The sequence below is a fragment of the Panulirus ornatus genome, chromosome 7 (assembly GCF_036320965.1).
Source record: "Panulirus ornatus isolate Po-2019 chromosome 7, ASM3632096v1, whole genome shotgun sequence".
Lineage (NCBI taxonomy): Eukaryota > Metazoa > Arthropoda > Malacostraca > Decapoda > Palinuridae > Panulirus > Panulirus ornatus.
Genome location: NC_092230.1, coordinates 27,972,807 through 28,042,148, shown reverse-complemented (window position 1 = coordinate 28,042,148; position 69,342 = coordinate 27,972,807). Strand labels below are relative to the sequence as shown.

At 42.2% G+C, this 69,342-nt stretch overlaps 1 protein-coding gene and 1 pseudogene across 1 annotated transcript in view; both read left to right on the top strand.

The window, feature by feature from the left end:
• Positions 1-15,838: 15,838 nt before the first annotated feature.
• Positions 15,839-46,040, top strand: LOC139749468 (sodium/glucose cotransporter 4-like; annotated as a pseudogene).
• An 18,847-nt stretch (positions 46,041-64,887) lies between these two features.
• Positions 64,888-69,342, top strand: part of LOC139749314 (sodium/glucose cotransporter 4-like) — a 71,424-nt gene continuing 66,969 nt past the window's right edge. Inside the window, exons 1-2 of the mRNA XM_071663040.1 lie at positions 64,888-64,900; positions 65,206-65,280. Of these exons, the coding sequence (XP_071519141.1) occupies positions 64,888-64,900; positions 65,206-65,280 (88 nt within the window). The remainder of the gene's footprint in view (positions 64,901-65,205; positions 65,281-69,342) is intronic.

The following is a 69,342-nucleotide window of genomic DNA, read 5'->3' as shown; positions in this document are numbered from 1 at the left end:
GGATCTGGCAGCGGATGGAACCATGGAAGCGGAAGTGGATCATAGGGTGGGGGAGGGGGCGAAAATTCTGGGGGCCTTGAAGAATGTGTGGAAGTCGAGAACATTATCTCGGAAAGCAAAAATGGGTATGTTTGAAGGAATAGTGGTTCCAACAATGTTGTATGGTTGCGAGGCGTGGGCTATGGATAGAGTTGTGCGCAGGAGGATGGATGTGCTGGAAATGAGATGTTTGAGGACAATGTGTGGTGTGAGGTGGTTTGATCGAGTGAGTAACGTAAGGGTAAGAGAGATGTGTGGAAATAAAAAGAGCGTGGTTGAGAGAGCAGAAGAGGGTGTTTTGAAGTGGTTTGGGCACATGGAGAGGATGAGTGAGGAAAGATTGACCAAGAGGATATATGTGTCGGAGGTGGAGGCAACAAGGAGAAGAGGGAGACCAAATTGGAGGTGGAAAGATGGAGTGAAAAAGATTTTGTGTGATCGGGGCCTGAACATGCAGGAGGGTGAAAGGAGGGCAAGGAATAGAGACAGCGGGAGACAGCGACAAAAAAAAAAAAAAAAAAAAAAAAAAAAAAAAAATATATATATATATATATATATATATATATATATATATATATATATATATATATATATATATGTGTGTGTGTGTGTGTGTGTGTGTGTGTGTGTGTGTGTGGGTTGGGCCATTTCTCGTCTGTTTCCTTGCGCTATCTCGCTGACGCGAGAGACGGCGATTAAGTATGATAGAAAAATCTATCTATCTATCTATCTATATCTATCTATCTATCTATCTATCTATCTATCTATCTATCTATCTATATATATATATATATATATATATATATATATATATATATATATATATATATATATATATATATATATATATCATCACGAGCCTGTTGGATACATAGCAAGTTTTTGTGAAGCCGTAAGTAAGCTCTCACAACTTAATGGTCGTTTCCCATTCGTATACTGCAGCACATGACTGTTCAAACACGAGAGAAGCCTCATAAATGTTCGCAGACACAAGAACTTCGCCCAGAGGATTCATTTACTGAGTTTAGTGAAGTACATGAACACTTACACAGGAGAGAGAACACACGTATGTTCACATTGCCTTTCTCCTCACGGGGAGTCATTTGAGTATGGCACGTGGTTGTTCATAAGGGAGAGAGGCCAATTACATGCTAACATTTCTAAAAGTCTATCATCCTGAGGAATATTGCAATGCTGCATATGTCTGGTCATACAGGAAAGAAGCCCATTAGTATTTACAATGCCAAAAGACCTTCCCTCAGAAAATTGACTTAACGAAACGCTTTAAAAATCATTCACGAGAGAAGGCAGAGGAATGTCGACAGTGAGAAAGGACCTTTTTTCCTAAAGATTCAATAAATGCAGCATATGAAGGTTCACTTTGTCAGAGGCCTGTCTGACAGAGGAATATTTCAGTTAACGACATGACCATTTGTACAGGAGAGAAACCTTATGAATGTTTACAATTCCAGAAGGCCTTCTCCAAGAGGGGTCGTTTCGTGCAGCAAATAGCTTTTCACACAGGAAAGAAGCCATATTGCTAAGTTCACAGTACCAAAAGACCTTTTTTTTTTTCCAAATGAATACTGTCGTGAAACACAAGAATATTATTCAAGAGAGCAGATACATCATATCAAGCTTAAGCTGGTACTGAACGAGTGTTCATTTACATTTGCTCACAGTACCTCATTCTTATGAACGTGTGTAGGGTCACGTGATCTTTGTCTGATCAAAACTACGTAATAGAATAAGTGTCATGAGTGGGAGGGCAATCTTGGCCATAAAATATTGGGTACGACAACATGGAAAATTGCTCTCATTATTACGATTCCCTGTTAGTGTTGTCAGGAAAGAAATCTACACACAAGATGCAGATAAAGTCTTAGAACAAACAACATTACCGAAGGAGAATTAGCTAATCGGAGTTTGGCTGAATTGGAAAAGTCACTCACGGAAGCATTATATTATGATAAATATTCTCTCCTGTATTTGCGCGTCTTCTTTCAAATTTTATAATCATCAGCTGGGTTTAAGATATCCATATACTTTGACCATCAATGATTACAATTCATGCGCACAACAGGACCTATAATAACCAATGATTATAATTCATAATTTAGTTTGCAGCTAAGTACACCTTTCTGTTCTTGTTAACATTTTCAGCCTGTTTTTTAAGTGTTTGCAACATCTTTTTAGCTACTTTCGAGGCTGAATCTTGCGACATGTACAGATATGAGTTGGCAACTGTCAGTGAGGTGTGCAGCCCATCACAACTGCACCCTGACAGCCACCAATACCTCGTATTACTTACTGTTTGTTTCATTCTATTACCACAGGCATACACGGAGGGGGTGTTCCAATATCTCGCATAACGATTACAGTCATTTGCAATGATAAACTACTCGTGTGGTGGGATGGATTTCATTCCTGTTCAGATGTCGTTTATTCGAGCGTAATTTTGACTAAACGTATAGACGTGTGGGTTATCAGCCGGAGCGGGAACTAACGTTGGGCTCAGTGAAACAAAGTCTTTTGAGGAAATTTCAAAGCATCTTGCACTCCTTCCTTCCACTTCCTCCTTAGTTTCCCCCTTGTCTCCTCCACATCTAATGTGTATACCCTCCCTGTCATCCTCTCCTCACTCATCCTCTCCAAATGTCCAAACCATTTCATCACCATCTGCAGCTCTCTCGTACATACTTCTTACCATCACACTTCTCTCTCACCGTAACATTTCTTGTTCGATCAACCCACCTCACATCCCATATTGTCCTCAGACATTTCATTTCCAACACACCCACCCTCTTCTTTATATCTGTTCCTAAGGCTCTACACCTTGCTTCCATACAGGATTACGAGGATTTCTATATCATCAAATATGGCCGTCTTTGCTCGTACAGATAGTGAGCTCTCTTTCCACACATTTCTCAATGCGCCTAGGACCTTTGCCCCTCACCCACCCTATGGCTCAATCAGCTCCCATGGTTCCTTCCCCTGCCATATCCACCTCCACGTATGTAGGACGCTTCAGTCTCCAGGTTCTCTCCATTACAGACGGCTGAGGGTGAAAATGCGAAATGAAAACATTTCATACGCAAGGTAATTTCATCAGAAGAAGAAAATCCATCCTTTTCGTTCTTTGTTGACAATCTTTATTTGAAAAGATGATCAGTAGTAAAGTCCAGAACGAAAGCTCAAAAGAGTTTGAAATCCTTGCCGTACACTCTTGGGTCCTTCACTTTAATGGGATTCACAGGATCGGGATCATCAGAGTGGAACTCCGTCGTCTTCGCCACGTTGTAAGACAAGCGGGTCATCGCTGGCTTGGTCATATACAGGGTACAGCCTCCTACGGCACTACCGTGGGTGAGTTCGTTTACCTTATAAGGGTCAAAGGCCGCAAGAACTCTACATCCGCACCATGTTGAGTCCACGGGGTGAGCGTTGGAGGATCGGGTGTCATGCCAGGGTCGGCTGTCAGTCACTACCTCCCCTCTGCCTGGAGGGGTGGCAGGGAGACGACCTCGTACCCAGGGTTCATGACATCAGTCAGGGTTACGTAAATCTATATCGCAAAAAATATACAACGGGTCTTCAGACTTTTCCTTCAGATGGGCTGCTTGCTGAGTGGTAGGGCTCAGCGATGCTGCGTCAGTAGGCGCTAGGTCGAAGGGAGTCCCCGTGCTATATCCTCAAGAGAGAAACACTCCTCTTGCTCCTCGGCAAAAGCCATCAGAATTTCCTGCAAAGCACGTATGTTTGATGGGCATATACAGAGTATTTTGCAATGATCGATTAACAGTCAAGAGTTAATAAAGCCAACAGAATGCATAACTATCCTCAGCGGTTGCTTACACAGTCCACAGTCACGGGACGCACCGAGGTTCACGACCACCTACTACGATATTCATGTTCTTCTCGAAGCCTGGAAAAAGTGAGGAAAGAATACACTCTAGATGGAGGAGAGGCGTGATGTGAGGGAGGCGTGCCTCTGTCTACGGTGTGATTCCTGCCCGGGAGGAACGCTTCCCTTGCCTGTATGACATGTATTACTCGGTCGGGACGATGTTCAGTGCTTCACATGATGTTCTGTGCTTCAAATGAGGATGTTCTGTGCTTCAAATGAGGATCTTCTGTGCTTCACATGAGGATGTTCTGTGCTTCAAATGAGGATGTTCTGTGCTTCAAATGAGGATGTTCTGTGCTTCACATGAGGATGTTCTGTGCTTCAAATGAGGATCTTCTGTGCTTCACATGAGGATGTTCTGTGCTTCACATGAGGATGTTCTGTGCTTCAAATGAGGATCTTCTGTGCTTCACATGAGGATGTTCTGTGCTTCAAATGAGGATCTTCTGTGCTTCACATGAGGATGTTCTGTGCTTCACATGAGGATGTTCAATGCTTCACATGAGGATGTTCTGTGCTTCAAATGAGGATCTTCTGCTTCACTATGAGGAATGTTCCTGTGCTTCAAATGAGGATCTTCTGTGCTTCACATGAGGATGTTCAGTGCTTCACATGAGGATGTTCTTGTGCTTCCCATGAGGATGTTCTGTGCTTCAAATGAGGATGTTCTGTGCTTCCCATGAGGATGTTCTGTGCTTCAAATGAGGATCGTCTGTGCTTCACATGAGGATGTTCTGTGCTTCAAATGAGGATCTTCTGTGCTTCACATGAGGATGTTCTGTGCTTCACATGAGGATGTTCTGTGCTTCAAATGAGGATGTTCAGTGCTTCACATGAGGATGTTCTGTGCTTCAAATGAGGATCTTCTGTGCTTCACATGAGGATGTTCAGTGCTTCACATGAGGATGTTCTGTGCTTCAAATGAGGGTCTTCTGTGCTTCACATGAGGATGTTCTGTGCTTCACATGAGGATGTTCTGTGCTTCCCATGAGGATGTTCTGTGCTTCAAATGAGGATCTTCTGTGCTTCACATGAGGATGTTCTGTGCTTCACATGAGGATGTTCTGTGCTTCAAATGAGGATGTTCAGTGCTTCACATGAGGATGTTCTGTGCTTCCCATGAGGATGGTCAGTGCTTCACATGAGGATGTTCTGCGCTTCACATGAGGATGTTCTGTGCTTCAAATGAGGATGGTCAGTGCTTCACATGAGGATGTTCTGCGCTTCACATGAGGATGTTCTGTGCTTCAAATGAGGATCTTCTGTGCTTCACATGAAGATGTTCTGTGCTTCACATGAGGATGTTCTGTGCTTCCCATGAGGATGGTCAGTGCTTCACAGGAAGATGTTCAGTGCTTCACAGGAGGATGTTCGGTGCTTTACATGAAAATTTTCAGTGCTTCACAGGAGGATGCTCGGTGCTTTACATGAAAATTTTCAGTGCTTCACAGGAGGATGCTCGGTGCTTTACATGAAAATTTTCAGTGCTTCACAGGAGGATGCTCGGTGCTTCACAGGAAATAAGTGAACAGTCAGACAAATGCTGATGACGTGATGCTGATTGCTCCCCAGGCAGGTGCTCTCTAGCAGCCGGCGCACACATACAGCGAACATGAACTTTGGAACAGGGTATAGTATATGCTACACGGCAACAGTGGCCATGATAATGCTACCACAGAACCTCTACCGTGAAAGTATTATGTTGTTATACTTAACTAAGCCGGGTAATCTTCCTGGGTTAGCGTGATAAAAAAAAAAAGAAATTAAATAGTGATAAACGGCTCAGAAATCCTACCGCATTGGGCGATGGGTTCATTATGAATTATCTCACTGTTGGGTCGTCAAGGTAGTACTCCTGACATTCTGTAGTGTTTAAAGGTCTCTAGCGCATTAGTGAGTGTGCGCATCTGAGTATATATCATCCCTGGGGATAAGGGAGAAAGAATACTTCCCACGTATTCCCTGCCTGTCGTAGAAGGCGACTAAAAGGGGGGTGGGGTGGGGGCGGGAGGCTGGAAATCCTCCCCTCCTGTTTAACGTTTCTAAAAGAAGGAATAGAGACGCAGGCCAAGTGAGGATATATATATATATATATATATATATTATATATATATATATATATTCTTCTGTTTCCCATTTTAGAAAGTTAAAAAAATACAAGGAGGGGAGGATTTCTGGCCCCCCGCTCCCGTCCCCTCTAGTCGCTTTCTACGACAAGCGAGGAATGCGTGGGAAGTATTCTTTCACCCCTATCCCCAGGGATAATATACATATATATATATATATATACACACACACACACACACACACACACACATACACACGCACATATACACACACACACATACATATATATACATATGAAAAATGTAAGAAACAATTTAGAAAACTGAAACTTCTAGCTTGAAATGAAATGAAAAAATGGATGTCACATAATGGTTCAACCTCTGGCTATGGAAAAAGGAAATGTATAATTTATTTACACAAACGTCAATAGTAGTTCTCATCAATTTGACCACTGTATCAATAAGCTTCAATGTCTAAGCTACATTTTTTCCAATTTCACTATTTTCTTGTCAAAGCACCATGTATGAAAACTACCACTCCAGTAACACAACTATAAACATTTACTTCCCCTTTAAAAAGTTCTGGGGAAGTCTGTCTCGATACACTGCGGGACACTCTACCACCTGGCGAGGTTTGTGTTGCAATGGGTCTTGATTCACAAACGTAGTAGCATCACTGGTGGGCCAAGGTAGTTCCGTTGGCGAAGAGGAGCTCATGAAACATGTCGGAAAGCATGCTACTGCAGGCAGGAGTGAAGGCTGATGCAAACTGGTATCGCTAAGTGAAGGAGGTACAACCCTCCTTGAGGCAGGACTGGTGTATCTTAGCAGACCACATCTCATGCTGTGTCCTGAAGAGGCCATCTTGAAACGTCCAACTTCAAAAGTCGAATTTCGTCGTCGTCGTGAGTTGGAGCGATGTGGTGTGCCGGGGTTGACGTGCTGTCAGTGGATTGAATCAGGGCATGTGGGGCGTCTGGGGTAAACCATGGAAAGCTGTGTAGGTATGTATATTTGCGTGTGTGGACGTATGTATATGCATGTGTATGGGGGTGGGTTGGGCCATTTCTTTCGTCTGTTTCCTTGCGCTACCTCGCAAACGCGGGAGACAGCGACAAAGCAAAAAAAAAAAAAAAAAAAAAAAATACATATATATATATATATATATATATATATATATATATATATATATATATATATATATATATATATATATATATATATATATCCAAGTATGAAGTCTGTTGGGGATGGGAGAGCTTGGGAAGTGAGTCAGTTGTTGTTCGCTTATGATACAGCGCTGGTGGATGATTCATGTGAGAAACTGCAGAAGCTGGTGACTGAGTTTGGTAAAGTGTGTGGAAGAAGAAAGTTAAGAGTAAATGTGAATAAGAGCAAGGTTATTAGGTACAGTAGGGTTGAGGGTCAAGTCAATTGGGAGGTGAGTTTGAATGGAGAAAAACTGGAGGAAGTGAAGTGTTTTAGATATCTGGGAGTGGATCTGGCAGCGGATGGAACCATGGAAGCGGAAGTGGATCATAGGGTGGGGGAGGGGGCGAAAATTCTGGGGGCCTTGAAGAATGTGTGGAAGTCGAGAACATTATCTCGGAAAGCAAAAATGGGTATGTTTGAAGGAATAGTGGTTCCAACAATGTTGTATGGTTGCGAGGCGTGGGCTATGGATAGAGTTGTGCGCAGGAGGATGGATGTGCTGGAAATGAGATGTTTGAGGACAATGTGTGGTGTGAGGTGGTTTGATCGAGTGAGTAACGTAAGGGTAAGAGAGATGTGTGGAAATAAAAAGAGCGTGGTTGAGAGAGCAGAAGAGGGTGTTTTGAAGTGGTTTGGGCACATGGAGAGGATGAGTGAGGAAAGATTGACCAAGAGGATATATGTGTCGGAGGTGGAGGCAACAAGGAGAAGAGGGAGACCAAATTGGAGGTGGAAAGATGGAGTGAAAAAGATTTTGTGTGATCGGGGCCTGAACATGCAGGAGGGTGAAAGGAGGGCAAGGAATAGAGACAGCGGGAGACAGCGACAAAAAAAAAAAAAAAAAAAAAAAAAAAAAAAATATATATATATATATATATATATATATATATATATATATATATATATATATATATATATATATGTGTGTGTGTGTGTGTGTGTGTGTGTGTGTGTGTGTGTGGGTTGGGCCATTTCTCGTCTGTTTCCTTGCGCTATCTCGCTGACGCGAGAGACGGCGATTAAGTATGATAGAAAAATCTATCTATCTATCTATCTATATCTATCTATCTATCTATCTATCTATCTATCTATCTATCTATCTATATATATATATATATATATATATATATATATATATATATATATATATATATATATATATATATATATATCATCACGAGCCTGTTGGATACATAGCAAGTTTTGTGAAGCCGTAAGTAAGCTCTCACAACTTAATGGTCGTTTCCCATTCGTATACTGCAGCACATGACTGTTCAAACACGAGAGAAGCCTCATAAATGTTCGCAGACACAAGAACTTCGCCCAGAGGATTCATTTACTGAGTTTAGTGAAGTACATGAACACTTACACAGGAGAGAGAACACACGTATGTTCACATTGCCTTTCTCCTCACGGGGAGTCATTTGAGTATGGCACGTGGTTGTTCATAAGGGAGAGAGGCCAATTACATGCTAACATTTCTAAAAGTCTGTCATCCTGAGGAATATTGCAATGCTGCATATGTCTGGTCATACAGGAAAGAAGCCCATTAGTATTTACAATGCCAAAAGACCTTCCCTCAGAAGATTGACTTAACGAAACGCTTTAAAAATCATTCACGAGAGAAGGCAGAGGAATGTCGACAGTGAGAAAGGACCTTTTTTCCTAAAGATTCAATAAATGCAGCATATGAAGGTTCACTTTGTCAGAGGCCTGTCTGACAGAGGAATATTTCAGTTAACGACATGACCATTTGTACAGGAGAGAAACCTTATGAATGTTTACAATTCCAGAAGGCCTTCTCCAAGAGGGGTCGTTTCGTGCAGCAAATAGCTTTTCACACAGGAAAGAAGCCATATTGCTAAGTTCACAGTACCAAAAGACCTTTTTTTTTTTCCAAATGAATACTGTCGTGAAACACAAGAATATTATTCAAGAGAGCAGATACATCATATCAAGCTTAAGCTGGTACTGAACGAGTGTTCATTTACATTTGCTCACAGTACCTCATTCTTATGAACGTGTGTAGGGTCACGTGATCTTTGTCTGATCAAAACTACGTAATAGAATAAGTGTCATGAGTTGGAGGGCAATCTTGGCCATAAAACATTGGGTACGACAACATGGAAAATTGCTCTCATTATTACGATTCCCTGTTAGTGTTGTCAGGAAAGAAATCTACACACAAGATGCAGATAAAGTCTTAGAACAAACAACATTACCGAAGGAGAATTAGCTAATCGGAGTTTGGCTGAATTGGAAAAGTCACTCACGGAAGCATTATATTATGATAAATATTCTCTCCTGTATTTGCGCGTCTTCTTTCAAATTTTATAATTATCAGCTGGGTTTAAGATATCCATATACTTTGACCATCAATGATTACAATTCATGCGCACAACAGGACCTATAATAACCAATGATTATAATTCATAATTTAGTTTGCAGCTAAGTACACCTTTCTGTTCTTGTTAACATTTTCAGCCTGTTTTTTAAGTGTTTGCAACATCTTTTTAGCTACTTTCGAGGCTGAATCTTGCGACATGTACAGATATGAGTTGGCAACTGTCAGTGAGGTGTGCAGCCCATCACAACTGCACCCTGACAGCCACCAATACCTCGTATTACTTACTGTTTGTTTCATTCTATTACCACAGGCATACACGGAGGGGGTGTTCCAATATCTCGCATAACGATTACAGTCATTTGCAATGATAAACTACTCGTGTGGTGGGATGGATTTCATTCCTGTTCAGATGTCGTTTATTCGAGCGTAATTTTGACTAAACGTATAGACGTGTGGGTTATCAGCCGGAGCGGGAACTAACGTTGGGCTCAGTGAAACAAAGTCTTTTGAGGAAATTTCAAAGCATCTTGCACTCCTTCCTTCCACTTCCTCCTTAGTTTCCCCCTTGTCTCCTCCACATCTAATGTGTATACCCTCCCTGTCATCCTCTCCTCACTCATCCTCTCCAAATGTCCAAACCATTTCATCACCATCTGCAGCTCTCTCGTACATACTTCTTACCATCACACTTCTCTCTCACCGTAACATTTCTTGTTCGATCAACCCACCTCACATCCCATATTGTCCTCAGACATTTCATTTCCAACACACCCACCCTCTTCTTTATATCTGTTCCTAAGGCTCTACACCTTGCTTCCATACAGGATTACGAGGATTTCTATATCATCAAATATGGCCGTCTTTGCTCGTACAGATAGTGAGCTCTCTTTCCACACATTTCTCAATGCGCCTAGGACCTTTGCCCCTCACCCACCCTATGGCTCAATCAGCTCCCATGGTTCCTTCCGCTGCCATATCCACCTCCACGTATGTAGGACGCTTCAGTCTCCAGGTTCTCTCCATTACAGACGGCTGAGGGTGAAAATGCGAAATGAAAACATTTCATACGCAAGGTAATTTCATCATCAGAAGAAAATCCATCCTTTTCGTTCTTTGTTGACAATCTTTATTTGAAAAGATGATCAGTAGTAAAGTCCAGAACGAAAGCTCAAAAGAGTTTGAAATCCTTGCCGTACACTCTTGGGTCCTTCACTTTAATGGGATTCACAGGATCGGGATCATCAGAGTGGAACTCCGTCGTCTTCGCCACGTTGTAAGACAAGCGGGTCATCGCTGGCTAGGTCATATACAGGGTACAGCCTCCTACGGCACTACCGTGGGTGAGTTCGTTTACCTTATAAGGGTCAAAGGCCGCAAGAACTCTACATCCGCACCATGTTGAGTCCACGGGGTGAGCGTTGGAGGATCGGGTGTCATGCCAGGGTCGGCTGTCAGTCACTACCTCCCCTCTGCCTGGAGGGGTGGCAGGGAGACGACCTCGTACCCAGGGTTCATGACATCAGTCAGGGTTACGTAAATCTATATCGCAAAAAATATACAACGGGTCTTCAGACTTTTCCTTCAGATGGGCTGCTTGCTGAGTGGTAGGGCTCAGCGATGCTGCGTCAGTAGGCGCTAGGTCGAAGGGAGTCCCCGTGCTATATCCTCAAGAGAGAAACACTCCTCTTGCTCCTCGGCAAAAGCCATCAGAATTTCTTGCAAAGCACGTATGTTTGATGGGCATATACAGAGTATTTTGCAATGATCGATTAACAGAGTTAATAAAGCCAACAGAATGCATAACAATCCTCAGCGGTTGCTTACACAGTCCACCGTCACGGGATGCACCGAGGTTCACGACCACCTACTACGATATTCATGTTCTTCTCGAAGCCTGGAAAAAGTGAGGAAAGAATACAATCTAGATGGAGGAGAGGCGTGAAGTGAGGGAGGCGTGCCTCTGTCTGGGGTGTGATTCCTGCCCGGGAGGAACGCTCCCCGTGCCTGTATGACATGTATTACTCGGTCGGGACGATGTTCAGTGCTTCACATGATATTCTGTGCTTCAAATGAGGATGTTCTGTGCTTCACATGAGGATGTTCAGTGCTTCACATGAGGATGTTCTGTGCTTCACATGAGGATGTTCTGTGCTTCAAATGAGGATGTTCTGTGCTTCACATGAGGATGTTCTGTGCTTCAAATGAGGATCTTCTGTGCTTCACATGAGGATGTTCAGTGCTTCACATGAGGATGTTCTGTGCTTCAAATGAGGATCTTCTGTGCTTCACATGAGGATCTTCTGTGCTTCACATGAGGATCTTCTGTGCTTCACATGAGGATGTTCTGTGCTTCACATGAGGATGTTCAATGCTTCACATGAGGATGTTCTGTGCTTCAAATGAGGATCTTCTGTGCTTCACATGAGGATGTTCTGTGCTTCACATGAGGATGTTCTGTGCTTCCCATGAGGATGTTCTGTGCTTCAAATGAGGATGTTCTGTGCTTCACATGAGGATGTTCTGTGCTTCACATGAGGATGTTCTGTGCTTCAAATGAGGATGTTCAGTGCTTCACATGAGGATGTTCTGTGCTTCAAATGAGGATCTTCTGTGCTTCACATGAGGATGTTCAGTGCTTCACATGAGGATGTTCTGTGCTTCAAATGAGGATCTTCTGTGCTTCACATGAGGATGTTCTGTGCTTCACATGAGGATGTTCTGTGCTTCACATGAGGATGTTCTGTGCTTCACATGAGGATGTTCAATGCTTCACATGAGGATGTTCTGTGCTTCAAATGAGGATCTTCTGTGCTTCACATGAGGATGTTCTGTGCTTCACATGAGGATGTTCTGTGCTTCCCATGAGGATGTTCTGTGCTTCAAATGAGGATCTTCTGTGCTTCACATGAGGATGTTCTGTGCTTCACATGAGGATGTTCTGTGCTTCAAATGAGGATGTTCAGTGCTTCACATGAGGATGTTCTGTGCTTCAAATGAGGATCTTCTGTGCTTCACATGAGGATGTTCAGTGCTTCACATGAGGATGTTCTGTGCTTCAAATGAGGGTCTTCTGTGCTTCACATGAGGATGTTCTGTGCTTCACATGAGGATGTTCTGTGCTTCCCATGAGGATGTTCTGTGCTTCAAATGAGGATCTTCTGTGCTTCACATGAGGATGTTCTGTGCTTCCCATGAGGATGTTCTGTGCTTCCCATGAGGATGTTCTGTGCTTCACATGAGGATGTTCAGTGCTTCACATGAGGATGTTCTGTGCTTCACATGAGGATGTTCTGTGCTTCAAATGAGGATGTTCAGTGCTTCACATGAGGATGTTCTGTGCTTCACATGAGGATGTTCTGTGCTTCAAATGAAGATGTTCAGTGCTTCACATGAGGATGTTCTGTGCTTCCCATGAGGATGGTCAGTGCTTCACATGAGGATCTTCTGTGCTTCACATGAAGATGTTCTGTGCTTCACATGAGGATGTTCTGTGCTTCCCATGAGGATGGTCAGTGCTTCACATGAGGATGTTCTGTGCTTCACATGAGGATGTTCTGTGCTTCCCATGAGGATGGTCAGTGCTTCACAGGAAGATGTTCAGTGCTTCACAGGAGGATGTTCGGTGCTTTACATAAGAATGTTCAGTGCTTCACAGGAGGATGCTTGGTGACTTACATGAGGATTTTCAGTGCTTCACAGGAGGATGTTCGGTGCTTCACAGGAGGATGTTCGGTGCTTTACATGAAAATTTTCAGTGCTTCACATGAGGATGCTCGGTGCTTCACAGGAAATAAGTGAACAGTCAGACAAATGCTGATGACGTGATGCTGACTGCTCCCCAGGCAGGTGCTCTCTAGCAGCCGGCGCACACATACAGCGAACATGAACTTTGGAACAGGGTATAGTATATGCTACACGGCAACGGTGGCCGTGATAATGCTACCACAGAACCTCTACCGTGAAAGTATTATGTTGTTATACTTAACTAAGCCGGGTAATCTTCCTGGGTTAGCGTGATAAAAAAAAAAAAGAAATTAAATAGTGATAAACGGCTCAGAAATCCTACCGCATTGGGCGATGGGTTCATTATGAATTATCTCACTGTTGGGTCGTCAAGGTAGTACTCCTGACATTCTGTAGTGTTTAAAGGTCTCTAGCGCATTAGTGAGTGTGCGCATCTGAGTATATATCATCCCTGGGGATAAGGGAGAAAGAATACTTCCCACGTATTCCCTGCCTGTCGTAGAAGGCGACTAAAAGGGGGGTGGGGTGGGGGGGGGCTGGAAATCCTCCCCTCCTGTTTAACGTTTCTAAAAGAAGGAATAGAGACGCAGGCCAAGTGAGGATTTTTCCATAACCAGCCCCAGAGATCGTTTTATGGTACCCCCTGATTATGTCCTGTTGTTAGCCCTTATGTTCTAGTTCTAGAGGGAGCTCAATACACATTATATGGTAATGGATGGTAACAACTGCGATATATAATCATTTTGCAATACACTTTGCAATGCACCAATCTAACTTGGCTGGAGTGTTAAAGGGACTAACTCCTTTTCCATTTCACTATGAAAAGATAGATATTGGTACAGTATATACAATTACCTTTGAGATGGATGAATGCTACATAACACAACCACTCACGTGTACCCTGGCTGCAAGGTGTATAGGCCTGCCTCTCTGCCTAACTGCAGAGTCTGGCTTCCTAAGCTGCCATATCCAAGGCTGGCAGCCTAGGATAACCGTACAGTAATACACACTCACCGTACACGTCAATTGTCAGCATACTTGTTATCTTTACATATACAGTCTATAGTCAATAATATGTCCTAGTTCAGCCCACTGACAGCGCATCGCCCCCTGTATACCACGTTGTTCCAATTCGCTCTATCCCATGAACCTCTCTTACCCTTAAAAGTTCACGCCCCGACAATTCAGAGTATCTTTGACTCCATAATCTATATCCTTGCAATCTCCATCTCCCTCGCTTCCTCCACTTCTGTCATGTTTATCTTCTTAGTATGTCTCTCTTCTCTCATTCTCTACACACTTACTGTCACAAATCTCTCTCACCTGTCATTCCCTACTCACTCCACATAATGTCCTCAGACGTTTCATTCCAACACGTCCATCTTCCCTCACTCTTATACTCATGGCCTAAGATTCGCATCCGTGTATTTCCGTAGGGACCACTGTACCGTGAAATATACACCTCACAAAAAGAGAAATAAAGCTTATTTTCTTTCAAAAATTTCTTACATTCTTGCATACTTTGCATGCCCGTCATGTTCCTTAGCATATGATGAACAAGTATTCAATCATTTCTGACGACCCCCACACTTCCTAATATCTTTACTGCTAATTTTTCCCTTATATATCGGTATTCATATTGATAACTTTAAATCTGAAAACCTTAATGGATTTCTGAAGTATTTCCGACACTAAACGCCGCAAGGTCACCTTATGCCATTAGACGCGCCAAACTGAGGGTGGCCAAACTCCTTCGACTTTCCGACCACTAGTCTTTCATTATCCATCCAAGATGGCTCTGTAATGTTTACATCGAGCTACTCATAGCTCTTTATCTCTCATGAGAAAACGTAGACTTCCCTTACTAAAAAGGAAAAGGAAAGCCAATGACATGGCCCGAACGACTCAAGTTGCGTCTTAAGCGGGCGTTAAGAAGCCAAGGGGAATATTGTACACATGGTCCTCATCTTTACTCACATGTGTATAGACACACATACACTGAAGGAGTCTTGCTCCCGGGTTCTACGAGCGGCACTAGCAACCCGGGCGTAGGGGGAAGCACGACCCGACCCCTTCCTCTGTCCTCCGCTCCCGGGAACGACCCACCCTTCGCACCCTGGACGCTCGCCGTACGTCCTGGATGGACCACGCACTGAATAATCGACCTCATCGTGTGTGATCTTGTTACGTTAACTCTAGGGCACCTGCATGTTAACATCCAGTGATCATGTTAATGGCCTGTAACTTCATCTTCTTGGGATGATGAGGTACCAAATTTTAATTGTTAACGCCACAGCAGATAGATGTACCAAGCCTTTGGATCTACGTCAATTTCAATCTGGGGCAAACAATCATTTCTCTCAATAATGATTATAATTAAAGGATATAATAAGAATACATCCTTATTAGATATGTGTAATAAGAAATGCAAAGTAAATATCAAACGAAATGTATGCGAGGTATCAATGAAACTGAGGACGGGAGGGATCCTGGTGTGGAGCTGGGCGAGCCAGCCAGCAGGGAGCAAGCACACGGTGGCTGGCAGTGGTCGGTAAAGGATGTGTGAGTGAGGGTTGTCGAGCCTGGGTCAACATGACGGACGTCTACCTATTGCAGGGGTCACGCCTAGACTGGCCTGACCTCCTAGTCATCTCTGTCTATTTCCTAAGTGTGCTGGCCGTGGGCATCTGGGTAAGTCTTCACATATACCGCCAGCGAAAAGGCACTTCTGGTTGTGTGTGCCGTCAAGAAAATGTAGGTGTAGTTCATGTCCGCATTTGTTTTCTCAAGTCAGTGTCACATATTGCAAAAATCTCTCACGTCCTCGTGTGTGGGGCCACGTCTGTGAAAAGTAGTTAACGATATTACTACTAAATTGAGTAGATATGTAAATAGTTCAACTTGATATTATCAAGTAAAAACTATTCAATATCATTTGATAATAATGGAAATATCAAATGTTCATTAGAGATTTAGGCAATGTGAATCGAAGTTAAAAGTATCTTAGCAGCATTTGGTTGGTTAATATGAAACTTTTGACTGTCCTCGAGTTAAATTTACGAAAGCAAATAAAATCAGTTAAGTCTGTTGCAGGAACAAACTCGGAGACTCACAGAATTTGTTAGATACCGAATATAATACTAGCTCAATGGTGCAAATACTGATGCGACTCAGTTATATAGGAAAAAATAGAGCATTTACTTCTGTAGTCTCTGAAGTGATATATCTTACTTCTGACAAGTTGAGAGGGAACGACCAATTCTTAAAACAGATGTAAGGAATATAGTGTGAGGCTGAGCAATACACGTTTTCCCGCGTCTTTAACAACGTAGAGCGTCTTTTGAGTCAACACAGACACGTGTCACCTTTTGTGTTCAGCTGAAGCAATATCTTCTGTTGACTCGTTCGTCGTTTCGTGAGGCAGGTTTGCCTGTTGGTAGTAGGCGAGGGATGATTTTCTGATGCTAACAGCCCACCGTCACTCTGACTCCCAGATATATAGTCCAAGAGCTCGCCTTGATAAAGTATTAATCAAGGCGTCGTTACCTGGGAGCTTATTGTAGATGATATACTGAGATGTATGCCAGGACTAATCTCTGAGTTCTATTTCACTTGTTTTGCAGCCCACTTGCTTTGCCTTAGAAAACCTGCTGATCAGGTTATCGCGGCTAGGCGTGTAGATCCTACATACGGATCTCAGGAGAGAAATTTAAGGTCCTGGCTTCAAGTACACTGCCGTAGGTTTGGCTACACTTGCTTAAAGACTTCATCAACAGCCTCTCCATACACAAAAAACCTTGATTATAAGACCCCCTCCCTCATTCAGGGATAATGCTTGTGAGTTACACGTGTACATCCTATGTAAGTGTACAGAGGAAGGCTTGGTTTGTAGGCAGTGTGGCATTAATCTATATGTGAGGAAAAATCATATAGTGCAAAAAATAGTGTTTATATATAAGGGATCGACAAGGAAGCATGAGTGTCCAGTCAGGCGAGAGCTGAGCCAAACTTGTTTTTGGCGCCTCAGGGAACACTTGCACGGGTGTATCCATATTTAGAATCTTGCTCATGATTCCATCTTGTAGCGTTTTTGTCTGGGGGTGTGGAGAGAGGAGTTGTATGCATGGATATTTGGATGTGGATCCAGAAAATGCATTGTACTTGTGGCCAGGGTGTTGTAAGTGTCGAACGTTGGGGATGAAGGTGCTAAGCTCAAGTATTGATCCTGTGGCTTGTATTCTTTAGGTCTGCTGGGTCTGCTGTACTGTGTGTAGGTGTGTGGCCAGGCTGTTATTGTCGTAAAGTTTGTCTCGTCCGTATGTGGCCTTGGTTATGTAGGTGTAAGGCTTGTGCAGTGGTGTGCTCGTGTGGCCAGAGTTTTGCATTGTGTGTGTGTGTGCAGCCTGGATGTTGCATTCGTTCAGGTCTGTAGGTGTGTGGCCTTAGTGATGTTTCAGGGGTGAGGTTCACGCTGTAGCGCGACATCCCATTCTCAGCCGACGCACTATGTTAACGCCCACAGGTTGTAGTCTGGTCGTGTCACGAATAACGTTGTATAACAACGTTGTGAAAACGTAATCATGGAACGTTGTGTTTTACTAAAGGCTAATTCTGATTTTCGTCTTACACTCTCTTTGTAATCTCACCCATATTTCGTGATCCTATGTGTTGTCACCTGAGTTAGATACCTTGAAAGCCTTTCCTTTACGTTTCACTAAAACTACTTTCTTACAGTCATCTAACCTGGCTCTTCCCTTACGCAACCTTTGTTCACCTCTTTATGGACACTGGCCTCCTCAAGGGAAAGTACTGTATTCTGCATGTCTCTCTACATCTTTTTCACGTCTGAGAGTCTAATCCATTGTACATTTACCTAAGTCGTGGCACAATCAGTATAAGTCTACTAAAACTGTTGTTTTCGGTGATATCAAAACGGAAGTTTAGTGAACTGCGTAATATTTAATCGCTGTCTGCTAGCTTTTCACCGACCCTAAAGTTGTTAATTGGGCACTTGTTTGTGGACATCATTAAATCCAAAGTATTATCATCTCTCGTTAGATCTCGGGTCAACATGATCCTAAATAAACAGTCCTGGGTTATATCAGATTGTTTGTTTCCCTCGTGGTCAGCTGTCAAGAAGCAGGAGCGTCGAGGGCCAGTATGGTTCCAAGGGAAAATATTCTCGCCGGGTTCTCCCTTTAAAACGAGGTGATGGAGTGGAGATCGAGGATGTACTAAGGGGTCATTTCCCTTTACCAACACTCTAAAGTACTGACTAGGAAAGTTTAACCTAAATCAGGACAGCAGCGATATCGTAAACAAAGTAAGATGCTTGTGATGTATCATACAACAGATTGTGATGTGTCATACAACAGAGACGCAGTGATGATGAGGGTTTTCGTTTTGCACTTAAGTGAGATAAAAAAAAAATGGCACTCGGGCCCGGAGGACCCCTCGGGGGATTTTGGGGCAGTGCTCGCCCCTCCCTACTCACTGGACCTGTCAAGACGTCCCAGTTTATGTTAGGTTTGCTAAAATCTCCAACAATTATTGCTTCTCTGTCATTTACTCTGGAATTCATTTCACCGTACGATACTCTTCTATTTTCTTCATGTTGTCTGGAGGAATTCAATCTACCCCAAAGCAATGTTTGACGTCTTAGTTGTCAAATCATTGTACAATGATCGTACGAATCGACATGTATTTATTCTAACAGCTTTTGGCTGTATTCCGTGACGTACGCAAGACATTAAAGCCCCAACAGATTTGCTAAGTCTATCTTTGGTGAAAACATATTACCCTATGATCCCAAACTCTGTTGATCAATGCAAACAAGCTCCTATTTCTACTGAAACTACTCCACAATAACAAATACTGTACCTAGAGTTCCTACATCATAACTAGGAAGAAATTTCACTGAAACAATCTTCCACCGGCTTTCTCCAGACTTTCTAGTAAATTTCTTTTACATCCAAAGGATCTCTTCTGACCTTCCGAGCGCCACGATGTTGGCTGCACCCTGAGCAACTGCACTGGCTTCAGCAGCGTTGGGTGGGAAGTGAGGGAGGTATATGACATGGCGATTCTTGCTGGCATAGGTGAAGATCTGGTTATTGTTGAAGGCGTCAGATAGGAAGATGTGATCGCTGCTGTATTTCGTAAGCAGGCGGGGATGTGACTGTTGTTTTAGGAATTGTACTTGCCGATGCAGGTGCTATTGAAGAAGCTGTACTTATTGATGATGATACAGATGTGGTTGTTATAGGAGTTGTTGATGTGTAATCAGACACTAATACAGAAATGGATGTGGTTGATGAACTTGCAATTGCTATAGATAAAAGTCAGGGTCAGCTGAAGTTGTAGATATGGTGGTTTGTTAATGCACTTTATGAGGTATATAAATGCATATATGTAAGACATATACTTTGTTGCATCACACTGAATGTTCCCACAGGCTCACTGTTCTCACGGGCCACTGTTAATCACGGTGTTTGAACACGTAAGAGCTGATCTGTTGTTTGAACACGTTGTAGAGTGGGTGTTGAACTACAATATAACCCCTGCTAGTGTCACCTGAGGGGACACACTGGCCAGCCTCGTCACACCGTTCGCTAGTGTGTGCCGTAGTGTGTCACAGCACTACCGATGTACGTACATACTTTTTCTAATAAAACTGCAAGGGCCACCTGATCTCTTCACTGAGTACCACGAAACGAAGAAAGACCCGATCTTTTTACCAACTCAGCCTTACATATACATGTGTATATATAGATGTCCTTCTAGTGGTTGTGGTTGTTAATGCACATGTGACTGATGACATACATGAAGTTATAGATAAAGATTTGATTGCTGGCGTGGGAGGTTGATGCAAATGAGGTCATTATCAAAGTTATATACGATGTAGATGTGATTTTTGTTATAGGGTCGTACTTATAATTCTAGTTTGTAGATGGTGTGGCTGTTGCTAAAGCTGAACATGAGTATGTGAACGTGGTTATTCTAAGATCTATTTGTTAGAAGAAGTTTTGGTTGATGACGGTGTTGAATAGGTCGAAGTAGATAAAGATCTGGTTGCTGTTGTAGCTACAGAAGCTGTACTTGCAGGTGTAGATATGTATTTTTGTTTAAGGAGTTTACTTGTTGATCATATGTAGTTGTGGCTGATGTAAGAATTATGAATATTGATGTTGATGAAGATTTAGTTGTTACTGGAGATGTACTTATAAATGAAGCTATGGATGTTGTTCTTGATGCAGGATGTAGTTATTTTTGTAAGAATTCTACTTGTAGATGTGCATGGAGTTGCTGAAGTTGCACTTTGTGACTTAGATTTGTCTTAGCAGAACATGTACCTAAACTTGCACTTTTTCATGTAGATTTGTTTTTGTAGGATTTGTACCTGCTAACGAAGATGGTATCATGAACTTATACATGAGGGTAAAGATTCGAAATTATAGGTGTAGTTATAGATGTATATATAGTTGTGGATGAAGTTGTGGTTGTTGATGTAGATAGATCTACACCTGAGATGTATATTTCTTATACGAGAGGTTGACACTACCAATTACTCGTAATATATATATCTATATATCTATATATATATATATATATATATATATATATATATATATATATATATATATATATAGTTGAGATCACTGGGCCAGGAAGCTGAGTAAGGTGCGTGTCCCAGTGGACGGCTTCCCAGAAACAACAACGCCCACCTACCCTTCAGTCCCAGGGATACAAGTGATGCGGTTAAAGCCTTCAATAAGTCCCTTACAAAAGCCCCTTACAATATAATCTAACCTTCGCATAAAAGTGTCTAACTCAGTTCCGGTCCAATCACTGACAGTCATCTTTAACCACTTCTGGCTACACAATAAAATCCCTAACATCTGGAAACTTGTCAACACACTGCCAATCCTCAAACCCTCCAAAACCAACCAACTCCCCTGCCTCCTACTGCTCTAGAGCACCTCTATACTCAGTCTCCTAACTGTGAAAACTGTTCCACAACAGAATGAAGCAAATATATCCCACTCTCACCAATACACAATATAGCTTTAAACCCAGACCATCCACCACCACTCTGGACACTAACCTCACGCATCACATCCTAGATGCCTTCAACCAACCACAACCCCCGTCCCACACAGTACTAGAGGCAATAGACGTCAACAAAGCATTCAACACTGTTCCCCAACACATCCTCACACACACACACACACACACACACACACACAACACAAAGCTTGCTTGACACAAACCTCCACAACGATGACAAAAAGTGGTAGACCAGTTCCGTTGCCAGCTACTATCCAAGTCATTTGCAATGGCTTCACCTCTAAATTCCTTATAGTCTACAGTGGAGTCCCCAAGGAGCAATAAGACCTGTATAGTCTACAGTGGGGGTCCCCTTGGGAGCAATTCTTTATCACAATATCTTCCTACACGACCAACCATTACCCCCAGTAAACTAAAGTGTGAAGGTCTTCTTATTAGCAGACTACTTCACAATCACATCTCAACACCCTGGCACCTCAGTAGCAACTTCAAATATGCCGCACTTTAATGCACAACTGGAACAGTGGTTTACCGAGAACAGAATGCGTCTACACAGATGTCTCCTGTCACTCTTTTAACCCCAGACACACACGAATCCACCTCACACCCTCCAGTCACCTTAAATGAACAGTCTCTCCCAGTGAACTACACATCAACCATTCTAAGCATCACATGCGACATACACATGACATTCACTCCCAACATCAATATAATTAACATAAAAGAAGAACACAAACTTAATGCCCTTAGAATACCAACTGGCACCACCAGACCTGGACAAGGAAAAGAATCTCTCAACATGCTCTACAAACAGTTCATCCGCTCCCCTTTAACCTATGCCATACTCGCCTGGTCTTCCATCTTTTCAAAAGTAAGTATAACAAAGTTGCAAAGCTCACATAATAATGCACTCAGAACAATCACTGGCTGCCTAGCAACCGTAAACACTCAACATCTTCACAATGAAACAATTATCCTCCCACAATAATCCCACCTCAACATACTCGATACTCAATTCTATGCAACAGCACTGAACCCATCTCACCTAAACCACTCTATAACTGACCACCAAATATCAAGTAGAAATAAAAATCTATTCTATGCCTCACACTTCAGTAACCTCTCCTCACAGATCTGCCCATCACCCAACAAATACAACCCTGACAAAACACATACACACTATAATAACTAGACAAGACTAAACAACTGACCTCCCAACTCCGGCTTGAACTCCAATCCACCAGACAAACGCTCGACAGAATCCACATTCCGTATACAAACACGAGTTACCCTCACATGTCTACCCTCTAGACATCATTCATCACTTCTATACCGTTAACACTGTTTCATCATGCCCCAAGACCCTTGCATGCCCACGAGGCGACAGCATAAAGAAGACACGGAGACAGACTTATTGCTCAATTGCCCTGAACTCTGCACACAGACGCACACACACCACGATACTTTATGACCCACGGTCCCAACCCGTGGACGTAGCAAGCTCTCGAGTGCTGCAGGCGTCTCATGAAGATGGTGCAACTCCTAAGGTAGGGTCAGCAGGGAGTTACATATATATATATATATATATATATATATATATATATATATATATATATATACATCGGATCATAGGTACGCACACGGTGGTTGTGGTGCGGGTGTACAACTAGGGTGTGTCGTGGGTCTGCGGCCATGGGATCGAGAAATCATTTATGTTCCACATAAAACATGGATTTCAACCCGATGTTAAATGCAAAATGCAATCCTATTCTTCCAAGAGCTAGACGAGGCGGAGAGAATGTCAAGGTCATAAAAGTGCATTGCGTCCCGCCCCTGACCACGTACCAAGCACCACACGAACTCAAAGTCACTTCGGATCACTATCTAGCGTTGATATTCCTTACCCTTCTCGTAAACATTTGTTATACGTCATAATTTCTATAATCTATTCGGCCCGTGTGACATGATCAGGCTGTGGGTACTTTACGTGGCAGTACAGCGGCAGTACGGGGCTCCTGGTGGGAGTGGACAACATGTTTCACGTGTTGGTGGTGTGATACACAATGTTGCAAGGTTCTCCAACACGAGTGGCCTTGATCGAGGCGGTGCGAGCCTCGAGTACGGCGGGAGACCCTGTCAGCATCATGAGGGTGGGGCACACTGAGTACGACGGTGTGACAAGTTAGATTCGCTAGTGTCACCTTCAGTAGTCAGGTCAGCCATCCCATCATTACTTCTAGAGTCGTGCAGTCGTGCTTTAGAGGCAAGGTATCACGTACCTGTGCTAAGAATGCTCCCATTTCTTCCCAACACGTGCATAATTGTTGACAAAAAAGCAGCAATGTTTCATAATGTCGGCAGGATGGGAGTGCTGCATTGCCAATAATGTTCCATAAATACCTTTTAAAACACTATTGAGGCCATTAACATTATTTAACCGAACTACAGCGATGGGAACAGTAGCACCGATGGCCACATATTCATCATTTCGTGAAGGATGTGGCTGATCCAAAGAACGGGTCTGGAGTTACGTTTCTAGTGATGGTTAATTAACGATAACTGTACGTTAACCAGCTGGCAACAGTGTATCATTACTGCTCTACTAACAAAAAAACAGGGAAAGAGAAAACCTGTTCCCCCTGCAATAGCGTAGTGTAGGATGAGTTGGTGAGGGTCGAGCCATAACAAGTGAGTTAAACTGTACTGGTTGGACGCCTGCTGCCTTTTGGTCGTTACCCTTTCTGTGTTGGATGGTTTGTTCCAGTACCGCTCGCTCCACCACGTCCTAACATCTAACCTAGGATCTAGATGCTAACCTTCAGTAGCAAAGGTCAGATTGTAGGAAGGTTTTGTGGTCTTGTGAGGTAAGAAACCTCGTTATCCTAAACAGTGCACAGTCTCGTGGCCACGTGCGTAATTTCCTGTGCATCCCGCGTAACCAAATATGTACACAGGTACACGAGTGTCAGGGAGCTCCGAGTGCGTGATGTTCATTCTAAGTGAGATACTTTAAATTTGTAATTCTTTTTGCTCAAATTTGCCTTCATAACTGTTTTGTTTATATATATATATATATATATATATATATATATATATATATATATATATATATATATATATATATATATACATATATATACATTTTCCTATGAGTCCACGGGTAAAATGAAACACGATAAGTTCCCGAGCGCACTTTCGTGTAATAATCACATCATCAGGGGAGACACGAGAGAGAAATATAACAGTCTCTTCGATGTATATCAACTGATTGTTATATTTCCCTCTTGTGTCTCCCCTGATGATGTGATTATTACACGAAAGTGCACTAGGGAACTTACCATGTTTCATTTTCCCCGTGGACTCAGGAATATCTTGATCACGCTCAAAATTGTGATATTTTCCAATATATATATATATATATATATATATATATATATATATATATATATATATATATATATATATATATATATACATACACGTCCGCACACGCATATATACATACCTATACATTTCAACGTATACGTATATATACACACACAGACATATACATGTATACACATGTACATAATTCATACTTGCTGCCTTTATTCATTCCCGTCGCCATCCCGCCACACATAAAATGACAACCCCCTCCCCCCGCATGCGCGCGAGGTAGCGCTAGGAAAAGACAACAAAGGCTACATTCCTTCACACTCAGTCTCTAGCTGTCATGTATAATGCACCGAAACCAAAGCTCCTTTTCTACATCCAGGCCCAAAAAAACTTTCCATGGTTTACCCCAGACGCTTCACATGCCCTGGTTCAATCCATCGACAGCACGTCAACCCCGGTATACCACATCGTTCCAATTCACTCTATTCCTTGCACACCTTTCACCCCCTCTGCATGTTCAGGCCCCGATCGCTCAAAATCTTTTTCACTCCATCTCTCCACCTCCAATTTGGTCTGCAACTTCTCGTTCCCTCCACCTCTGACACATATATCCTATTTGTCAACCCTTTCCTCACTCATTCTCTCCATGTGACCAAACCATTTCAAAACACCCTCTTCTGCTCTCTCAACCACACTCTTTTTATTACCATACATCTCTCTTACCCTTTCATTACTTACTCGATCAAACCACCTCACACCACATATTGTCCTCAAACATCTCATTTCCAGCACATCCACCCTCTTCCGCACAACTCTATCTAGAGCCCACGTCTCGCAACCATATAACATTGTTGGAACCACTATTCCTTCAAACATACCCATTTTTGCTTTCCGAGATAATGTTCTCGCCTTCCACACATTTTTCAACGCTCCCAGAACTTTCGCCCCCCTCCCCCACCCCGTGACTCGCTTCCGCTTTCATGGTTCCATCCGCTGCTAAATCCACTCCCAGATATCTAAAACACTTCACTTCCTCCAGTTTTTCTCCATTCAAACTTACCTCCCAAATGACTTGTCCCTCAACCATGCTGTACCTAATAACCTTGCTCTTATTCACATTTACTCTCAGCTTTCTTCTTTCACGCACTTTACCAAACTCAGTCACCAGCTTCTGCAGTTTCTCACCCGAATCAGCCACCAGCGCTGTTTCATTAGCGAACAACAACTGACTCACTTCCCAAGCCCTCTCATCCACAACAGACTGCATATTTGCCCCTCTCTCCAAAACTCTTGCATTCACCTCCTTAACAACTCATCCATAAACAAATTAAACAACCATGGAGACATCACACAACCCTGCCGCAAACCTACATTCACTGAGAACCAATCACTTTTCTCTCTTCCTACTCGTACGCATGCCTTACATCCTCTATAAAAACTTTTCACTGTTTCTTGCAACTTGCCTCCCACACCATATAGTCTTAATACCTTCCACAGAGCATCTCTATCAACTCTATCATATGCCTTCTCCAGATCCATAAATGCAACATACAAATACAATTGTTTTTCTAAGTATTTCTCACATACATTCTTCAAAGCAAACACCTGATCCACACATCCTCTACCACTTCTGAAACCATACTGCTCTTCCCCAATCTGATGCTCTGTTCATGCTTTCACCCTCTCAATCAATACCCTCCCATATAATTTCCCAGGAATACTCAACAAACTTATACCTCTGTAATTTGAGCACGCACCCTTATCCCCTTTGCCTCTGTACAATGGCACTATGCATGCATTCCACCAATCCTCAGGCACCTCACCATGAGCCATACATACATTAAATATCCTTACCAACTAGTCAATAACACAGTCACCCCCTTTTTCAATAAATTCCACTGCAATACCCTCCAAACCCGCCGCCTTGCAGGGTTTCATCTTCCGCAAAGCTTTTACTACCTCTTCTCTGTTTACCAAATCATTCTCCCTAATCCTCTCACTTCGCACACTACCTCGACCAAAACACCCTATATCTACCACACTATCATCTAACACATTCAATAAACCTTCAAAATACTCACTTCATCTCCTTCTCACATCACTACTACTTGTTATTACCTCCCCATTAGCCCCCTTCACCGATGTTCCCATTTGTTCTCGTGTCTTACGCACTTTATCTACCTCTTTCCAAAACATATTTCTATCCTGCCTAAAATTTGATGATACTCTGTCACTCCAACTCTCATTTGCCCTCTTTTTCACCTCTTACACCTTTCTTTTGACCTCCTGCATCTTTCTTTTATACATCTCCTAGTCATTTGCACTATTTCCCTGCAAAAATCGTGCCTATATATATATATATATATATATATATATATATATATATATATATATATATATGTGTGTGTGTGTGTGTGTGTGTGTGTGTGTGTCGAAGGAGAGACAAATATATATTCACCAAAGGTCCGTACCCAACCTTGGGCAGGGCGTCCGGCCCACTCGACCACTCGGAGGTTAAAAGACACACACATCAGAATTCTGGTGTTTTTACTTGTGCCTCAAACATCATCTTTAATCTGTGGGGGTTCCAACAGTATGATGAATATGATGAAGGACAGACATATGAATCCAACCCATATGAATCCAACCCATTGTCTGTCGATGGACAGACAATGGGTTTGATTGGGTTTGTTTAACACTGCATGTTCTGATGTACAGACATTACCGACATGCCCGCGAATTGACCTACAATGTCTTCGAGACTCGAGTGTGGGCGGACTGTCTTACCTTACCTGGCCCACCGCGTGTGGATGAGGGAATAATCTAATGTCTCTCGTCTTCAAAATTGCTGGAGAAAGTGAGAATGACTTCAGTCTCCCCTACAATGATGGAGGAAGTAGTGCCGACGCCTCGTATCTCCAACTCTATAAGTGGCGGAGAAAATGATAATAACTTTCATCTCTTCAACACAGGCGGAGGAAGTAATAACAAAGCCTCTCGTCTCCAACACTGGCGGAGGAAGTAATGACAATGCCTCTCGTCTCCAACACTGGTGGAGGAAGTAACTGCATAATATCTCGTCACGTCAGTTATGGTGGAGCAAGGGATAGTAACACTCCTCTCCCCAACACTGGAGGAAGAAGTAATTACAAAATGCCTTTGTCTCTAACACTGATGAAGAAAAAGATAATACAGAGTCTAATATCTCAAACACTGGTGGAGGGAGTTACAATATAGTGCCTCTAGTCTCTCCAACACAGGTGGTGGAAGTAACAGCAATGCCCTTAGTCTCTCCAACACTGGTGGAGGACGTAATCATATAATGCCTCTAGTGCCTCCAACATAATTAGGAAAAGTAACAGTAGTACCTCTAGTCTCCCCAACACTAGCGGGGAAAACATAGAGCTTCTTGTCTCTCCAACACTGGTGGAGGAAGTAATAACATAATATCTCTTATCTCTCCAACATTAACGGAGGAAGTCATATGCTAATGTCTCTCGTCTCTTCAACAGTCGTCGAGGAAGAGCCAGCGAGGCAGCGTCTCGGGGTATTTCCTCGCTTCCCGCAACATGCACTGGATACCAGTAAGTATCCCTCTATCTATCTATCTATCTACTTATTTAGGATAAGAAAACGGGGTCTAGTGTCTACGTTCTTGCCTTCCTCAATGTCACTCAGGATAATCACTAATAATGTGTCTACAATTAGATGTCGACAATACTGTGTATCTCTACTAACAATCCCTCAGGGAAGGTCCCTTTATGATAATATGAACAATAGTGTTACTGCAACAGACAGCTTTCCTGTTGTATTCGATTCATATCATAGGAACTGTACGTCATAAAAACATTCCAGTACAGTATCTGCTCTACTTATCAAGAGAATTTCACGTATAGAGAGTGTTCTGTTGCACTTGTCTCATAGGAGAGGCTACACTCAAGAACGTGAGCTTCGCTATATCCTCACAAGATCAGTCACTGGATGCTATCTAGTCTCTTTACGTAGGCACCTGATTTGTTCGCTAACTAACGTGTCCTCTCTCGGCAGGTGGGCTGCTCACTGTTCGCCAGCAATATTGGCTCCGGACACTTCATAGGCCTGGCAGGCGCTGGGGCCGCCTCGGGCCTTGCGGTACACGGCTATGAACAAGCAGTAAGTAGTAGGAGTCCCACCAATCAGAGCACCACCGTCTGGTAACGCTTGTTTACCAATGGTGTCTTTGCAACGTCTCTTCCTAGTATATCAACTGACTGTTCCACGTCTTCTGTCTCATTCTTGTATCTCCCCTGATGATGTGATCATCAGACGAAAGTGCACTTGGAAACTTATCGTGTTTCATTTTCCCTGTGGTTATCAGCATATATTCGATCACGAGCTCCACTGACCACTACTGGAAATGAGATAATTTGAGGACGTGGTGTGAGGTGGTTTGATCGAGTAAGTAGTAATGAGAGGGTAAGAGAGATGTGTGGTAATAAAAAAGAGTGTGGTTGAAAGAGCAGAAGAGGGTGTTTTGAAATGGTTTGGTCACATGGAGAGAATGAGTGAGGAAAGATTGACAAAAAGGATATATGTGTCAGAGGTGGAGGGAACGAGGAGAAGTGGGAGACCAAATTGGAGGTGGAAGGATGGAGTGAAAAAGACTTTGAGCGATCGGGGCTTGAATATGCAGGAGGGTGAAAGGCGTGTAAGGAATAGAGCGAATTGGAACGATATGGTATATTTGAGTCGACGTGCTGTTAGAGATATCTAACAGTTTGACAGATGTAGGTGTGTTATGCAAGAGAGGCAACTGAGGGACTCTGTCGACCTTATCTTGATGTTCACTTTGTAATTCCCATGTGGCAATAAACAAAAGCCCTACCACAACACTGACACGAAGAATTCCTTCTAGGCCATCTATGGTTTGCTGATGCTGGGGTGGTTGTTTGTGCCGGTGTACATGAGCTGCGGGGTGTACACCATGCCAGAGTACATAAGGTTAAGGTTTGGCGGCCAGAGGATCAGGGTCTACCTCTCCTGCCTCTCTCTGGCACTCTACAGCTTCACCAAAATCGCCGTAAGTAAACAGACTTACGGTATCATGGTAAATTCATGAATTTTCCACTGAATAAAGATTATTCTATTTCTCGTTATTAAATTCACAGCATCCATCATGACCTTACTACAAGGTTTCATCTGTCCTGATCAGGCGGACCTGTACGCTGGGGCGCTGTTCATCCAGTTGGCTCTGAACAAGAACTCAACCGAGTGGCTGTACATCAGTGTACTGTTCCTGCTGGGGGTAGCGGCCGTGTTCACGATCGTGGGCGGCCTTACCACCGTGGTCTACACCGACCTAGTGCAGACTGTCCTCATGGTGTTGGGTGCCATTGTGCTGTCAGTCATGTGTGAGTGCATGGTTTGATGAAATGTAAATTTCACAATGTTAGTCTCTGTAATCATTAAGCATTGCCCTCTGCCCAACTAGGGAACGGAGATAGTTTTACACTCGTGTTTTGTGTCTAGTAACCTCGTATATATGTGTCATGTCTTTACTGCTATGTACACACACACAGACATACACAGACACAGACACAGACACACACACAGACACACACACACACAGACACACACACACACACACCAGTCTAAGCCAGGTACCCACAGTGAGGCTGAGATACCCTTACTCCATCAATGTCTTTATGGTTGCTGTCTGGTTTTCCCTAGCCTTCCATGCGGTGGGTGGGTACAACTCCCTGGTAGAGAGCTTCCCGTACGCCACCGCCTCTATCAGAGCCGTTGGAGCAGACAACAAGACGTGTGGTGAACCTCCCGCCGACTTCATGCATCTGTTCCGCACGGTAGACTACACCAAGAGTGACTACCCCTGGACTGGCATGACCCTAGGCATGGCTGTCATACAGATCTGGTACTGGTGCACCGACCAGGTCAGTCTCCTTCTCGTGGCTCTCAATAGTTCAGTTATCCAGGTATATACAGACAGACTCGCGTACTTCGACTCAATCATGATAATTTCCTTTAAGTAATAACTGATTCCATGAAGACCTTCTTCCTTTCTTCTTCTGTAAGTGAAGCTTGTTTTCAGGCAGCAGTCTTAAGAGTTATTTCATTGCCAGCACTTAATTATATATAATCATATATAATCATATATAATTATATATAGTGAAAATTAATGTATTCATATTGTTGTGATACAGAGAGCCCTATCTATCACCATAACCTGGGAATGATTTATAGACAATCCTAACAAGACAAAAGTCAGACAGTTGGCTAAGTCTATGTTGGGAGAGGAAGGTGGTGATGGTGGTCATATGGTAGCTAACCCAATACTGTAATCTGTGACTTTGAAGTAGCTATATCATTATGATCTATACGTACAGTAGCGTAAATGTCTGCTTCCTGTGAAACTAGTAATGTTCTAGAGCGCTAGCATTACCCACTGTGGTTTGCATAGACAAGAGTCACTCTCGAAGACCACAATACCATTATATTCTTACAGTTTTACATTTTTTTTTTTTGAACAACATAAGTGCTTTTTTATACCTGTATATCATATGTAAAAAAAAAAAAAAATGGTTGTCATCAGCAGGATATATCAAAACTACTTTTGAAAGCAGAAAATGTGCAAATGATAAAACAAATATACGAGTCGAATAATGTTATCAAACATTACATACGAATAAGAAGAGATTCAAACAGCAACAGATCACTGGGTCCTTTGAAGGCGCAAATAATGTCATTCGTGGACTTGAGGCGAATTCTTTGTCAAGTTTATCCTTAACGTTTGCTCACGAGTCTCTCTCTATTCATTACTCCGGGTGAATCAGACAAATCAAGCCTAAATAACGAGTTAGATCAAAAACATCTAAGCGTTTGATAGTATTAGATACCTGTGTCAGATCATCTCTTAACCCTCTCTTTTCTCTGTCAAATAAATTTTAGTCCTTTAGTCGATTCTCGGTGAATTTATTTCTGTCCTTGAGTAACACTGATACTGTCTCCTTTATATGTTTTTTTCTTAAAGGGTGACTAAAACTGAATACAGTATTCAAGATGGGGACGTATCAATGAATCATTAGGAGTGAGGATAATTGCCTTAGAAATGAATTCGAGAACCTTACCTATGAATCTGAAAATAAAATAAAATCTGCCCTTATTACCGCTTTTGTGCAGTTTACATGGCTTCAAGCCACCAAAAATCATCACACCAAAGTCTTTTCCTAATCTACATTACGGTGGTCGCTAGAATTCATACAGAAGCTTGCCTTATCGTTTTTTTAGTACCGATATGTAAAACTATGCACTCACTGATATTAGAATTCATTTGCCACCTATCAGCCAGGTGCATCAGTTTATCTATGTCAGGATGAGGCTGCAGACGTTCGGAGTCCGTTATAAATTGATTTCCCATCTTAGTATCCCCTGCAAATTTCGATATCTTGCAATGCAGCCCTTTGTCAGTATCTTTTATATGTATATGAATGTGAACCTGTTCCAAGACCACTTGTTGCGTCTATCCATTCGAAGGTTTGACCATTAACTCCTACTATATAATCACGGCCAACACTTTTCATTACAGGCTTAAAGTTAAGCTGCAGCAAAGAGCAAGGCACGACCGCCTATTCTATTTCCTCTTGCACTGTTAAACAGATTACACACTGGAATTTCCATATACGGAGAGGAATTCTTTTTCTGATATGTAATCACGATTCAGGACCACCAGTTCTATAATTTTCTACCAGTGCACTTGTCTCTAACTCTGAAATCTTGTTATGTATATTCCGTGCATTCACAAAATATAATTTGGCATATTAATGAAATTTGTTTCAACAAGTTATTTACCAAAGACCGACTACTGAGCGTGACAACGCGAGCAGCACCGACTTCATTCAGGGCGTAGTCTGTCCTACGTGAACACATTAGAATGTGTGTGAAAATGTTGCCACCAATTTACGAGTTCAACTCCCTCCTGGAAACAAAGGTTCACTAATCTATCACTGAAACAGGACGCCTCACTGAAGAAGGCGCTCCCGGTGCCGATCCTCGGCTAGACTCATGACATCATAATGTTACAAGTTTTTTTTTTTTTTCGAAAACGTTGAAAAAGCTGGTAATATCTTTCCAGCCACCCCTCCAATTTCCCATTCAGTAACGTCATTAGTTCCTCCACGAATAAAAAGCGTACGATCATTAGGTAGTACAGGGTAACGAAGAGGGGCGGGAGCAGTGGGCTGGAAATCATGTAATTCTACCCAAAAGAAGCAACGTAGGGAGGCGGGCAAGATTTTTCCCTTTAAGAGTCAGTTGTCTGTTACTCCTGGCGCTACCTTGCCGATAATGGTTATGAGAGAAAGGAAGACCTTCAGCAGAGAGAACTTGGCGAGGTACTCTTAGAAAACAAACTACTTGAGACAATCGTTAAGAAACAGTCGTAACGTTAGCACTTTCAATGATGAAGGGTAGAACGGCATCTAAACAATGCTTTTGATAACGTCAAAGGAGTTGTCAAGTTGGGTATCTTAAAGTATAACCACCTAAGCAATAATATGTAATTATCTAATAGCGCTGAAAAGCGAAAAATTCATAAGGAAACCTTTTTCTTTTCTTTTTAGAAGACTTTTCAAGTCGATTCATACCCAAGCATGAGCATCATCATGCAAGAGGACGCCTTACAACGGGGGTTTGGCACTGACAATAGACACTTGCGAATGGATTACGTTTCCACAAACTTGTCTTTCACTGAGCTCTGGATGCCGGTAGTATGATCGTAGTTTCAACTTGTTGCAGGTGATCGTGCAGCGCACCCTGGCCAGCAGAAGCATGTTACATGCCAAGGGTGGTACTATGTTAGCGGCGTACCTGAAGTACCTGCCACTGTGGATCATGGTGTTCCCAGGGATGGCAGCCCGGATCCTCTACCCCGACCGTGTGGCCTGTGCCACTCCCCAGGCAGTGTGCAAAGGTGTGTGGCAACGAGCGAGGCTGCACCAACTCTGCTTACGCTGAACTGGTGATCAATCTTCTCCCCTCAGGTATGATTATTAATAGATCAAAAATGTAATCATTGTATACTGAATAATTAAGCGATCTTTATTTGACATTGAAATATATCAACAATGAAAATATAGGAATACAGGCAATCTTTATTTATGGTGCGTAGAATTGTGATTCGCAGCATCGAAAAATCTATTTTCTCTTTGTTTACATGATTAATCATCAGTTGTTAACTTCACTTATATTTATGTACATCTATGGAACAGAATCCATCTTTATTCCCTGTCTTTGAAAAAAATCCATTGACAACTGAAGTACAGACGTTAACACCCACTCCCAACCTTCACACACATCTGCAGTAACCAAGAAAAGTAATATCTAGACTTATGGGAGATGTATCCGATGTCTCTCAGGTGAGAATCTTCAGTAAAGGTTGACAGGTCCAAAGAAAACCTAAGAGACTCAGAATGAAGGATGGGTAACAGGTGAATCAATATAATGGATCATAACTTAGGAACATCTCGGGACATCTGACGTCTCTTACCGCAAAAGACACTTATATTAGACCAAAGTTCATCAGGTTTAGGGCTTCAGGCTCAACAGTCAAAGTGTCAGCAGCAGATGGTTGTATAGATGTAGCCTCATAAAGTCATCATCATCATCATCATCATCATCATCATCATATAAGACAACCCCACCCACTTCGCCAGAAAGCAGAAAACTGTGTTAAACTTTAGCTTTAACTCACAAACACAACAAAATATCCATAAAAGTCAAATGACTGTGGCATTTTGCACCTCTCTCTTCCTCTCTCTACCGAAACTGCCATTGTACGTGCCAACACAACAACACGAAGGAATAACTCTGGCATAATGTATAACTCCAGGTTTGAGAGGGTTGATGCTGGCAGTGATGATAGCAGCCCTCATGTCCTCCCTCACCTCCGTCTTCAACTCTGCCTCCACCATCTTCACCATCGACATCTGGACGCTGGTGAGGAAGAAGCTTGGTGGGAAGTGGCTGACGACGAAGCCATCTGAAATGGAGCTGATCATCGTGGGTCGCACCTTTGTGGCATCAGTTGTCATTATCTCTGTTCTATGGATTCCGGTTATTCAGTAAGATATATTCTACCATTATGATGAAGAAATATTTGCATAATCATTAGTCTGCGCTATACTGATACAAGGTGACAGAGGTTTCTGCTTCTTCCGTGATTTCAGATCCTGATCTTGATGAAAGAACTGAAAGATACATTTTACGCAGTACTGACTGTAACGAGAAAATAGATCTAAAAAAAAAATATTAAAGTATCTTGCTGAGAATACATGACACATTAAGTACAGTCTGTAAACTGAACTACACCAGTCGAACTAAACTAAGAATCTTTAACCCATGCAATAACAGGAGGCACTTTATATCAAGTGTTTCCAGACACAGTTTGTCTTTTTTTGTGGTTTTGGAGAGATCGTATATGGTCAGTGCGGCGTGTATCATTCCTGAATTTCGGCTTGGAACTAGATCACCGGTGAACATCATCATTTACCTTTATGTCTGATTATAGGGAAGCATATCTTTATATTCTTATTCACTTTTAATCGTTTAGGTTATCGGTTATTGTTGTTGTAGTTGTAGGATGTCAAATTATTCATAGACGCCATTTGCTGCCTCTGACTCACCAGGAAGGCGGGCAACTCCCAGTTGTTTGACTACTTGAACATGGTCATATCCTTCCTGGCGGCACCCATCTGTGCTGTCTTCCTCCTTGCTGTCTTCTGTCCCAGGACCAACGAACCTGTGAGTATACGAACTACATCGTATGATGTATGTGAATGTAAATACTTCCTCTCTACATCCAAAACAGTTAAGCAGTGTGTCACAAAACAAGTATCTTTTATACATTGTTTATCCGTATGCTTAGTTCATGACATGCTTCACCATTTTTCTCTTGTCAGAGACCTGACGGCATTTTTGTGAAATCTTATACCAAATAATCATCATTTGATTTGATATGAGGCAGATGAAAGCTACATTCTTCTGATCAAGATGACAGATATCAAAGCTCTCTTACATATGATTGTCTGGAGGCGTAGACATCACTGTAGTTTCTTTGACTACGAAATCCATCAGCATGTAGAAAAACCACTGCTCACATATCATCAACACACATTTTGCTTTGCCTGGGGGTGTTGTCTTCCAAGGAAGCCAACATTCAACGTTGTGTGAGAACATACGGTATGTGTGAGAACATACGGTATGGACAGACAGAACGAAACACAGTAAGTCAAAGCAGGAACCGTTCATTATAACCAAAGAATTATTACTTTAAACGTTCCAAAAAAAAAAAAAACATGCTACCGAGAGTAGAGGAAACGTCTCTAGATGAGGCTATAGGAATGTGCTTCACCATCACAAAGAGAATCTAAAAGTCCCATCGAGCAAAACACACACATTACAAATTTTGATACTTCAACTGATTCACAGATTTCAAACAATACAGATTATAACGAGAGGCTGTGATGTTGAATAAAAAAAAACTGCTTAGAATGTTTTGTATACTGGATAGCTAAGTCATGAACTGAACTGCACCAGTTGAACCAAAGCAAAAATCTTTAACTCACGCAATTATAGGTTAGGATGCTTTTCTCCTGAAGCAGGGCCTGTATACTGATGTACCACAGAAGGTAATTTTGCCAATACACAGTACCAGATTTACCTCTAGGGAACTGGGCTTCCCTTCTGTCCTGCAGGGCTGGTCTGGGACCCCTAGTTCGGCAAAATAAATTCCTCTCAATGGTAAATATGTACACTTTATCCACATCATATACACATAGATCGAGTTAGAGACGCGACTCCAATCTTACTATATAAAGATCAATAATCATGTTGCCTCTAAGAACAAGTTGGAACAATGACACAGAGTGTAATACTGAATGTTGTGTACTGACAGGGCGCCTTCTGGGGGCTGATGGCTGGACTAGGGATAGGAATTGTGCGATTTGCTGCCGAGTTCTACTACATTACACCACCCTGTGGCTCAGGTAAATACAGCCACTCCTGCACCTCTGCTTTATATTCTATGGCCTCCAATACTGCTTCAGCTAATAAGTGTTTATTGGGATAGCTATACCATGTCAGGAAAACTGAGCTACGTGATCTCCAACACTTACCCAATAGGATATCTGGGAAACTAAAGTTATTTGTCAGTCAACAGACACACGTGAGGGTCGAGAGAAGACAGGAGTGTCACACACCTTCACAACATTCAACACACATGTGAGTGTAGGGAGGAGACCAGAGTGTCATGTCCTCTCAACAGTGTATTCATAAGCCAACTGGGATATGTGGCCACTACCCATGAGAACATATATACACTCTCTCTTTCTATCTCTCTATCACACAGTTGACACAGCTTTTGATCAGTCTCTCGGGGTTGGCCGGTTAGACTGGCTCTGCGTGTGTGTGTGTGTGTGTGTGTGTGTGTGTGTGTGTATGTGTGTGTGTGTGTGATAGTCATGACTAGAGCCGAATCAGTTGCAATAAGAGAAAAATGCAAAGTCTTTCCTCATACTTTTCAGACCAAAGATTGTGCGATCCAAAAGCCACATTAACTCATATTGCTTCCACTTTCTCCATACACTAACAGATTCCAGGTTAGTATAAAGTTCTGGGTATTTGCTCTCAGAATCAGCGTCTCCAGATATCATATAGATATAATGACAGCAAGAGAGTACTCCTTAAACCCTTCATCAGGGTCACTAGATGTACCCCTAACCAATGGATCCAGTAGCAACCTTCGATGTTCTGTCTCAGTTGCATCACAGAAATACTGCAAGATTTGTCCCCATCATATGTCTCCTGTAACAGTCAGTTTGCCTTTAGCTCAAGAGTTGACTTGAGCTACATTTCATAGTATGCTCTTCCTTTTTTTTTTTATTATTCGTCAATATATGTCCTATCTATCAAAGCAGTGGTGTTAGAAGTGTTATCTTGCATATTTTTTTTACAGCCATCTTTGTTGTCAGCTCTTGTACCCTATCCATTGGATAAGGATTTTAATCAGATCTTGTAAGACTTCCTAAATCTTATGTACATTTATGGTATTAGAATCATGGATGGCAACCACCTTATGGCCCTCACCTTTGTCATTTCCATAGGTACCTCTTTATCTGTGGGTGTTGACATGTTAACAACTCCAGTCTCAAGTGAGACACATTACTCAGAAGCTCTTAGCAAGGAGGACACGTGTGAGAGCGAATGTTATCACAGGTTTCTGGAACATGAGTTTGCCTATGCCTACAGATGAGCCGGACCTGCGGCCAGAGTTGATCAAGACGGTGGTGGGGAGGTTCCACTACCTACACTTCTGCTTCCTGTGTTGTGTCATCACTGCCATTGTCAGCATTGGCGTCTCCATCATGACCGAACCCATCCCTCCAGAATGCGTTAGTGTCTGACTGCACCCTCCACCTCCTCTCTCTCTCTCTCTCTCTCTCTCTCTCTCTCTCTCTCTCTCTCTCTCTCTCTCTCTCTCTCTCTCTCTCTCTCTCTCTCTCTCTCTCTTTCTCTCTGCAATCTCTCCCATAATATGTTCAAGTGTCAATCAGAGGATAGCTTACTGTGGTAGTCACAGGCTGTGAGAGAGAGAGAGAGAGAGAAAAAAAAAAAACAGGTATCAAAATGCTAAAGTGAGAAAGGTTGTGAGAAGACTACACATGGCTCAGGTAAGGTTATTATGTTGGGTTTTCTCTGGGGTTGGGTGGCGCCATGAATGAAAGTTTTAGATAGAGTGATGCAAATACGACAGAAACCAGGCTACATTTAGGATCAAAGATGAACTTCAGTCGGAAAATGTGGGCTGCTTCTATAATGTTGCAGTGTGGGAGCTGCTGGTAGCACATCACATCTGATTCCTCCAGAAGCGATTGTTTAGTCTCACCCGAACATTAAAGTCTGCTTCACACCAGCGACATATATATCCTCTCCACAGCTATACCGTCTCACCTTCTGGAGCAGAAAAGACAGGCGAGTGCGACAACCAATGAAGAAGACGGACAAAGAAACAGAGGCAACCAAGAAAAGCACCACGCAGGACAGTGTTCACAACAGTGTATCTCTGGACGCTGACAACGGGTGTGCTGCTGCCAACCAAATGTCCTGTGAACAGACCCCAAGAGGTTTGTCACACATCTAGTTAAACATTTGGAATGCTGTAGATACCTACTTACCATTACCTGTTTGTACAGTATGCGAGTGGACTCATAGGGATATATATATATATATATATATATATATATATATATATATATATATATATATATATATATATATATATATATGTTGTATATATGTGTGTGTGTGTGTGTGTGTGTGTGTGTGTGTGTGCGTGTGTTTGTGTATGTGTGTGTGTGTGTGTGTGTGTGTGTGTGTGTGTGTGTGTGTGTGTGTGTGTGTGTACAGTAGAGAAACGGGCAGCAAGGCTGCTGTGATTAAGATCCACTGAAGTTATTCTTCAGGGATCATTGCATTGTGTTCTGTGTCAAGCGAATTAATCAGATGTTGATTGACTGGGGGAACTTCGTTACCCGTCATGTATGTTATAACAAAAAGGAGAGTACAGATCATCATGATGCTCCGCAGGTGTGTCTCTGTGTCGGAGGATGTTCAACATTGTCTGCCAAGTACCCAGTGATAATGATGGTGCCGGCTCCCCTGCCCAAGCACAACACACTGAGGAAGAGAAGGCCCAACGCGCTGCTGACTTTCTCAATGAAACACCCTTCTGGAGAAAGTAAGTAGTAGGGGATAGCGATGCTGTTTTCCTGAGGGGCTGGGAAGCGACATGGATGGATGAAGGCGAGCAAGTGTGAATATGGACATGTATAGTGTATGCATATATGCGTATGTGGAAGTTTACATATATATACATATATATATATATATATATATATATATATATATATATATATATATATATATATATATATATATATGTATATATATATATATATATATATATATATATATATATATATATATATATATATATATATATATATATATATATATGTTTTTTTTTTTATACTTATACGCCTTATCCCGCTAGATAGCGTTAGGAACAGAAGAGTGAGCCTTAGAGGAAATATCCTCACTTGGAACATCTATCCGTTCTTTCTTTTGGAAAAATTACAAACGGGAGGGGAGGATTTCCAGCCCCCCGCTCCCTCACCTTTTAGTCGACTTCTACGAAATGCAGGGAATACGTGGAAAGTATTTTTTCTCCCATATTCCCAGGGATAATATATACATATATATATATATATATATATATAAATATATATATATATATATATATATATATATATATATATATATATATATATATATATATATATATATATATATATATATGGGAGGGTTGCATGGCATCACATTGGGGAAGAGCAATGTGGTTTCAGAAGTTGTAGAGGATGTGTGAACCAGGTGCTTGCTTTGAAGAATGTATGTGAGAAATACTTAAAAAACAGATGGATCTGTGCGTAGCATTTATAGATCTAGAGAAGGCAAACGATAGAGTTGACAGAGATGCTCTGTGGAAGGTATTAAGAGTATGTGGTGTGGGAGGTAAGTTGCTAGAGGCGGTGAAAAGTTTTTATCGAGGATGTAAGGCACGTGTACGAGTACGAAGAGAGGAAAGTGATTGGTTCTCAGTGAATGTCGGTTTGCGGCAGGGGGTGCGCGATGTCTCCATGGTTGTTTAATTTGTTTATGGATGGGGTTGTTAGGGATGTGGACGTAAGAGTTTAGTAGAGAGGGGCAAGTATGCAGTCTGTTGTGGATGAGAGGGTTTGGGAAGTGAGTCAGTTGTTGTTCGCTGATGATACAGCGCTGGTGGTTGATTCGGGTGAGAAACTGCAAAAGTTGGTGACTGAGTTAGGTAAAGTGTGTGAAAGAAAAAAGGTGAGAGTAAATGTGAATAAGAGCAAGGTTATTAGGTTCAGTAGGGTTCTGGGACAAGCTAATTGGGAGGTCAAGTTTGAATTGAGAAAAACTGGAGGAAGTGAAGTGTTTTAGATATCTGGGAGTGGATTTGGCAGCTGATGGAACCATGGAAGCGGAAGTGAATCACAGGGTGGGGGAGGAGGCTTTTGGGAGCGTTGAAGAATGTGTGGAAGACGAGAACATTATCTTGGAGAGCAAAAATGGGTATCTTTGAAGGAAGAGTGGTTCCAACAATGTTATATGGTTGCGAGGCGTTGGCTATAGATAGGTTGTGCGTAATAGGGTGGATGAGTTGGAAATGAGATGTGTGAGGACAATATGTGGTGTGAGGTGGTTTGATCGAGTGAGTAATGAAAGATTAAGAGAGATGTGTGGTAATAAAAAGAGTGTGGCTGAGAGAACAGAAGAGGGTGTTTTGAAATGGTTTGGTCACATGGAGAGAATGAGTGAGGAAAGATTGACAAAGAGGATGTATGTGGCAGAGGTGGAGGGAACGAGGAGAAGTGGGAGACTAAATCAAAGGTGGAAGGATGGAGTGAAAAAGATTTTGAGCGATCGGGGCCTGAACATACAGGAAGGTGAAAGGCGTGCAAGGAATAGAGTGAATTGGAATGATATGGTATACCGTGGTCGACGTGCTGTCAATGGATTGAACCAGGGCATGTGAAGCGTCTGGGATAAACCATGGAAAGTTTTGTGGGGCCTGGATGTGGAAAGAGAGCTGTGGTTTCGTTGCATTACATATGACAGTTAGAGACTGAGCGTGAACGAAAGTGGCCTTTGTTGTCTTTTCCCAGCGCTACCTAGCGCGCGCGGGGGGAGGGGGGATGCCATTTCATGTATGACGGGGTGGCAACGGGAATGGATGAAGGCATCATGCATAAATATGTACATGTGTATATATGTATATGTCTGTGTATGTATATGTATGTATACGTTGAAATGTATATTCATGTATATGTGCGTGTGTGGGCGTTTATGTATATACATGTGTATTTGTGTGGGTTAGGCAATTCTTCCGTCTGTTTTCTTGCGCTACCTCGCTAACGCGGGAGACAGAGACAGAGTATCATAAAACAAATAATATATATATATATATATATATATATATATATATATATATATATATATATATATATATATATATATATATACACACAAATGATATTGATAACGGCTGAATCGCAAAATATCAAAATTCGCTAATGGTATAATGCTGGGAAATATATTTGTATATTAATTTGAAGGTCTACAGCTTCCTTTAGACAGACACATACTAATGGACTGGGATCTAAGTACCAAATGAATTTATACATTAATAAGTGCAAAGTTTTACGTGTCGGTCGTAAAGACGAAAAATGCAAGCTACGGTATGAATTCTTTTTAAGTGCAAAAGGTATATGAGGAATAACACCTGGTCGTAATATCGTAAAAATCTCTGGTGACCTAAAACCAATTAAGCAGTGCATATATGAGTAAAATTCTCGTAGTTATTGGTTTGTCCACGTCTTAAATATTGTGTTCAACTCGGGTCACCCTTAGAGAGAGAGAGAGAGAGAGAGAGAGAGAGAGAGAGAGAGAGAGAGAGAGAGAGAGAGAGAGAGAGAGAGTGTGTGTGTGTGTGTGTGTGTGTGTGTGTGTGTGTGTGTGTGTGTGTGAGTGTGTGTGTGTGTGTGTACAGCGTCGAGCAACCAAGATGATTCCTGGACTGGGAAACAAATCCCTCGACAGCAGATTGAAGGACCTGAATCTATACAGCGTAAAAGAGAGAAGGTTAAGAGGTAATCTAACACAAGTATTCAAAAATTATCAAAGCTTTGGTGATCTTGATCTATCAAGTTACTAAGACTTGATTCGTCTCATTTCAGTCGTAGTAATGGATATGAACTCATGGGCAAACGTTTTACCTCGAATGAGACTAAGTGCTCTTTCTTCAACTGGACTTTTAACAAATAGAACGTTTTGCCAGTAAGAGTGGTTGAAAGCAGTTCTATAGACACGTTTAGGAACAGACTTGATAAATACTTCATTTCAAGTTCACGATTTACATTATATGCGCCTCCTTAGTCACAATGCCAACTTGTAGGTTATTTTCTTTGGACTATATGTGTGCCTTCACCATACTATTTCATGAGTCTAATATCTTCCACAACTGCAACAAACCTCGAAAGGACCCAATAGGCTGTTGTTATTTGAATTCTTTTGTATTCCTGTGTGTGTGTCTGTGTGTGTGTCTGTGTGTGTCTGTGTGTGTCTGTGTGTGTCTGTGTGTGTGTGTGTGTGTGTGTGTGTGTGTGTGTGTGTGTGTGTGTGTGTGTAAGCCTTTGAACTTGCACCTGTGCTTGCTCGTCGGTTTTGTTTCTGCTGAAAAATCAGAACTTTCCCTTCTTCTTGGATGACGAGGGAAAGTGTACCAACACTGCTTGTGGCGTAGGGCAAGCGGGTCAGGTTTTTAAGTTAGCCCTTGAGAATTTATGAGTCGTACCGCTTTCGACCCTAACTCTGTTCAGTAAGATTGCAGAGCTAGCGCCACCCACCGATGTGAGAGCTGTACTACATAAACGGAGCAACCGTTCAGAAGAAAAGAAATTTCGACATCTAAACAGGACTAACAGTTTGCTTAGAGCCAGACTTAGGTATTTCCGTAGTGTGAGGTTTCCAACATAGAGATGTTACAGTGATATCATATGTGTTTACTGAGTCAAGAGGTGAATTACAGAACCGTCAACGGAGAAGGGAAAGTTGTGGGAATTTTCGATAGAGAGATAGAGAGAAACTGGGTCTTGGAGGCATTAAACTTTACCAGATTTCGTCTATCCTACTGAAATAGCCTGTCCAAGTCTGAGTTTATCAAGGAAGTTGAGTCGAGGCGAGATGCAGATCGAGTAAGACAAGAGAGAGCACAACTGAAGGATGTGGATGTACACAGTGTTCATCCATCAGCGTATGAAAACATTTTGGTATGTGTGGAAGACAGGAAACCGTTGGTAAAAAAAAAAAGAGAAAAGGTGTACGAAACAGGACATAACCTTGAAGGACACTGCTGTTGATGGAGAAAAGGGGATAGGCTGATCCATCAACAACCACGGAGATAGATCAGACGGAGAGGAAGGAAAGTGAAGAAGGGTAGCCATAAGAAGAGAGGTTAGAGATGAGACCCCGAGGCCACACCATGCCAAAAGCTTTGGATATGTCAAAAGCAGCTACGAAGGATTCTCCTAATCTCTCAAGAATGATCAACAGACATATAAGGTAGGAAAGAATATCATCAGAGGAACTCATCTTACGGGAGCCATATTGATGATCGAATAGAATACTGTGAAATTCAAGACGTCTGAGGATATGGGAGTCGAGGAGGGATTCAGAGACTTTGGAAATGGCAGACGTCAAAGCAACAGGACGATAGAGGGGTTAGAATGGTCACCTCTCTAGGGGATGGGATGTGCCAACGTATGCTTCCATAAAGAAGGGAAAGTCCTGGTTTTTAAACAGAGATGGAACAGACGAGCAAGCACAGGTGCAAGCCCAAAGGCACACTCCCCCAGCACACGTCGACGAACGCCACCATCAGGACCACAAGCCTTACTTGTAGTCCTGACGGAAACCGCTCCCGCGCAATGAAAGAATGCTCCTCCGGACCCGCACCTGTGCTTGCTCGTCTATCAAGTCAAGTCGTGCCACCTAACAGATGTCCTGGTCTGTCTCTGCTCACTACCTACCCTCTTCTATCCTCTCCCTCACATTGCCTCAGATCTATCCGTACCTTCCCACAACATTAAGCCAAGTCCTGTCTCCCAGCCTCTTTCAAGCTCTATCCCTCATCATTACCCTAATGTTCTATTCTCTCCTGGGAACTCTAGTCTCTATCCTGAGAGTTCCTCATGCTCTATCCATTCTCCTATAGTCTCGCTTGCTCTATGCTCTCGTTCTCTGGTTCTGGCTTATCCCTAATATCATAGTCTCTATCCTCCCTCCTTCAACATTTATCCTCTCTTCCAACACCCTAACCTTAGCCTCTCTCCTTCAAGTTCCATCTCTTTCCCTTAAACTTCAATCTCTATCCTTTTCCCCTTACACCTTAACCTCTATCCTCCAACCTACCCTTCACCAGACTGTATGCCACCTCTACCCTCCATTCTCTCTCAGCGTGTCCTTTAAAACACCTTTTGACACCACTGTCCCTGTCTCTTCAAAATACTAATACAAAATACAAAATGTATCGCCCATGCCTCAGTATTCTACATTTTACAGTATCTGCAGTTTCAACTCGATGTCACTTCAACTGTCAACGCGACACTAAGTACTTACAGTAAAGTACGCTCTGGTTACTAACACTTGTCATACGTCTAGCCTTCATGTCGCCTCCTTACCTGTAATTCCTCCGTTTCCTGCTGCTGTCCCTCGACTTATATAGTACCCCCCTTCCTTGTGTCACCTGCAGCACCTGGCCGTTTATAAACTACCTCCATCCCTGTATCACCTGCCCCATCCTCGTCAACGGCATCACCTTATCTTCCTCATCTTCCCCCTACCCCCCCACAGTACCATATCAGGGCCACTGCAGCTCCCATCCCCAACACCTCCTACGTCCTCCCCTTCCTCTGGACCCCGTGCATCTTATGGCGTGCCTGCCATCGATTCCCGAGGCTCTGTTCTTAAGCAGTAATTTGCTCTCTTGTTGATGATATCTTTATGACAAGAAATTTGCTACATGATGACACAACTTACCACTACCAATACGTTAGGAAAAAAAAAAAAAAAGATTTAATGTCGAAGCTAAACTCAATTACCTAAAGAACTTATGAAGAATAAGTTTGTTTAACTAAAGACGGAGTTATGCATAGTTTATCTTAAGATTATCAGTCGTAAGCTTCAGTTTCTTATCTGAATACTCAAAACTTTACATAAATCTCCCACAAAGAGGCAGAGCATTAAAGATATCTACGATGCAGCAGGTGATTACCTACAGCATATGCTGTTATGGTCAAATGTGAACCACAATCTACGTCATGTTACATACAGATGATCATTCCCACAGAAACAAATGGTGTCACCTCTCACTCTCCCTCACAGGTTCATCAATATCAACGCTGTCATCTGTATCACACTCAGCACCTTCGTGTATGGATTCTATGCCTGACGTGGTCCAGAATATTACACAAGATTATACCCACTTAAAGCAAGTTGGTGTGTTGATGATGGTGCGCAGAGTAACTTCTAAGAAACTACAGTTACTGTACAGTGTTTTATCCTTTGTGTACATAAATACATTTACCAGTGTATACTTACTTATTTTCCTGCCCTAGAAACCCTTTCTGTGTGTGTGTGTGTGTGTGTGTGTGTGTGTGTGTGTGTGTGTGTGTGTGTGTGTGTGTGTGTGTGTGTGTGTGTGTGTGTGCGTGTGTGTGTGTGTAGGCTGTTCTAGGGATGAAACACCGAAAATACGCTGACGGAGAGACATGTACTGGGCAGGGATGCTTGTTGTGGCTTGGGAGGGAAGGAGGGAGGAAGGGAGGGAGAGAGTGACGGAGCCGTAAACGGAACCTCCCTCACACACACAGATAAAGATACGTAATAGCTGCTGTAGGGGGTTTGCCTGTGACGCAGTCTCCCTCAGACATACAGACAAAAACACAAGCAGAAAGAGAGACAAAATCACAGACAGACAGCCAGACAGATGTACTTACTGGTATCCAGTGCATGTTGCAGGAAGCGAGGAAATATCCGGAGACGCTGCCTCGCTTGGTCCTCCAGGATGACTGTGAAAGACCAAAGATTACATATAGTGCCTTGTCATCATCCCTCGGGATCAAACACTTGTAATATCACTCCTGCGCTTTACGCTCTAGATATATCTCATACTGTTTCACTCTAATGCTCTCTCAAATACTGGAACGGACACTAACACAATTAGGAGAGATGTGAAAATACCTATCAAACAAGCCAAGAAAAACTATGAAAACAGTATTGCAAGAGAGCAACAGAGATCCTAAAAGACTTTACAGATATATCAATGATGAGAAAAAATGAGCGAGACACGACCTTAATAAACGAAGATAAGGAACCAACTGTGGATGATAAAAACACCAGCAACAAACCTAAAGTTTCCTGGTTCAGTTTTTACGCTAGAAAGCAGCGACACGAATCTAGAGACAGTGATAAATAACACTCACAAGATAACACAATTTATCGCCGCAGTTAGAGAAGTACTAACACAGATAAGACGAAGACTAATAAAAGTCCAGCTGGTAATCATTTCTATTCACGAGTAATTAAAAACGTCAAATGCGAACTGCCCTTAACCCATATTTTCATAAATCGTTCTAGGCAGGAACAGTTCCACTGGACCGGAGACTAACAGCTGTAACTCCTATATACAAGAAGGGAAGCCGCGAAAGGCTCGTTAATTACCGTTCTAATAGCCTCACATCAATTGCATGTAAACTTCAATAGTCGATTATTAGACATAAAATCGTATCCTATCTGGAACAGGGAAACTGAAGATTTAATCTAAACCCCCTTTGGCGGCGCCAAAGGCCATTACAGGGGAATAGCTGCATCCAGAGGGAAAGAGACAAATTGAAGGTTTACTTTAAAGCATAATTTTAGAGGATGCAGGTCATGCCTTACAAACCTCCTTGAATTTCAATACCCACAACAAGACAAAAGCAATAGATATATTTCTGGATTTCCAGAAAGAATTCGACAAAGTCCCCCACGTTAAACTGACAAAGTCCGGGCCTTGGGGATCACTGGTTGCAAAGGAAAGTGAACAGAAGTCCAGTTACATGATAGGAAACAGAGTCGTAATGTATGATGAATCGTCACCTTGGTCATCTGTTACTAGTGAAGTCCTCCAGGGATCTGCACTTGGGCCTATACCCTTCTCCATTTATATATTAACGATACAGAACGATACAGACGTAGAGCTAAACGACCTAGTCTCCAAAGTTGCAAATGACGCAGAGATCGGCAGTCTCATTCAAATTAAGAAGACAGAATAAGATTACTAGAGGATCAAGATAAAATGGATGAAAAGTCGAGAAATGGGAAATGCCATCTAACTTCGAAATTGTCAGCTGTTACATACAGGAAATCTCAACAAAAAATTTGATTATGAACTGATGGTCTACAAGATAAAAGACACCCCTTGTGTTCCTTGTACGCGGGATCTAGAGTTACTGTCTCCAAAAACTTCAAATTCTCCCAACACTGTAGTAAAACTGCCAAGAAAGTAAATAGGGTGTTAAGATTTAAGAGAAACTTTTCATACAAAAGCAAGAATGTGATACTGCCACCATACCTAAATCTGGTTAGATCCCACCTCGAATATGCAGTGCAGTTCTGGGCCTTCCACTTAAGGCAACGATACTTTCCTTTTTAAAGCCGGAGAGCGAAGAGCAACTAAATTTACTTCTTTCTTACGTAACAACCATATGACGACATTACGAGAATTAAACTTGTCCCTTCTAAGCAAGACGCGCCCCTGAGGCAAATTGATAGAATGTTTTAAAGCACTAAAAGGATTCAACAATGTCGATATTGAAAATTTCTTTACGGTAGCGCCAACACTGCCAATGGGAGAATATGGACTAAAACTTAGGGGTCACCGAGTTAATCTGGACTGTACGAAATTTTTCCTTACCAAAGACATCACTGACTAGTTGAATAAGCTCCCAAAACATGTTGCTCAGAGCAACACTCTTATTATCTTCAAAATTAGGCTTGATCATCATTTGTCACTCTCCAGTACTGAATAAATCCTTTAATCAATCATCATATCTTTTAGTGGTATATTATGCTACCTTGTCACCAACCGAGCCTCTCCCTGGCCATGCTTCGATAACATACGAACACTGAAAGAACTATAGTATCATATTTCAACATCAGGAAGCTGGAGCTCATGTCTATCCTTCCTACCGTCTTTATAACAAAAAGTGAAGGGATGCGTGTCGTTGGCGATGGGATGCAAGACATGTTCATGTTCACTGTACCTTATGAGTTTTCTATCAAGATTTCCTTCAGGCATATCAATCCTGCAAGGTACCGTTCGGCGTGTTGCGGGAGGGAGTGGGGGCGAGCAAGGAGCCTTTACTTTGCTGTTCTTTTCTTCGATTGATTTTAAATGGCCTGCATTCTTAAAGTAGTGCTGTTGCCAGACCATCTCGCTTGGAATTTGGGCCTTTGTGGTCTGTGTATTTCTCTCTCTCTCTCTCTCTCTCTCTCTCTCTCTCTCTCTCTCTCTCTCTCTCTCTCTCTCTCTCTCCCTTGTTCACATATGATGTGAATTACCCGTACAAATTCTTTAATCTAATACTTGCGTCGCTTAATAAGAAAAACACCTTTTAAACATGTCTGGGTGTTTGTGAGCTCATAGCATTTATCTTATCAGACAGTGCTGGATAAGACTATTGCAATACTTGGAGATATTTGCTTTGTTGCTTGATACGGTTTTTGATAGAGGAAATCTTAACGCCAGCCGTAGATTAACTCAAGCCTTATTCCCCGAAATCGATAAGAAGGCAGATTGCCTTATCTTATTCCCTAAAACATATAAGAAAGCAGACTGCGTTATCTTCATGTTTGTCAACTGCCATCTGAAGCCTGCAGTATAGTGTGCATCACGAAATACACAGCCTAGTCTAACATAAGCAACAGGTCAGGAGGACGTTTATATTGTGAATCTCTAGAAATTTGCATTAAGATCCTAGTCACTGGCAGGACAACACTGACATTTTCTGAACCAACGCCATAAACACAAACTCACAGTGAAATGAAGCGAACTCAAGGCCAGAAGGACTTCACTATCAGGAATATTGAAAAGGAAGTGGACTGTCCGCTGGTTGATAAAGGAATCACATTCAAGTACCCGGCTTGTTAAGTGTTGTACACAGAGCTTGTCTGTGATGGTATGGATGGTCAACTGATGGTACCCAGAGCAAACTGGCAGCAGAAAACCCGTCAGACTAAAACGAGGTTACTTGTTGAGCGAGCAGTGTCTGTTTACCTATGTCTACCTAGATGGGGATCTCTAATTGGTTGGTTGGTTTGTCGTCTGAGCTTTGGGCCTATCAACTGCTTGGGGTCATTAAAGTCGTAGCGTCAACATAGTCCATACACCAACCGGAGAATTCTGAACTTGTTCTCCATGTGCTTGGGATAATCTTTATACGCTCTCATTATGTATGTAGCTCGATCAGATGCCAATAGGCTATCAATAACAGCGTACCGATATCATTCTTCTAAATCTTGATCTTCGTATGTATGAGTGGAAATTCCCGATGAGACTTTCGTTTCTATAAAGAGAGTAGCCGCGATCGCTTTAATTTTCCCTAATGAACATGTTTCTCAATCCTGGCATTAATATAAACATTTTGATCTTGACACGTTCAGGCCTATCTCGGTCATTCTACTGTTGAGTTAGACGGTCCGCTGCAAATTTTTTCTCCAACGAATTCTAACACTCCTGTCATTAAAACGCATTTATGGTGTATTTACTAAATTCAAGATTATTATCGACTGCTGCATAATCCTTCCATAAGCACTTATCACACATTCTGTGTCCGTCCCCTCCCACTGCACACCCTGTTCGTTTACGTTACATATCGTTTACCATTTTGGGACATTCTTTTATCCCATGTCCTATATTTAAATTGTCAATGAATATAGTGATCTGAATAGTTAGTATTGATTCTAGAACTTTTTTGTACACTAAGAAAAGTCGTCCAAAAGACTAAGCTTTTGGGTACACCAACCGATACATTTAAGGATTGGGATCCTTTCCAGTTAATACTACTGGTTTCCTGTTTTGCGATACCACTTGTTTTCTGTTGCTTACAAGCAATACCACTTGTTTCTTGCTGCACATAAGCAACACCTCTTGTTTCCTGTTGCTGATAAGCAATATCACTGGTTTTCTGTTGGTTGAACAGTTTACTCTACTGCGGTATATTTCAAGATCACCACAATAAGTTTATTTTCATATGATGGTCTCTCGTGCTGGACTTCACCAAAGACACTTTTGGATGTTTAAACATATTACCATATGCTATCTGTTTCTCTTTTATTACCACACACCTCTCTAATCCTTTCATTACTTATTCGATCAAACCACCTCACACCACATACTGTCCTCAAACATCTCATTTCCAACACATCCACCCTCCTCCGAACAACCCTATCTACAGCCAATGCCTCGCAACCATATAATACTGTTGGAACTACAGTTCCTTCAAAAATACATATTTTTGCTCTCCGAGATAATGTTCTCTCGTTCCACACATTCTTCATCGCTCCCAGAACTTTAGCCCCTTCCCCCAACCTATGGCTCACTTCCGCTTTCACGATTCCATTAGCTGCCAAGTTCACTCCCAGATATCTGAAACACTCCACTTCCTCCAGTTTTTCTCCATTCAAACTCACATCCCAACTAACTTGTCCCTCAACCCTTCTGAACCTAACAACCTTGCTCTTATTTACATCTACTCTAAACTTTCTCCTTTCACACACTTTTTCAAACTCAGTCACCATCCTGCAGTTTCTCACTCGAATCAGGCACAGGTGCCATATCATCGGCGAACTACAATTGACTAACCTCCCAGGCCCTCTCATTCCCTACAGACTGCATTACTCGCCCCTCTCTCCAAAACTCTTGCATTTACCTCCCTAACAACCCCATCCATAAACATATTAAATAACCATGGAGACATTACACACCCCTGACGCAGAGCGACCTACACTGGGAACCAATCACTCTCCTCTTTTCCCACTCGTATACATGCCTTACACCCTTCATAAAAAGCTTCTCACTCCTTCTAGCGGCTTACCTCCCACACCATATATTCATAAAACCTTCCACAAAGCATCTCTAACAACCCTATCATATCTCTTATCCAGGTCCATAAATGCTACATACAAATCCATCTTTTTTCTACGTATTTCTCACACATATATTCTTCAAAGTAAACACATGATCCACACATCCTTTACCTCTTCTAAAACTATACTAATCCTCCCCAATCTGCTGCTCTGTACATGCTTTAATCCTCTCAGTTAAAACCCGCTCATACAATTTTCCAGGAATGTTCAACAAAAGCAACAAAAGCAAACCACGAGGATCTTTTAGAAACACAAGAAAATGCGTTTACTAAGAAAAAGGGAATATTACTCAAAGCTAAAAGTTGTAGTACGGACGTGGGAAAAAGCTTCTTTTCCTATAGGTGTGTTGAGCACTGGAATAAGGTACCGTTAGACGTAGCGAATGCTAAAACTACAAATACCTTCAAAAGACGTTTAAACAAATATTCTATAAACTCAGGTATACTATGAGAAAAACGCCAAAATAAACGTATAAACGACAACGGTAACGGGGACACTAGAGGGCTAATGTGCAGCAGCAGATAGCTTCAAAAACTACTGAGCGGAATTACACTTTTTTTTCGCTAGGTTACATCTTATTTTTTCTTTATGCAGACAACCCAGTCGTGGGCCAATCAGGCCTCCTGTTGTCTGTCTTTCTCATTTAAACTCATGTAAACTTACGCCTATATAGCTTGAACACTCTCCTTTATCCCCTTTGCCTTTAAACAATGTCACTAAACATGCATTCCACCAATCCTCAGGCACTTCACCATGATCTATACATACAGTGAATATCCTTACCAACCAATCAACAATATAGTTATCCCCTTTCTTAATAAATTCAACTACAATACCATCCAATCTCCTAAGAAACGCGTAATCTTATTTTCATTATAGGTTTCATTTCGTGGAGAAGAATATCTTTTCTCGATAGATGCAGGAGAAATGTTTGTCAGCTTTCAGTTTCTGGGAAGCTTCACATCTCATGACCTACTTCTTTCAGACCCTAAGGTGACACGTCATCTGGACATCCTGCCATATATCAGACTCATAATCTCAAGATGGTGTATGATCTCGTCATTCAAATAATTTTGAGATATTTTATCTAATGAGTACTTAAGAGCGAGTTTTAACATTCTGTCCCATTTGAAATGTCCTTTACTGTGTATTCAAAGATGAAGGTTTCATTCGGCACTAAACACTTGACTTTAGTGTCGCAGATTATGAAGCTCTGTTTCGTGCATTATACAGAAATATTCGAACCGAATTGTGTCATAAGGTTGAGTACATGGAGCCGAGGTTTCCTTAATGAGCCCCAGGCCAAGCAAACACAGGCGTTTAGAATCTTCACAAAAGGGATCCAGGAACAAAGACGCAGAATATAGGACAGACGGCATTTCCCAACACTGGATGACAAGAACCATATAAACGATCGTAAACTGCCTATACTCTCGATATGAGGGTAATTTCATTCATAATGTCGATATAGACGTCATTTAAACAATTTACTCTCGACATTGTCCCTAACAGTTCTCCTATCGTCAACATAAGCGTCCTAACATTCCCTGATCTCTCGACATGACAGTCCCTAACAGTGCTCGTATCGTCAACATAAGCGTTCTGATATTCTCAGGTCTCTCGACATGACGGTCCCTAACAGAAGTTGCCTTATCAATATGATCGTCGTATGACTCTCTCTGGTCTCTCGACATGAACGTCTCTGCACTGCCGACATGAACGCAGCCTAGTCTTCCATGACTGAGTTTATTCTTCACCTTACACGAGAGCATGGAGAGAGATATTGCCTTTATACATGTCTTATCATCTGGGTTTCCATCCCGTTACTCCTGAGAGCAAGACTTCTCCATGAATCATATCATTATCTGAGAGATAACCTCCACACGATACACCATCACCAGCTGACACGGAGCCTTACGCTGGGTCGAACATAGACTTCAAGTAAATACAGGAATGTGTTGTAAACTACTGATATATAAATATTTAGTTTGCGAAGGTAAATGAAATAAAAACCAGAATCTACCTATACGATATTTACAATGGTTGATGAAATGTAAATCAGAGAAGCTTGTTAATGAATTGTGTGCTGATGCTAGAAAGTTAAATTTACAAATGTTTGCCAACACCTGTAAATCATTTTTAATATGGCTTTACCTTATCATGAAAGGTCAACTGCTTCATATCTCTAAAGAATTTATGTAATGGATGTGAGGCGTGGACCTTAAACAAAAGTGTAAAGGATTGGGTGAATGTGTTGGGAACAATTTGAGGACATGCGGTGCAAGGAAAGTTGAATGAAAGAGAAATGACAGCATTAGAAAGAGGTGTAGTATTAATAGGAGTACGCATGAGAGAGCTAAAGGGGGTGTCCCTAACACGGTTTGGTCATATGGAGAGGATGACTAAGAGAGCACATACGTCAGAAGTGGACGGAACAGGCTAAAAACAGGTTAGAAACGTGGGAGGAAAACAGGCTAGAAACGAGGGAGGAGGTGGAAAGATGGAGTGAAAGATGTTTGAAGGCTTGGGGGCTTGAACATTTGCGCAAGCAAGACGGTACAAGAGATACAGCGAATTAGAGCGATGTGGTTTAGATCATCCTATTGGCAAGCTATTGCTATAAAGGGGCTGAATAGGATGTATGTAGCGGTCGGGGGAAACCACGTAAAGATGAGCAAGAACTGGTAGTGGACTGGGGGCTCTAGTTTCCTTGCATTATATGCGACAGCTAGGGAGTGGATGTACGATATCTATATGCATAACGATGCGATTCTTATGCATTACGGTGCGACCAGGGAACATGACGGTACAATTCCTGAGCATGAGTTACGACGTTTGAGCATGATGATATGATCCCGGAGCATGAAGGAGCGACCTTTGAGCGTGTGGGCTCGATTTCTGATTATGATTGCGTGTTCTTTAACTTAAACCTAAAGGGGTCAGACGAAAGAGTGCAGCATGATACCAATGTTAAGTAGATTTCTTTTCACTTTAGTTTCATGTTTTCGTATGTTCTTTCATAACTCTGTTGCTAAACTTAAACAACACAGTTGAAGGATTTTCTGGATTGGTACACGGTGGTGTTAGTGATGGATATGTGGAACAGTCAGGTAACTGAAGACCTGATGGTCTACATGGGATTTCCAGATGACAGACGACATTATCTGCTGGAGGAGAGGACATGGTAGAGCCAAGTAACGAATGACCATATGGTCTATGACGAGGTTATCTTCTGGAGGACAATACATAGTAGATCTAGCCAAGTAAGTGATGGCCTGATGGTCTTTGATGAGTTTATCTACTGGAGGACGACAGTAGGACCCAACATGACTAGGGACAAGGTAGTGAAGCAGGAGAGGCTACCTAGTCCGGAGGCTGGCCTCCTACAGGATGTTTAACGTGTTTGTCTGACTATACTCATGACGTGAGCACACATACACTCCATCCTCTTTACTCTCCCTCGCAATACCTTCACCCCCGTGGAGAATACAGGTGGAAATAAGTTGTACGTGATTCAGCAGCGGATGTGTGTAAACATGATTTGTTGTGTCGCTCGGAAGTGGATGTATATGATATATTGTGTGTGGTTAGGTAGTGGACGTGCATAACATATGTTGTGTGTGGTTAAGTAGTGGATGTGCATAACATGATTTGTTGTATGTGGTTCAGTGGTGGATGTGTGTAACATGATATGCTGTATGTGGTTCAGTAGTGGATGTGTAAGACGTATGTCGTGTGTGGTTTAGCAATGGATGTGCATAGCATATATTGTTTGTAGTTCGGTAGTGGAAGTGTATAACATGTTGTGTGTGGTTCAGTAGTGGATGTGTATAGCAAATGTTGTGTGTGGGTCGGTAATGAATGTGTATAACATGTGTGTGATTCAGTAGTGGATATGTATATCATATGTTGTGTGTGGTTCGGCAGTTGATGTGTATAACATGATGCAAGTATTCAGCGGATATGGTGATGTATGTCGACAGGGACGTAAGAGGAAGGAATCGAGTGTGTTTGCTTCAAGTGGATCTTGATATCCCCGTGTGTGTGTCAACGAATGTTGCCTTTCATTACTGACAGCTGTCTTGACGCTGTCAGATGCAAACTTTCATACTTCAGGAGTCGTAACGTCGTGTTCATGGGTCGAGCTGTTGTGTTTCGAGCGTGGTAACGTCGTGCTCATGGGCGTTACAGTCATGCTCAAGGGCGGGAAATTCCTGCTCAAGAGCGGTGCGATCGTGTTCAGGAACTGCAGAGTCGTGCTCGAGGTTAAGCAAAGGGATGAAGACAAAACAAAGTATGAACGAAATTTCGAGGAACTGAAAAAACATGTCTCTTAAAATATGCCAGGTCATAGTTTTGGGGGATGACATGAGAGGGTAGAGAGTTCCAGATGCAGGGAAAAACAGTCATCACAATAGCCCACTTTTGAGTTGCCAACGGACGCACAATAATCATTTGACGTAAGAACTTGCCGAGTATTGCGTAGTCTTGCTAGTGCTGTGGCACACAAGCAGCCAGCTCTCGGGAGCAAAAACCAAAGTAATAACTATAGAAGTGGGAAGGTGAACCAAAAGTGCGGCATAAGGCAAATGGGTCAAGTTTTCAAGTTAGCCTGGAAGAGTTTATAAGTCGGACCGCTTTCGACTCAGCTCTGTCACTTAAAGATACGGAGCTAGAACCATCCTTGATGTGAGAGCAGTATTCCACACAAGGACGGATCAATCCTTTCTATAAACGGAGCAGCTGTTTGGAAGAAAAGAAACTTTGACATCTAAACAGGATTCCCAGCTTCTTAAAGGTAGACTTTAATTATTTCCGTAATGTTAAATTTGTAAGAAAGAATGAATGTTACAGTAAAACTATGTAAGTTCATTGAAACAAGAGGTGGAATTACAAAACCGTCAAAAGAACGAGGAAAGTTGTGAGGAGTTTTCGATTGAGAGATGGGTGGAAACTGTGTCTACCCCACCGAGATATCCTATCCAAGTCTGAGTTTATTAAGGAAGTTGTGTCGAGACGAGATACAAGTCGAGTGAGAAAAAGAGCAGAATTGAAGGATGTGGAGGAATGCAGTGTTGAGTCGTCCGCGTTTAAGTGCATTTGGTTACTTGTGAAAAATAGGAAATCGCTGATGTAAAGGAGAAAAAAATATCGGAGGCAGGACAGAAACTTGAGGGACACCGTTGTTGATAGAGAAAGTGATAAATGCTGATCCATCAACGCCCACGGAGGCAGATCGGCCAGAAAAGAAGGTAGATATGAGGGAGCCCTGTGAAAGCTTTGGGTATGTCAAAGGCAACTACATAAAATCCACTATAATATTTCAGGAATGATGACCAGACACAGAAAGAATATCACCAGTGGATCTCGCCTAATGGAAGTGAGGGATCCAAAGATTTCGAAAATGTTAGATGTCAAAGCAACTTGACGACCACCCTTCTTAGAGATGTGACGTACCAACGTATGCTTCCAAGAAGCAGGAAAAGTCCTGGTTTTAAAACAGAAATGGAACAGACGAGCAAGCTCAGGTGTAAGAGGCACACTTTCAGTACTCGGGAATGGAAGCCATCAGGACCATAAGCCTTGCTTGTGTCGAGAGAGAGAGAAACGCCTTTCGGACAGTTCGAAAAGAGATTAACGGAAGGGGGTATTAGGTTAGTAAGAGGAGCATCAGGGGTGAAGGAATGTTTTAGAGTTATCTAAGGTAGAGTTAGAGGAGAAACAAGAACCAGAGTTGTTTTGTCTGCGTGATAGGCAGCTATAGTACTGTCAGAGCGGAAAAGTGAAAGAAAGATAGAGCAAAAGAAGTTGCTCGAGATGCCCTTAGCTAAACACTAGAAAGACCTATCAATGGATAACGAGGAAAGGTCATAGACGTCGTATATGGGCATAATCACCAACAAATTGTCCCAGCGTCTTATGTGTCATTTACAAAGTGGGAGCCCACAGACACACCTAAGATCCTGCCACAACATGGTCTTCACGAGGGAGATGTTGGAGAAAAGAATGTCTGTTTTAAAAACTTCACCCGACCCTAGACGCCTTCAGATAGTCGAAGCCTTCTACGCTAAGGAGAGATCCCCAGGTACAATCATGCAGACTAACGACCTTCTTGTATTACCGAGTGTTCAACGTCTGACCTGTCCCAGCTAGAGCGAGACGGGAACTGGTGAAGTCATGCAGCAGCACGCCCGGATCATTTATCAATCATTTTTAACTTAATCTTTGATTTTTGGACATAAACCTAGACCATACTGTACCGTCATTGCACTTTATAATGTCACACGAAATGTTGTGTGGTGTTGTATTGTGTTACTGAGCACCTAAGTAGTATCACACTCGTGGATTCTCCTTGAGTTTGGTTCTACTCTTGCTTTGAACTTTGGCCAGCTTATTGGTAATCTACCTGAGCAGTATAAAAGAATCATTAAACAAGTTGAGAGACTGATAAATGCTGAATTAGCTGTCATATTCAATAAAATATACTTGAGAGAAAATCTCCTGTGTGTGTGTGTGTGTGTGTGTGTGTGTGTGTGTGTGTGTGTGTGTGTGTGTGTGTGTGTGTGTCTACAGAGAGAGAGAGAGAGAGAGAGAGAGAGAGAGAGAGAGAGAGAGAGAGAGAGAGAGAGAGACTCTGGAATGCTCTGCAGAAGATGATGGCCTTATAAGTTAAACAGCTTGGTTGCTGATTCTGAGGGGATGGAGGCTCACAAAGTAGAAATGCCAGGGGACGTGATCTTCCATCTCCAGTACCCTCTCCCTTGTATGCCTAGCGTGCCTCCCCACACAAAACAGCACCTGTGTATGACGGGTGACAGGGGGACATGGACCCTATTGTGTAGGGGGAGTAGGTATCCTTCTCCATTAATTCCTTGACCACGATGGCACGGCCGGTGCAGCACGTTGGTATGGCATTTGAGCACGACGGCATGGGCACGATTGCACGGCCTGTGTGCCCACTCAGAATGAATTCATGGTTCCTCGATGAGTTTTTGCTCCTACGTGATATATTTGCGGTCTTAAGGGACTAATTCTTAAACAGATGAATTTGTGGCTGTGCAGGATGGAGTTAAAGTCCTATGGGATAGATTTGGAGTCCTACGAGATGAATTTGTGGGGGTCTGAGAAAAGAGGCCTTGAGGCTTGTGGGGTAAATTCATAGCAGTAAGTTCATGAGTAGGATAAGTGAATATGAGGGTCTCGGGGTTAATCTATGGCCCTTAGGTTCTACGACTAACTCTGTGGACTTATTTGTCTAGGGCTAGATATGTTGCCCTTGTGGTTTGGGATAAATATCTGTGACCCTGAGGCTCTGAGGAGAAAGCGGCCCCGAGCGTCTGGGAGTGATTCTGTGAGTACAGGAGTAAAATTCTGGACTAGGGACATGAGGCTAAATCAATGGCAGCGACCGTGAGCCAGGTGATCAAGCAAGCGAGGTCTATACAGAAGCGACTTTGTCAGTTCTGTGTCGGTGCTGCTCCGAGGTAATCTTGGCGCTCTTCAAGGCGCCTTCTTTCCTCGTGAAGCTACGCTACGCTGCTCTCTCTCTCTCTCTCTCTCTCTCTCTCTCTCTCTCTCTCTCTCTCTCTCTCTCTCTCTTAAACCACTTCACCAATGTGTGTCTCAGAACGAATCCGGTACCATATGACTGGTAACCAGTGATTAAGGCCGTTACACCACGACTGGTTTGTTGCAATCGTGGGTTTGTGTAACCGTGATGCAACGTTCTTATAGTCACTAGTTACTTATCATATGGTATCGGAGTTGATCCCAGGCGCATATTGGTGAGATGGTGTACATCGATTCCACGTGTAATTACGTATTGTATATCAACACACACACACACACACACACACACACACACACACACACAGCAGCAGCAGCAGCAGCAGTCTACGCCAGGTACCTTCCTTGGTAAAAACCACCTGCGAGCTAACGACACGGTTAGCTGGTTATTGGGTCTCTCTGCCAGGACCATTAAGGCCCTCAACATCGTCATAACCACCAAATAGAAAAATATTGAACCCTTTCTTCAGGTGTCTACGACCATACGCGCTCTGTACATCTATGGCCTTGGAAGCACCTGTGCGTCAGGGCGAGGCTTCACATCTCATATGACTTTGATAGCACTTGGGTAGTTCCATTCGGGTTTGTTCAAAAGATTTTTAGAATTATAAAGCAACGACTCTTTTTCCCCAGAATCCACACGATATATATATATATATATATATATATATATATATATATATATATATATATATATATATATATATATATATATATTACATGACAGCTAGAGACTGAGTGTGAACGAATATGGCCTTTATTGTCTATTCCTGGCGCTACCTCGCACACATGAGGGGGGAGGGGGTTGTTATTTTATGTGTGGTGGGGTGGCGATTGGAATTGATAAGGGCGGACAGTATGAATTATGTACATGTGTATATATGTATATGTCTGTGTGTGTGTATATATATGTATACGTTGAGATGTATAGGTATGTATATTTGCGTGGGTGGACGTGTATGTATATACATGTGTATGTGGGTGGGTTGGGCCATTCTTTCGTCTGTTTCCTTGCGCTACCTCGCTAACGCGGGAGACAGCGACAAAGCAAAATAAAATATAAATATATATATATATATATATATATATATATATATATATATATATATATATATATATATATATATATATATGGATACTGTGATGTGTGGTAATCAGCTGCAGGTGTAACAGTTGTTTGGATAAGCAAATGTAGGTTGGCCAAGTACAGGAGTGTCAGCTGTGCAGGTATCTGAGTGTGGCCTGACCAACCAAAGGTCAGACATATAAGGAGATGATTGTATACCAAGTACGACCCCAACAAATTGAGAATATTTGAGTGCGTTCCAGCCAAGTGTTTAGTGAGTAAATACTACGGTTCATACCATATGCACTTAGTGATAACGAACTGAACTTTAAATGATGATCAATTGCACGTTGATGGAGTCACGGTGACGTTGGAGTTGACACACCACGAAGCTTAACCAGAACAAAACTAAGCAAGATGCAGCTTTACATTTGTCCACGAGTTGTGTACGACGTTCACGTTCAGCCTGTACGACCTCGGGTTGGTAAACGTCGACTGTGGGGACTGGAGGATGTCCTTGGAGGTGAGGCGTTAGGGGACGGATGTTTAGACGGCTCGCGCGCGCGCGCGCGGGTAAAAGGGGGGTGGGGGTGTGTCAGCAGTTTATTGCCAAATGACCGTGTTAGCTGCCGGTGCTGGTCAGAGAAGGTAGGCAGGTCCAGCGAGATGAAGGTCTCTAGGTACGTTGTGTAAGATGATGCCAGTGTGTGTGTGTGTGTGTGTGTGTGTGTGTGTGTGTGTGTGTGTGTGTGTGTGTGTGTGTGTGTGTCATTGTGATTACCGCTGCGTTACAGGAGGAGAGTTTCATACTCGTGTCCCCCCCCCCCCCCAACCTTGTATGTATGTACTATGGCTTTACACCTAAGTATGTGCGTACACACACACACACATACACACACACACACACACACACACACACACACACACACAGCAGCCTACGCCAGGTGCCCAATTATCGACCAGCCTCGAGAGAAGGATAAACGTCTGGGTTGGATCTGTGTGTGTGTGTGTGTGTGTGTGTGTGTGTGTGTGTGTGTGTGTATGTGTGTGTGTGTGTGTGTGTGTGTGTGTGTGTGTGTGTGCGTGTGTGAGCTCTATACGAGTAGGATTCTCTGCAATGAGAAGGTGTGTTCGGTCGAAATTAACTTATGTGTGTACCTCATGGACAGTTGTACTCTCTCTCTCTCTCTCTCTCTCTCTCTCTCTCTCTCTCTCTCTCTCTCTCCCTCTCTCTCCAATTATTCTTAACCGCACCCCAAATGACCCAATCTTCTCCCTCCACCAGACTCTCCCAAGTGCGGAGACCTCAGGCTAACCCCTCGGACCGTTGACCTAACGAGTTTGACCCATACCGACCACAGTACCACGCATGGCCTTCGAGGGGACACGGTTCACTTATATGTTCAACGCCACCGCTCTCACATGTAACACTTCTAGATGTGATCCATTCCTATCATGCTTTTTATACTGCATCACTGATAATCAATTTTAATGAAGATGAGTGAGCAGTGTTCGTGTGCCCGAAATGTCTCACGTACTTCAACAATAAAAAGAAAATGAATGTAGGACATTTAATTCATACTTTATGTGATAAAGAAAAACGTGTTTTGAGACAAGATCTATAAAACAACGACAAAAAAAAAAGCGAGTGAGTGTTTAATACGTACTGGTTTCTACCCTCCCCTCCCGTTATCAATTTTCCAATAGAGGGAACAGAGAAGGGGGCCAGGTGAGGATATTCATATATATATATATATATATATATATATATATATATATATATATATATATATATATATATATATATATATGTGTGTGTGTGTGTGTGTGTGTGTGTGTGTGTGTGTGTGTGTGTGTGCTGTTCCTTTTATATTCAAGGCTCCAGTCACGGACAAATATCCGGGCCATGACTAAAACATGAAGTGGGTTGATAACAGAAACAAATAAGAGAAAATATAAAAAATATCCTGAGAATCTTAGAGGGAGTGGAAGACCTCTCTTTTAATACGTGCTGGAATATAATTATTGGGAAAGACATGAGAAGAAGGTGGAGTGTTCCAAAGTTTCGACGTGCAGGGAGAGAAACAGTTATCAAAACGGTCCAACCCTGACTTGCAAACGGCCACACAGTAACATGCCGATCATCATGTGGTCTAGCTGATGGTGTGTACAGCTGCAGCCGGCACCCAGAAGCAAAAACCAAAGTAATGCCTACAGAAAGTGAACCAACAATGACGGCGAAGGGCAAAGAGTGTCAAGTTGTGAGGTTAGCCTAATAGATTTAACGAGTCTGATTTGAACCGTTTTAGACTCAAATTTGTCTCGTAAATATATCAAGGTAGAACCACCCGAGATGTGAGAGCAGTATTCCACACAAGGACGGGTCAATGCATTGTATAAACGGAGCAACTGTTCAGAAGAAAAGCAAATTCGGCATCTAACCAATACCCTCAGTTTCGCTGAAGCAAACACTGCAGCGGGTTTTCGTTAGGTATCGTACACAAAAGCGTTGAAATTCCGGCCATTGTTCAGTTTCCTGTTTATCTTCCTTTACAGTGGGGGAAAAAAAGTTCCCTCGAACAGGAATCAGCCTTACTGTACACCAACACTCCGGAAGACTCTGACGTCGACTGGCGTGATAGACTGATAATACACCACAGTACCGGAGCTGTGCCACACCTGTCTTGCACAACCCCTCACGCTGGTCACACCGTAGTGACAGCGCCGCCCTGAGACGGAGAGAAGAAGAGCTTCGGAGTACAGCTGATTTTTGAGTTTATAACTTAAGCTGAGTGATTACGCTCCTCTTTAAATCAGGCATTTTCTCTCTTCAATCGACATAAAATGAAGGTTATTTCACTGGAAAATAATATGCTAGGCAAAATAACATATGCTAGCCTGTACTCACTTGTTAGCAAGACGGTTTAACTATCCGTCTAACATGAGACGGGAGGTCTGTGTGACAGCCGGGTCTCAGAAATGTACATATTACATTTCTCCATTATGTGCCATGATATCATGTCCACGTATGGTAGCCTCAACCACCATACCTGTAATACCATGAACCAGGCTACATTACTCGTAGTTTTACTGGAGTCAAGAATGTGGGATTAACTATAGAATTTACGGATGTGTGAACGGAATAGACCAAAGTATGTTCCTTCTTCATCATCAACTCATGCCTGCAATGGTTCTGTTATTCCTTTTGAATATATTAGATACACAGTGTCTTACAAAATATCTTTCCATCGAGTCTCTACAATAGAAAAAAAAAAATCTACGATACACAAATCCTTAGCTTGGTGTTATTTCCTTGTGCTGGAATCGGCGCTACATGCTCGTTGATGAATCGTGTAGACATGTGTACTACAGATTTAAGCTTTAGCGTAGTTCCTTAGCAACTATGTCAACAAGATGGAGCTGATTAGTCATCGGAAATGATGTATAAGCTAAGGAATCTTTTGTTTTACTCCTTGGATTTCGTTAAACAAACTTGACTGAAAAAGATATCAAGAACAATCTATCAAGTATTTCCTATATATATAAACAAATAAAACCTAAACGTGTCACAATCGTCCCAACAGGCTTGACATGAGGCTGCAGGCGCCAGAGACAACACTGCCAACCTATGGCACAACAGGCTGGTGAGAGCCTTACCTGCGCACCTAACCCCTTGTCTCATTGTGGAGTCTGTCAACCACCTTATCTCTCTTGATAACCTGATAAGGCACAACATCTGAACGATTTTTGTAAGACAATGACGACATTTTTTATCGGTTCGCGGCTCTGATAACCTCACCGCGTCCCATCTTGACTGGGGTTCGACACTAATTTTCTTATATGAGGAGATATCTGCAGAAGGGATATTGGCAGAAGCTTTCTCTGGATCAAAGATAATTTACGAAGTATATGGACTAGGAAGTATATTCGAGCTATGCCTCACCTGCACAGTCTTCTATCTTCCCAAACGCAAGTATAACAAAGCTACAAACCGCACACTACAAAGCAGTGTACTCAAAACAATTATCACCTGTAATCATTACCTGTCCAGCAACCACAAACACCCAACACCTCAATGAGACACAGATCCTCCCAATACAGTGCCACCTCAACGTGATCGACACTCATTTCTATGCAACAGCACTAAACTCCTCCCATCCAAAGCACTCTGCAACTGACCACCAACCTCTCAGTAAAGATAAAAAGCTTACCCCTGCCTCACACTACAGTAACCTCTACTCAAGGAACCCACCAACCCCAATATAGCAAAGGCAAAACAAATACACGATGAAATAACCGGACAAGCACTAAACAAACAATCGCCCTCCTGACTCAGTCTTCGACTCCAACCCAACACACACACACTCCTATCAGAATCCAAACTCCCTAATCAATCATGAATCACTACAACACAAAAAAGACCCCTTCAACATATCCCAAGACCCCCCCCCCCCCCCCCCCCCGCCACCCCTTAACTACCATTGCGAAGACACCGAACGCTTACTACACGAGTGTCCTGTACCTTCTGTACTCAAACGCACTATATAACTTGTGGCCCCGACCAGTGAATGTGGCCAGCTTTCTGAGTGCTGCACGAGCCTCATAAGGATACAAGGGCCTCATGGAGCAGGAAGGTAAAGTAAGGTACACGTGCGTATGAGTGAACGGAAACGCTTCTATTTTCGTAGGTCCCCGTCCACCTAGGAAACGTATGCTGTACTAAGAAGCATGTTGCTGTTCATCCTGAAGAGAAAAAAACACGATGACGATTGCTCCGCGGGTGGGTATATAATGCCCAAGAGTGGCGCAGCGACCTCCAGTTCTTCGCTGATTGTGGAGGTGTGAGGATCAGACCGTGCGTAGCTCCCCGGAACTTGTTATTACAGGCTAGTGTGGAGACGTCGAGTGAAAGAGAAGGAAGATGGCTGATGATGATAAGGCAATACAACTCCAGTGGCCCGACATCCTGGTCCTGGTGCTATACTTTGTCTTCGTGCTTGCTGTCGGCTTAATAGTAAGTACGGCAATAGTTAAGGGAAAACTATGTATGTACTTTCTTTCTGAGACAGAGGAGGAAGAAATATATATATATATATATATATATATATATATATATATATATATATATATATATATATATATATATATATATATATTGGAAATGATCACAATTTTGCGTGTGATCAAGATATTCCTATGAGTCCACGGGAAAGATGAAACTTACTGTGTTTCATTTTCCCCGTGGACTCATAGGAATATATATATATATATATATATATATATATATATATATATATATATATACATTTTGGATTCAACTCTCAGTTTGAACTCGTCTCCTTTCAAGGTATTGACTGCTTCAGGGCAGTGGTGTGACATACCTGTTATATCTTGGGATGCTGTAGTGGCAACAAGCAGTTTCATAATGCCACCGTGCAGATTTAACAAAAGAATATCTATTCTGTACCTGGTTGTCCAGCACAAGATATTACCAGGAGATTCACTTGGTAGATCAAAAGAGATGGTGTTAGAGAGAAGAAATTTATGGCAGCACTCAAATCTCTGGAGAACACCTCATTAGCCAGTCATATTGTAAATGGCGTCAGAGGTAACAAGAAAAGAAATCTGTGCGTTGTTTACAGTCTTCACATTGTGAGGAAGATATTGTCCCTCCGGTTGTTGCAGAAGTTGTCATAAATGATAATGAATCAAGTGGCACTCGTCTAGAAGTCAGACCTGCAGCAGATGGTGTAATGAGAACTACATCTGGCTTTACTGTAACACAAAATGCAAAGTCTTCAGGGTATGTTACCCAAGTCAAATTGTTTTGCACCTTTTAGGAGACCTCATATAAGGTGATGGCAATGAAAGAGCTCCTTACAGTTGTAAAGGCCCTGGAAACCGTTTCCAAGAAGACATGTAGTACTGGAGCTTTCCATTTCTTTGTCTAGGGCATTCATGTTCATGAATAAATTTTAGATGTAAAGTTAACCTTTTCCTAAATACAAGTCTGGCATAATGTACCTAAAAGTGAAATCATATATGTATATACTACTTTTTTAAAGAAGAAGTAAATGTTTATAGTTGTGTTACTGGAGTGATAGTTTTCATACATGGTGCTCTGACAAGAAAATAGTGAAATTGGAAAAGAATGTAGCTTAGACATTGAAGCTTATTCTTTCATTGAAACGTGAACAAAGGGAGCATTTTTTTTCAAAGTGATGGAGATGGAAAGCAAAAAGGTGTTTTTCATGAATGTACTGGAAAAGTTGAGGTCCAGATAAACTTTTGGTCTGTCAAGGCTTTATCATGGCGGATGACCAACTACCTACCCTCATGTATCCAAGATATGGTTGTACTTTGTGTAATGAAGACAATTGGGAAATATCATAAGCCAATATTCCAGTTTCATGATAAGAGAAGTGGACCAGGCAGTATGTTACAGTGGTTAAATTGATGAAAACTACTATTGACGTTGTGTAAATAAATCATACATTTCCCTTTTCCATACCCAGAGGTTGAACCATTATGTGACATTCATTTTTTCATTTCTTTTCAAGATAGAAGTTTCAGTTTTCTAAATTATTTCTTACATTTTTCATATGTATATATATATATATATATATATATATATATATATATATATATATATATATATATATATATATATATGTGTGTGTGTATGTGTGTATATTTATGTATATGTGTATATTTATGTATATGTGTATATATATATATATATATATATATATATATATATATATATATATATATATATATATATATATATATATATATATTATCCCTGGGGATAGGGGGGAAAGAATACTTCCCACGCATTCCTCACGTGTCGTAGAAGGCGACTAGAGGGGACGGGAGCGGGGGTCCAGAAATCCTTCCCTCCTTGTATTTTAACTTTCTAAAAATGGGAAACAGAAGGAGTCACGCGGGGAGTGCTCATCCTCCTCGTAGACTCAGATTGGGGTGTCTAAATGTGTGTGGATGTAACCAAGATGTGAAAAAAGGAGAGATAGGTAGTATGTTTGAGGAAAGGAACCTGGATGTTTTGGCTCTGAGTGAAACGAAGCTCAAGGGTAAAGGGGAAGAGTGGTTTGGGAATGTCTTGGGAGTAAAGTCAGGGGTTAGTGAGAGGACAAGAGCAAGGGAAGGAGTAGCAGTACTCCTGAAACAGGAGTTGTGGGAGTATGTGATAGAATGTAAGAAAGTAAATTCTCGATTAATATGGGTAAAACTGAAAGTTGATGGAGAGAGATGGGTGATTATTGGTGCATAATTGGTATACATGGGGTGTTCAGTGTTGTAAATGGAAATGGTGAAGAGCTTGTAGATTTATGTGCTGAAAAAGGACTGGTGATTGGGAATACCTGGTTTAAAAAGCGAGATATACATAAGTATACGTATGTAATTAGGAGAGATGGCCAGAGAGCGTTATTGGATTACGTGTTAATTGACAGGCGCGCGAAAGAGAGACTTTTGGATGTTTATGTGCTGAGAGGTGCAACTGGAGGGATGAATGATCATTATCTTGTGGAGGCTAAGGTGAAGATTTGTATGGGTTTTCAGAAAAGAAGAGTGAATGTTGGGGTGAAGATGGTGGTGAGAGTAAGTGAGCTTGGGAAGGAGACTTGTGTTGGGAAGTACCAGGCGAGACTGAGTACAGAATGGAAAAAGGTGAGAACAATGGAAGTAAGGGGAGTGGGGGAGGAATGGGATGTATTTAGGGAATCAGTGATGGAGTGCGCAAAAGATGCTTGTGGCATAAGAAGCGTGGGAGGTGGGTTGATTAGAAAGGGTAGTGAATGGTGGGACGAAGAAGTAAGATTATTAGTGAAAGAGAAGAGAGAGGCATTTGGACGATTTTTGCAGGGAAAAAATGCAATTGAGTGGGAGATGTATAAAAGAAAGAGACAGGAGGTCAAGAGAAAGGTGAAAGAGGTGAAAAAGAGGGCAAATGAGAGTTGGGGTGAGAGAGTATCATTAAATTTTAGGGAGAATAAAAATACGTTCTGGAAGGAGGTAAATAAACTGCGTAAGACAAGGGAGCAAATGGGAACTTCAGTGAAGGGCGCTAATGGGGAGGTGATAACAAGTAGTGGTGATGTGAGAAGGAGATGGAGTGAGTATTTTGAAGGTTTGTTGAATGTGTTTGATGATAGTGTGGCAGATATAGCGTGTTTTGGTCGAGGTGGTGTGCAAAGTGAGAGGGTTAGGGAAAATGATTTGGTAAACAGAGAAGAGGTAGTAAAAGCTTTGCGGAAGATGAAAGCCGGCAAGGCAGCAGGTTTGGATGGTATTGCAGTGGAATCTATTAAAAAAGGGGGTGACTGTATTGTTGACTGGTTGGTAAGGTTATTTAATGCATGTATGACTCATGGTGAGGTGCCTGAGGATTGGCGGAATGCGTGCATAGTGCCATTGTACAAAGGCAAAGGGGATAAGAGTGAGTGCTCAAATTACAGAGGTATAAGTTTGTTGAGTATTCCTGGTAAATTATATGGGAGGGTATTGATTGAGAGGGTGAAGGCATGTACAGAGCATCAGATTGGGGAAGAGCAGTGTGGTTTCAGAAGTGGTATAGGATGTGTGGATCAGGTGTTTGCTTTGAAGAATGTATGTGAGAAATACTTAGAAAAGCAAATGGATTTGTATGTAGCATTTATGGATCTGGAGAAGGCATATGATAGAGTTGATAGAGATGCTCTGTGGAAGGTATTAAGAATATATGGCATGGGAGGCAATTTGTTAGAAGCAGTGAAAAGTTTTTATCGAGGATGTAAGGCATGTGTACGTGTAGGAAGAGAGGAAAGTGATTGGTTCTCAGTGAATGTAGGTTTGCGGCAGGGGTGTGTGATGTCTCCATGGTTGTTTAATTTGTTTATGGATGGGTTTGTTAGGGAGGTGAATGCAAGAGTTTTGGAAAGAGGGGCAAGTATGAAGTCTGTTGTGGATGAGAGAGCTTGGGAAGTGAGTCAGTTGTTGTTCGCTGATGATACAGCGCTGGTGGCTGATTCATGTGAGAAACTGCAGAAGCTGGTGACTGAGTTTGGTAAAGTGT